The following is a 72,089-nucleotide window of genomic DNA, read 5'->3' on the forward strand; positions in this document are numbered from 1 at the left end:
TCTCTCTCTCTCTCTCTCTCTCTCTCTCTCTCTCTCTCTCTCTCTCTCTCTCTCTCTCTCTCTCTCTCTCTCTCTCTCTCTCTCTCTCTCTCTCTCTCTCTCTCTCTCTCTCTCTCTCTCTCAACTAAACTAACTCACCTAACTACTAACAATTTAAGCTAACCCCAAAACAACTAAACTAACCTAACTTACCTAACCACTAAGCTACTAACAACTAGCCTACTCTCTCTCTCTCTCTCTCTCTCTCTCTCTTTCTCTCTCTCCACTTACAACTAACTAAACTAACCTAACCTAACCACTAATCTAACCTACCTAACCACTAACTAACCAAGATAACTAAACTAACCTAACCTAACCACTAATCTAACCTACCTAACCACTAACTAACCAAGATAACTAAACTAACCTAACCTACCTAAGTACTAACCTACCAAGCTACTAACAACTAACTAATTAAACAATTAACTAACCTACAATTAAAAATTAACTAACCAAACCTACCTGAGCACTAACCTACGAAGCTACAAACGACTAACTAATTAAACAATTAAAAATCAACGATTAAAAATTAGCTAACCTACAAATCTAATAACAACTAACTAATAAAACAATTAAAAATTAAACAACATATAAACTAACAAAAAATGAACCAACTAGCCCATACACCAAACCATTAAAGACAACAGATAAACCAACAAACATGGCAACTAACTAATTAAACAATTAACTAACCCATAATTAAAAATTTAACTAACCAACAATCAACTAACCTACTCTCTCCCTCTTTATATTTCTCTCCCAACTAAACTAACCTACCTAACTACTAACAATTTAAACTAACCCCAAAACAACTAAACTAACCTAACCTACCTAACCACTAAGCTACTAACAACTAACGTACTCTCTCTCTCTCTCTCTCTCTCTCTCTCTCTCTCTCTCTCTCTCTCTCTCTCTCTCTCTCTCTCTCTCTCTCTCTCTCTCTCTCTCTCTCTCTCTCTCTCTCTCTCTCTCTCTCTCTCTCTCTCTCTCTATAACATGTCCACTAGAATCATCCAGGACACGTCTTAGCAGTCCATCGAAAAGGATGTCTAGAAAGCTCCGCCCGACATTCCCATGGAATGTTACAGGATTTGCGATCTAGGTCTTCTTGCGTCTGCCACGTAGCAGAAGTATCCTGGCTGTTCCCACTTAGGATCGACCTGAATTAGGGTTTTCCTGATTTGGTCATTAGCTAACAGCAACTAGTGTCAGACCCGAGCGAACTACTTTACGCAGAAACGCCAGGTCCGAAGCGGATTCACGCTGCACTTGGTTCAAGGAGAATGGGAAACGAGAGGGATGCAAGGCTCAACCTCTCTACCATAAGATATAGTCCCATTCCGTTCCCCTAAAACAGTGTAAATGGGGTAAGAAGTAACTCTAGGTCATCGCTCTCGTTATTCGTTTTGATGATGATGATCATCCCGCTGTTCTTCGAGATTTTTGAGAAAAGTTCCCGGCTAACCGGGACCACCCAACCGTAGGACGGACCCATGGTCCATCCTCCGCACTTTCCTCGGTTTGTTTTAGTTATGTAATTATCTAACACATTAATTTGACATATAACAATCAGCTTCTTTAATTAATCCTGTTAAGCACCGTTCCTTCACGTAATCTTATCACGTGACATAGAAAAACAATATCAAACAAATTCTTTATTATCATTTCATCATTTTATCTTTGAAATACAAGGAGTTCCGCCCGTAGACTTGTCCATAATCCGCCCGAAGGCTATCCAATAATCCACAGGGATCACTTATTCCAAGCTTCCGCCCGTAGACTAGTATGCGGGCCTCGAGATCCAATCCCGAGTCACGTTAGCCTCTTGTGCAGGACCCGGAAGGCGAGGGATTTACGGCCAGAGCCCCCCTGGCACCCAAGCGTCCTCCTGCTCCAAGTAGAGCTCAACGGAAAGACCTCTCGCGGCGGGTTCGGTCCACGTTCCCGGCGCGGTCAACAACTCCCTTGGTTAGGGTTAGGCAGGCAGTCGAGGGTAACTGAAGCTGCCTCTCCCTTCAGGCTTTCAACCTGAAGCATTAGATATCTTTTCATCCTTTAGTTCATTGAGCAAACAATGCAAACAGTGCTATCTAAACTGTTACAAGCACAATCAATTCCAGTGGTCATTTTATTTGGCTAATGGCTAAAGAGTGAATCTTCCTCTCCGAATGCATCCAGCACTCGATCCAGGATCAATTGCGACTTGGCAAGATCCCCAAGGGTTTGTTTTGTTAACCCTATATCCTTGGGTTAGGGGCGTACCCTACTAACCCAACTTAACCAATACCTTAAGTTCAATTAGCAGTAAATATGTTATTCCAATTTACTAATTGGTCTTTTGCTTCAAGCAAATATCTAATCCTCGTATCTTGGTTACTTTACCTAAGAAATGTATTATATCATGACGATTATTTCTCTTCTTGCAAGATAAACTTGCGTAAGAATCCGCCAATCTCATTCCGATGAATTTACCATTCTCTTGTGATCAAACCACAAGATCATGTGACGTTGTAACTTGTTGCACAAGTTTTGCATCTAATTCATGGGACTATTTCACCCACCGCATGACGTCTTCTAATCACGAAATCTTGATTAGATAGGAAACAGGGTTTAGGGTGTCTTTATATCCAATCCATTCCTGATTGCACTAGGACGACATCATCGGTCCTAGGGTTCCAACTTAATCCGAGTTTCATCTTTTTAACGAGCGATCCTTAGGATAGAAACCCTAGATCGTTTCTTGCAGGTATGTCTTATTGTCCCTACATTCTGTGAATGTGGGCAGGACTTTTTAGGGTATGAAAGTTTCGACTTGGCAATAAGTGCGACTAGGTCAAGTCCTTAACGTGCTAAACCGTAGTTAGCACTTGGAGTACATTGTATTGATTTAATCATTTCTACGCGAATCCTTTGTGGTTTAGGTGTCTTGGGTAATCCAATTTACTTGTCTTATGATAATGACGAACTATTCCTAAAGATATTGTCTTGATCGAAGAGGGAAAAAAACTAGTAGTAATACATCATAATTCATGTAAGCATGCGATTCATATCCTCTAGATTCGTAATCCCTAACTTTTCTTATTAAGACCAAGCACATGTTAAAATTCGCATAACTTCCATTGATTCTACTAGGATATGCATTCACAACTTATGCTTCTAAGCTTTTAAGGTTTTATATTAAACAAACCATGCAACCTTTTCCTAACTTCATTTCTGAATGAAATATTTGTACGTTGATTGAGAATTACACAATCTTTCCTAACCACTACGTAGTTGAATTGATTAGAGTTAATCCTACTTTATGCAACCTAGAATCATTTCCATGCCTTGCAATTTCCTACAATTGTTAGCAACTTTCTTAATGAATCATTACGAAGAAAGATTTGTCTAATAATGTGACATGCAATGTTTTAATGTTTCCATGGCCAATTGAAGGTGTACAACAATAATCTCGACTTTGTAATGATAGTCATTAGTTATTCTAAATTCGTTACTTTGTAATATACAAAAGCAACTTGCTAAAAATGCATGGACATATTTCGTTCATTTCGTTGGAAAATTACAAATGACCAATCTTTAATCGTGAGTTATTTCTTTTTGAAATAGCCAATGTAATTCTTTCTCATCAAACTAGGTGGATTTGACAAGCACAAGTGTATCCTAATTCCATGAATTAACCATGCGTGATTGTAATACTTCAACGTAAATCAAGAAATAGGAAGAAAACCTGGACTTGTGGGCTCGGTGAGATATCCATACACGGAGATCCCCTTGGAAGTACGGATCCTTGACAGAAGTACCGACTTCCGAAATTTGGCTTATGGAAGGACTTAGGGTTTTAGGCTTGGGCCTTCTTTATTTCGAAAAAGAGGGGATTTGGAAAAGGATTCTTGTGAATGGCCTTGCGGAAATGGAGGCTTGAGAATTCTTCTTCTCCTTCCCTAAAATCCTAGGGCCGGCCTTGTGGGTGATGGGTGGGAAGGGGTTTACACTTATTTTCTTTAAAAATCCCTGGCTGAAGATCTTGTGAAAGGGGGTTTAAGGAAACTCTCTTCTTTTGTACGAGACCCGAGGCGTTTGAGGACTTGTGAGGGATTTTGTAGGAAGGCCTTATAGGCTTCCTCTTCGAAGCTCGGGGGGGGGGGGGGGGGGGGGGGGGGGAATTGGCTTTTAGAGGGTTCAATGGGAAGGGACCTTTAAACCCGGCAAGAGAATGGGCTTGAGATGGATGCAATAGGAAAGGGCTTTAAATCAAGGAGGGGTGAGTAGAGTGGACCCAAGGAGATCCAATGGGAAGGGGGGGTTTAGAGCCCGAGTCAATCAGGAGTGATCAAGACCCACAAATGACCAATTTATTTTAAAAGGGGTTATCTAAAAATACAAATACCGCTTGTTTTCGAGATTTAATATAAAAGAGAATGAACACTTAAAGCTGAAAATGAAAATTACTCACAAAATTACAGCCATGAAAATGTAAAAGTAATGGAGACAAGATTGAGGGTTGAAGATGGGCAACCCCCCCCCCCCCCCCCGAAGAAATGTATTTTTGCTCAACCCAAGTCCCTTAAGGAAGAGCTCAGTTACAATCAACCTGAGAGTGAGAAGAAGTAATTCTCACTCTCACAAGATCATGCAAAGATGTACAAACACACATGCATTATCTATTATGCAATGATAAGAACTGATTTCTTTACAGTATGAGAGAAGAAAAAGGGAAAATCAGCCTTTCTCCATCGTTGATCAACAGTACATGGAGAGGGCTTGCTTCTTGTTGCTAAAATGGAAGAAAGAGCTCGAGAAGGAGGTGTTGTAATGAATTTATAGGCTTTTTGTCCTATAAAACAATAGTGATAGAAGAGAGAATATGGAGGAATTTGATAATGGAGAAGTGGGGGATGATGATGGGGATGGATGGGGCCAGTTTCTGGCTATCTGTGGGTGCTGTATATGAGTTTACAGCAAAGAAAAATGATGTTGAATGAAGAAAAACGAGCTCTTATTTATAGGAGAGGGGAGAGCTAATACAAAAGGGGAAAGTGGAGTAGCACAAGACAAGTGTCCAGCCACATGTCATGAGATGTGACAAGCGGTGGGACACTTGGAAACTTGTGTGACAAGTGTCTTGACACTTGTCTCTTCTCTATGGCCTTCCTTTTTGGGTTGAATACTGTCAAGAATAGAAACAACCAAATTTAGTAAGCACAGTCAGAGTACAGAACTTACTATTTTTTGAATGGCATCCCTATTTTTTAGGACTAGTATTTTTAGGCTAATTCGAGGCTCCTAAAATTTAGGGATCTCCTAAAATTTAGAGACCCCCCAATATGGGTGTCATATGAAAGCTTTTTTCGTGTACATCGCAAAAATGGTATCCGAATCTTCATGTGACTTTCCTATGCAAAGAAATGTGCATTTCAAGCTTTCAGCCCACACATGCACATTATACAAGCATTTCATGATCATGCCATCTTGTTGATTGTTAACTGTCTGTTCTGGTGGATCTAGCCCACACTTCAAGGCATCAATCCTTTCTGTGTGCGAATCTAACCTTGATATGCGTGAGTTCTAGTCACAGGCGCCCAATCGGGCCATATAGGTGGAAGTGTGAACTATGTTTTCTCTAACCCACCGCGTGGGTCCACCATAACCTGTGACCACTCATCAGTGGCTAGCTCCAATGCACTTTTCTTTATATCTAATTAGTACAAAGGAAATAAATTTAATAAATCATTATATAGACAAATTAATGAAAAAGGATACAAATTCTGTTTCTATAGAGTTGTGACAGCCCTCTGGCTTTTATTCAGCTGTCCTCAGTTGAAAAGCTTCTTGATATTGTTGTAGAATATTTGGGTAATCCTTCATGAATTTTTCATATACCCACTGTGCATCTGTTGTAGGTAGATTCTTGAATTTTAGTAAGAATTTTCGTGTCACAAGGCCACTTCTCGTGGTTCGATCCTCGAGAAACAAAATCTTTTCAGGTTCCAAGAGTTGCTCTGTTTCTTCAACTTCTGGGGGATCTTCAGTAATGGGTTCCTTTGGTTCTGGTCCTATGTAAGGTTTTAGCAAACTTACATGAAAAGCGTTGTGTATTTTCTAATGAGCAGGAAGCTCAAGTCGATAAGAAACTTCATTTATTTTCTCAATCACTTTGAAGGGTCCAAAGTATCTACTGGAGAGCTTTGGAAAAGATGAATTTTGACCAAAACCTTGTTTGAGCCTACTTTTATCAAACTTTAGCAAGACATATTGACCTTTTTCAAAAACCAAAGGTCTTCTTCGTTTATCTGCTTGCTTCTTTTGTCGCTCTTGGGCAACTTTGATAGTGGCTCGAACTTGATCCATTGCAGTTTTTAAATCTGAAGCAAACTCATCAGCAGCAAAAATATTATCTTTAGTGTGAATAATTGGAGGAGGAATCGCTTTACCCTGTACTATTTCATTTGGAGCTTTCCCTGTGGATGAGTGCAGTGTATTGTTGTAAGCAAACTCCAACAATGGAAGATATTTCTCCCATTGTGACTTATGTTTACTAACATAAGCTTTCAACATATCCAAAAGAGTGAGATTCATCACCTCTGTTTGGCCGTCAGTTTGAGGATGAAAAGCTGAGGAGAACTTTAAAGTGGTTCCCAAATTTTCAAATAAAGCACGCCAAAAGTTACTTGTGAATTTGGAGTCTCTATCTGAAATGATCTCAGAAGGCATACCATATAATCTGAAGATATGTTGAATGAAAAGTCTTACAACTTGTACGGATTTCAATGTTTTATGACATGGAATAAAATGTGATTGTTTGCTGAATCTATCAATTATGACCCAAATCATATCATGACCTTGAGGTGTTCTTGGAATACCTGAGATGAAATCCATTGTGATAGATTCCCATGGATCTTTGGGCACTGGAAGAGGTTGCAACAATCCTGGAATCTTCTGCCTATCATATTTGGATTTTTGGCATACCAGACAAGCCTCAATGAAGTTATGTGTATCTCTTCGTAATGTTTGCCAATAAGAGTAGCGCTCAATTGCACTTAGAGTGGCTGCTCTCCCTCTATGCCCTGCATAAGGGGGTTCATGACTTTCTTTGAGCACCTTTTGTCGAATAGGAAGAGTGACACAAAGGCGATTGTTCATGAGAAGGTAACCGCCTTTGATGGAATAATCCGGATGAGAATCTCCTTGCTGTAAATTTGACCAAATTGCTGCAAAATCAGTATCTTCACCATAAGTATTCTTCATCGTTTGAAAATCTTCATGATGAGCCATTGTAATAGTTGCAATGCGAGGCACTCTAGAAAGTGCATCAACAACTACATTTTGTTTCCCTGGAGTGTACATAATTTGAAAATGAAACATAGACAAGAAATTTTCCCATCTTGCATGTTTCTCCTGCAAATGCTTTTGAGTCTTGAAATACTTCAAGCTTTGATAATCAGTTTTAATAAGGAATTCATTTCCTAAAAGATAAGGTTTCCATATCTTTAAAGCATGAACCACTGCTAAGAGCTCCTTTTCATAAATGTCATACCTTTTCTCCACATCATTTAGATGGTGGCTTTCAAAGGCTACGGCATGGCCTTCTTGATTTAGCACTGCACCAATACAATCACCACAAACATCTGCTTCCAGCACAAATGGTTTTACCAGATCTGGAATGATAAGAACACGTCCAGAAGTAAGAGTTGTTTTCAGCCTTGTGAAGGCTGCCTTCTCTTTTTCCTTCCATTGGAAAGAGATTTTCTTCTTTGTAAGGTCATAAAGTGGAGAAGCCATATGTGCAAAATGCTTGATGAAGCGACGGTAATAAGAACATAAGCCAAGAAACGATCGCACCTCATGTACATCATGAAGATGAGGCCATTCTTGGATTATCCTGATCTTTTCACGATCCATCTGAATCCCTTCAGAAGAGATGACATGCCCAAGGTAATTTACTTTATGCATGAAAAATTCACTCTTTTTACCATTTACCAATAGTTGATTTTGTTGTAGTAATTGTAGAACAATTTCCAAGTGTTGATGATGCTCCTCTTCATTCTTGCTAAAGACAAGAATATCATCAAAGAAAGTACCGACATATTGTCGATGCTCCCTAAAGATGCGCTCCATCATTTGATTAAAGGTGGCTGGTGCATTGGTTAATCCGAAAGGAACCACCAAGAATTCATAAAGACTGTATGAAGTGCGGAAAGCAGTTTTGTGTACATCTTGTGGTATTACCCTAATTTGATGATAACCACTCTTTAGATCAATGCGGCTGAAAACCTTTGAGCCTTCTAGACGATCCAAAATGTCGTCAATTCTGGGAATAGGAAACCGATTCTTCACAGTGATTTTGTTGAGGGCTCGATAATCAATGCACATCCTGAATGTGCCATCTTTCTTTTGAACAAGAAGAACCAGTGGACAAAATGGTGAGCTACTTGGCCTAATTAGCCCATGATTGAGTAGGTCTTCGACTTGCTTTCTGATTTCTTATTGTTGAGGACGGCTCACACGGTATGGTGCTATATTAGGAGGAGAACTGCCCGGGATAATATCAATATGATGGTCTTCTGGCCTTTCTAGGGGAAGCTGATAAGGAAGATCTTTCGAAAAACAATCTTTATACTTTTCCAAGAGCTGAAGTTGCTCTTGGTTTTCAGCATTCATATTATCTTTTACATTAGTGACATAAAGCAGACAACATTGAACACAATCCTTAATTGCTCTAGAGACTTGCATATGGCTCACCATAGGTATGGTGTCTCCAGAAACTCCAGCTTGGATCTCATACTTCTTGCCTCTGTTGGTGAGTTCTACCTTGTTTTTCTGAGAGAAGATGGTTGAATCTACTCTATGATTCCAGGGCATGCCAAGAATCACATCGCAACCATCAAGGTCTCCGATATAGAAGGTATATTCGTCACTGTAGCCTTGAATTTGAAACTTGAGCTTGCCAATGTAGGGTATCACAGTCTTCACTGTGTCACCTTCATCAGCATTTAAAGCTTGGCGAACTTCTGTCGGAGTGTCCATCTCTTTATTCTTTAATCCAAGCTCTTTAGCTAATTGCAAGGAAATGATATTTTCATTCGCCCCAAGATCTATCAAGAATAGTGCTTGCTTACCTTGCAACTGTCCCCAAGCTTTTAATAATTTGCGCGTCTCTGGAGTGTGAGTTGTGTTTGCAACTACATCACTGATAGCATTGATTTTTACTGGCGACTTAGGCTTGTTGTCAGAAACCTTGCTTTGTCCCTTGTTTGGACATTTGCTTCGCTATGTGGCCTGTTTGTCCACATTTAAAGCACTTCCCTTCTTTCATGAAGCGTTGCTTTTCTTCTTCGGAAAGTTGCTTTGCTTGTGGGTATAGATTGGAGCGAAATTGAGGAGCATTAGGAGGTGCATAGGGCTTCATCTTCTTTTGATTTGATGGTTGCTTTTGCCGCTGTTTTTGTCCTTCATTTGGGGCTGAATACTCCTCATCGTCAGCTACTCTCTTGTTATCATTCTTTTGGAATGATTTGTTGCCATTGTGCTCCATTTCCCATGTCTCAGCATGGTCAATGAGTTCCCTGAGACTAGAACAATGATAATGATTAAGAGCAGTACGAAGTTTAAAATGCAAACCTCCTTGAAACTTCCTAAGCTTTTCTGAACTGCTGATCTTCTTGAAATGTTGGACCTTCAAAAGTAGCTCCCAAAATCTCTTGGTATAGTCACCAAGTGACTCATTTTTCCTTTGCCAAAGCCGATCCCATTCCATTTTTACATCTCTTTTGAAATGAACAGGAAGAGATTGGCTTTGTATCATGCGAACAAAGGACCGCCATGATTTTGGGGCAGCATGATCATATTCCAACCCCGTCTGTCACGACCATACAAAATTTGAAATTGACGAATAAACTTCAGAAGAAGATCAGGATTTCGGGAACCATCATACATATTGAACTTGATCTTCTTTTCAAGTTGAGATAGTGACTTAGTCTTCTTCTTCTTCCTATGCCTTTGTCCATGCTCGGATCTTGAGATTGAAGATGATGAAGTGCTTGATGGGGATGAAGATGGAGACAAGGGTGAAGAATGTCGACGCCTTTGATGATGATGAGGTCTTCCACAAGAAGGGTGTGACTCTTCGTTACTAGAAGAGGATCCATCAGAATAGGCGCCAGATGACTTTGAAGAAGAGGATGAGCTTCGATGCGATCTCTTTCTTTGTCTTGAAGTAGAATGGGACTGTCTCTTAGAAGTAGTTGGACTTCTTGATCGGCTCCTTTCATTGGTATGGCTTTGTCTCCTTGAAGTAGATGGGCTTCTTTCCTTGAATTCTTTGGGATTCTCAACTTTTTCTAGTTTGAGAGGTTGCTCACGAATTTGCTGATTCTCCTCTCTAAGACTTTGAATGGCTTGAAGGATAGCACTCGATTGATCCATTGAGACTCTTAAGAAAAAAAAAAAGCTCACGCACTCAATGCAAGGGTTGAAAACAAACAAACTTATAGTTGTAAGCACTACCAGTGTTGGGGGTGAGGACCGAGCCAAAGCTCTGATACCACTGTAAACGCCCCGAACAACGTAGTATGCTTAACAATTATGATATTCGCTTGTTTTCAAGATTTAATATAAAAGAGAATGAACACTTAAAGCTGAAAATGAAAATTACTCACAAAATTACAGCCATGAAAATGTAAAAGTAATGGAGACAAGATTGAGGGTTGAAGATGGGCAACCCCCCCTCCCCCTCCCCCCCGCCCCGAAGGAATGTATTTCTGCTCAACCCAAGTCCCTTAGGGAAGAGCTCAGTTACAATCAACCTGAGAGTGAGAAGAAGTAATTCTCACTCTCACAAGATCATGCAAAGATGTACAAACACACATGCATTATCTATTATGCAATGATAAAAACTAATTTCTTTACAGTATGAGAGAAGAAAAAGGGAAAATCAGCCTTTCTCCATCGTTGATCAGCAGTACATGGAGAGGGCTTGCTTCTTGTTGCTAAAATGGAAGAAAGAGCTCGAGAAGGAGGTGTTGTAATGAATTTATAGGCTTTTTGTCCTATAAAACAATAGTGATAGAAGAGAGAATATGGAGGAATTTGATAATGGAGAAGTGGGGGATGATGATGGGGATGGATGGGGCCAATTTCTGGCTATCTGTGGGTGCTGTATATGAGTTTACAGCAAAGAAAAATGATGTTGAATGAAGAAAAACGAGCTCTTATTTATAGGAGAGGGGAGAGCTAGTACAAAAGGGGAAAGTGGAGTAGCACAAGACAAGTGTCCAGCCACATGTCATGAGATGTGACAAGTGGTGGGACACTCGGAAACTTGTGTGACAAGTGTCTTAACACTTGTCTCTTCTTTATGGCCTTCCTTTTTGGGTTGAATACTGTCAAGAATAGAAACAACCAAATTTAGTAAGCACAGTCAGAGTACAGAACTTATATTTTTTGAATGACATCCCTATTTTTTAGGACTAGCATTTTTAGCATTATATAGACAAATTAATGAAAAAGGATACAAATTCTGTTTCTATAGAGTTGTGACATGACCTACCTGACCCTCTACACGCTGTTGATACTCCTGCTACCTGCTCCTGTCTAATGCTCGTGAGTGAGAGTGAGTGTGAGAGTGAGAGGAGGAGGTGGTGGAAAGAGACCACGTTTCTCCCTGCCACCAATCATGCATGTTTCTCACTGCCACCAATCATGTGAGAGATTAATGACCACGTTCGCTACCCCCAATCATGAAGTGAGCAATTAATGGCACCTTGGTTTGGTTTGGGAGCTAGGTTCGGGAGGTCCCTGGTGCTTTGACACCTCCCAAACCTGTAGCTCAAATAATAATGTAGTGTAGATGCAAGTTACATACATACATTGAATGTAGAAAGACATATGTTGTCAATTCATGTGTGCATGATTAATTGCATGCTCGCATTTGAAGAATCTCAATGGATATTCTCCTCATATCGATGGGATCTTTCACTTTAGCTATGGAGTGCATTGTTAATTGTGTGTAGAGCACATCGTTACTATGCTTTTGTGAGCAAAGGGAAGGGCAAATCTGCTTCCCTTTGCTCACCAAAATGCAAAGTGATTGAGATAAAGCCTTGTGAGCTTTGCAAGTCCACAAAATTGCGCAATGCATTGTTATCGGGCCTGGTTGATGTTGTTGGGCCAAGCCAGCTAAAATTAATTACCTCTATTTTGTTGAAAAATAAAATTAAAAAAAATAGAATTATTGCTCATTCATTAGAAAAAGAAGCACCAAATATACAATTACTACTCTTGCATTGGAAAACAAATAAGACTAGAAAATAGATATACAATTACCTCTCGTCCATTTAAAAAACAAACTTAAGGCTTGTTACACACTAGCTTGGATGGTTGGGGTAATGTGAAATTTGTTCTTTGATTACATGCCCTTCAACTAATTGCCCATGGCTCGAGTATTGTCAATTATGCATCACTTTTTGTAATGAAAATGATTGTCCTTTTTTAATATGGACGGGGGTATAAGTGTGGAAATCCCTTGCCCAAATCAGATTGTCATGTCGAAAATATAGGCCATGGCAAAATTGGTGCATAGATCGGACGCCGTATGCGTACGTAGTGAGTGCCGGAAGGTCCCCAAGAACAAAAGAACTCTATTTTTGCACAAAAAACAAGAAAGAAAGCTTGCATGACATGAAGCAAGAGACTAATTGGGTACAATTTTCCCCCATGCCTTGTGTGAGCACTCCACAAAGTATGTATTTGATATGTTATTGATCTCCAAGCTAAAAAATAGCCCAATTTACAATTAGCACGCTTTAGCTTTTGTGTTTGCTTTTGTGCCACTAAAGAATTAAAGTTATTGGGCGCCCAAGGAGTTGGGCGGTACCCAAATACAATGTCCAATATAAATATTTAAATCGTGCGCCCATGCTCATACAAAAATAAAAATAAATGTTAAGTGCTTTAATAAATAAGTGCGTCAAAATATTAGCGCCATGCCTAAGATGCGCGCCCATAAAAAATTGATAATATTTTGAATATATGCTATTTTCCAATGCTTCCCAACGCCACCGCTGCTTGCTTTACACACAACTGAAGCATTCACAATTGTTAGAAAAACAGTAAAATTAAACTAACAAAAGTGAATACGTAGCAGTCTTCAGCTACAAAATAAATAAATTGGTTAGAACTCAATCCTAACCTTAATTTATTACGAGTGTGTACTCTAAACTCATAAACGTTTATTAATTTAAATATGTATTTTGCGGAATCACCCGCTATGGAATCACCCACTTGCACATTAAATTAACAAGACACTCGAAAAGGATAGGCGTCCCCATCGACTTTTCGCACAAAGAATTCACCTTGTGTATGAGCCCCGGTAATAAAATTTTACGAAATCCACCGCAAAACCTCACGAAATCCACTGTGGAATATGCCTCCTGGCATAAAAAATAAGGGTAGGTTCCCAACTAGGCGGACCAACAGTCTTAACAAAAAACATGTCTGTTTCGCTCAGGTTAGACATAAATTGTTTGTGTTTTTAACAAACTAGTCTTTAGTGAATTATTGTCCGCTAGTTAGAAATGTACACAACCTTCTATCAAAGTGTTGCAAGATCAATATCTGCCAGCGCATCCTCTGGGGTGTCCTGATGGTAACCATCTCAAGAGTTTGCAAATCTAGTATCGACATGTCCGACGACACACGCTCCTGCAAGAAGCGCATGTCCGGACGTGTATGAACCCTCCCTAAATTTGCACAACACTCTTGCATTTTGGACTCTCAGTGAGCGTCCGGTCTTCTTAACTGGTCTCTGTGTAACCGGCCTAAGGAAAAAAGCTAGGTCTACCTTGGTTTTGGACTCTCCACCAATCCATCGAACCTGTTAAGAAAAAAAGCTAGGTCTAAGTTGACCGATAGGCGTGCGGGTCCTTTAAAGAATGCCCCCGTCGATATATCTGCCCGATCCGACGTCAGCAGAAAAATCAGACAGGAAAAGTTTGATAGGCCCGTCGGCTGCTGCCATATCTCCGTTGTAAGGCCAACAATCAACCCCGTCTAATAAAAAACATGAGTTCTGAAGGCGAGGAACATAGCAGCGAAGCAGCTGTATCTGAAGAAAGCGGGGATGAAAACCCAGAGGTGTGTATATTTCTGGCTAAATCGACTACCTCAAGAAATTTTTGACGTTTTCCTATGTCGGATAAGGGGTTCTTTTCCCTTTGTGTTTCCTTACAGTGTTCGAGAAGCTCATTTGTTTTTCCTTACAGTGTTCGAGAAGCTCATTTGCTTTTCCTTGTAGCTTTCAAGGTCTTGAGCTTCTGCTCAGGAGGTAGCGCATAACTGGCTAGGTGAGATTGGGGGCAGGGGGCTGCCGGCCCGGGGTAGTGTCTAATATCATGATGTTCTGCTCAAGAGGCACCACACACGTAGCTAGATGCAGTTGGGGGGCAGGGGGCTTCTGGTGGGGGTTATAATTGTCAACATCATGAGCTTCTGCCCGGGAGGCGCTGCATACCTCACTAGGTGGGATTAGTAGCAGGGGGTCGCTAGCCCCCACCATCATGGTCTCCTCCTTGGGATGCACCGCACACCTAGCTGGGGCTGCCCTCCACACCACCTAGCTAGGTATGCAGTGCCTCATGGTCAGAAGCTCATCATGTTGTTGTGATTCACAATGTGGGAACTGTGCATACCTGGCTGGGTGGGGAATGCCTGCCCCTTACCCCACCTAGCCAGGTATGTGGTGCCTCGTGGTCAGAAGCTCATCATGTTGTTGTGATTCACAATGTGGGAATTGTAGTTGGAGTTCATCCAAAATTTCTGGTGTATACTCACAGATTTGATTTTGAAATCCAGTTGTGCTTAGTCTTGGACCTGTTTTTTCAGGAGTGTTTGCAAGTCCAGATTGCTGATATCCCTTTTGAGGAACGCCAGAGATTACTTAGCGATGGCCGCTCTGCCTTTACTTCTGGGCTAAAGGAGAGAGTCATCCCCAAGCGCGCAAATAAGAACAGGTGGGTGCTTGAATTTCACAGCAAGCAGTGCAATAATGTTGATGGTAGGTGTATGTTCTAGTATCTGCTGTGAAAAACTTGTTATTGTGTGCAGTTTGAGCACGCTTTAGCTGACTGTGGTATCATCTTTGCAATGCTATGTAGGCCTGTTGAGATGAGTAGCAAAAAGCCTGTTCCCAGATACAGGGAAGTAATTCAAGCACCCAAACCGGTATGTGATCCCCTTTCTTTGCTTAATGTCATGAAACTGGTGTGCAGGATCGTCATAGTACAACAGTTTGTCTTTGATATTATGATCTTATGACTCTTTTGTGTCCTATATCCTTTGAACCCAAGCTGATGTGCTGAACCACACACCTCCTTCAATTTGATGATATACATTCCTCCATCCAGCATTACATGCCCTTCAACAGGCCTACTTCCAGGTTTACTTTTCACTTATCTTCATGCTCAAGATCTTATAACTGGATGAAGAGCTGAGATATAGAGACCAAGGGCATCTACAAAGCTTCTCGGATTCCAAGTAAGAACACCTTGTTCATTGGGAGACTACATCACACTGTGTGTGATGGGAGCATGCCCCTAAACGTTCAGGTTGTGGCTACTAATCTCAAGAAGCTTCTCGCAACTTTCAAGATTGTTGTAGGAGACACCCTGGCTAGGCATTGAGGCAGCTGAGTCAATATCGTAGGTAAGTTTGGATGTCGGGTGGCTGATTGCTAGGTTTGGGTGGAAGGCTTTGGCTTTTTGATTGTGAGTTCTTTCCATTTGGATTTGGTTATACATGAATGTTCAGGAACACATGAATTTCTTCCCCTTGGAGGTGGAAATTCTCAATCCAAGGGAAGTTATAAGCGACCATGGCAACAAGAAGTAGGATAATTAAGTACTCAAATGAAATATACAAAGATGACATGAATGGATGTACATGTACAACAATCTCTATTGAGGTGCAAAATGTGATAGAAAGAGGTGCATAGAGTGGTGGTATGAGAAGGTGCCAGGAGCCAGGAGCCAAAACAGGGGTGAAGGCTCAAAAGTGAAGGTGATAGTAGGGCATATATGGGTTAGGAACATTGGAAGAGGTGGTGTGGGCTGTGTGATGCACGTGGGTTAGGTCACTTGAAGAGGTGGTACGGGATGTGCAGTGCTAAAGGTAAGAGTTAAAGATGCTAATAATAGCATGGTGGAGTGTGTTGTCGTTTGTATGGATACCGATTGTACCAGCCAGCCAACACTTAGGCCTATTGGATTGCAAGGTAGGCCTGCATTTTGGGTGCCGGTGATGTGTATTTCTGTTGTAGTAGCAATCCAAAGGGAGGCTGTGCCTTGTGTAGAGATAAAGCGTTTCAGGTGTAGAATGCTGCATTGCAGACTGAATTAGCAATGTGAGCATCACAGAGTAGTTACCAAACATTAAACAATTGCATTATTGGGATAGATAGTAGCGTGGATAGTCTTGAGTAGCTGATGATGTGGTAGCACTGTATATCGCTTGGACGGGCATTGCTAAATTTTTGCATAGAGACAAAGGGCTAAATTACTTTTCAGGATTACTAATTCTGAAAAACTATTTAGATGATTGAAAAATGCATTTAGAAGGTTGCCACTTGGCAGAACTTGCCATGCAAGTGAGAGAGGCTATTAGAGTTTGTTGGAGCCTTGTTCTAGCATTGTGGATATTGGGAGAGGAGAGAGAGAACTACTGCTGCAATTTTCCCACCATTGGTGATCAGCCCAGCCATTGGAGATTGCCAAAGAGCTGCTTGCAACTGATGAGGAGGCCATTTTGAGGCAGGTGACAGCTTGTGTAGGCTATTTACAGGCAGGTGACAGCAATTTAGGGGCCCACAAGGGCAGGTGATTGCATTTGGGGCTCCTGTTGGTGATGGGTTGTAGTCATTCAGCCATTTCCAGCAGTGCAGCAGCAAATATGACTACATTTTTGTGATAGAAATCAGATATTTCCCTCTCCTTAGCTTTCTCTCTCCTCTACAAGGAATTCCTTAGCAAATTTCAGCCATTTTCACGTCCTGTAGAATAACAATTGTGTTTTGTTGCTGTAAACCCTAACTTACAATGAAAATTAGGGTGTAGTGGTTACCTTGGGTCCCATGTTAGGCTTAGTATTTGAAATCAGTAGTGGAGTTCGAGGAATTGCTAGAGATTTCAAGAAACCATCCATCCTAATTGGATTTGGGGATTTGACCAACCAAGTGTCAATTGGAGGCCAATCCTTTGTTAGATCAAGGGGCAAATAGATAAAAAGGCTTGGTTGTCATTTATGGCAATGAGAGGTGTTGGAAAGTGAAGGAGATTGGAGCAATCTTAGTGTATGCCATTTAATTGCAATGTAAGTTAAAGAAATACTACAAGGGGCACTAGTTTTTGGGGCCAATTGGGTGTCTATTGTTCAAGAGTAAGTGGTAACATTTGTATTTTCAGTTTGTGTGAATTTTGTGCTTGCTGTAATTAGTGCTCAATCAAGTTATTTACCACCCTTGCTAAATAGAAATGCTGGTTTCATATTGTGTTTGGTGAGGATTGGTGTAAACTTGCCATTAGTCCTTAACTGAAAGGATAAAACCTAGCATGTGAGTGTGAGAAAAGACCATAACTTGCATATCATTGTTTTATATGAGATGCTTTTGTGCTAAGGAAGAGAACAAAAAGCAAAGCTAAAGTAAAAGTAAGGCGCATTAGAAGATAAATCGAGATAAATAAATGAATGTGTGCAGTGGAAACTAAATAAAAATCTTAATAGTAAGTAGCCTATAGTTCCAACTCAATAGTCTACTGAGCTAAGAGTAGAAATAATGTTAGACTAGCCTAGTGTACCTTGAGGGACCTAGAAGGTGCTAGCTTATTGGTGTGGCCTCCATCGCATACATTCGTCAATAGGTCATTGCGAAGAAGCAGCATGTTAGGAGGAGAAATTGATCTAGCTATGGTTGAATCATGAGCCTTAGGAAGAGTGGCTAGATGAGCCTATGGTTAACTAATCTTTTATACACAATCGCCTAGATATCTTGGCTTAATAATTCACATTAGTTTGATGCTTATAGAGCTTGAAATGTGATTTTTATATTCTTTGAGTATTTAGATATTTAGCTAAATGCTCATCTTTTCATTCAAGGATGGCCAATGGTTAGAATGCACTATATTTACAATCAGGTTGTCATGGATGAGATGCCCAAAACGATTTGAAATTATGTTAGGTAGGCAAGTTGACGAAAAATCTTGGATGACTAAGACTTTGTACTCAGGTAGTCACATTGGCTAGAAGCCCCCATAGTTAGTGATTTCAAAAGACCAAACCAGGCTCATGATCAAAGAAACAAACCATAAACTAGTAGATATTTACAATGAAACTTTCTTGCATCCAAACTTAGCAATCCCTAAGTTTTAAGGTGTTAGTATTTTTGGTATTTACTTCGATGGAAAAATTTATTTACTCCAGAACTTTGTAATGAATAGTTAATATATGCGACGTATTCGATGGTGCGCCACCTAGATGGGTGGATACCAAGAGGAACAATGTAGGTGCAAGTATTGGAGAATCCTCTCTTGGGCTTACAATGCTCAAGGTAAAGGGGCCAATAAAGTAGCTCCCTCCCAAAGGAAAACACACCCCATCCCAATTGAGTGATAATTTTACAAGAAAGATGCGTCTTTTTTAGCCACTTAACAATATAATATGAATTTTTTAAAATTACAAATGAGCTTAACTTAAATCAAACAATTGAGCCATGTAAAATTTTTTACATTTTAGATTTTGTAAAACCCTAAAGCAATGCATGCTCGAGTGTCACTCTATTGGCCCCTCACTGTCCCTGTTTTATGATCCTTTCATTTGTAACTAAGGCTACTTGATATAAATATCAAAATGTCCTAATATTTTTTCTTTGAGCTCTATATAATATAAATAGTTTGACCATTAAAAAACATTTATGCAACTCACTTTGAAAATTTTTTTATAATGGAGGATTGCTAGATGACAATCTATTGGCCCCTTTACCCTATTGTGATAGCTAAAGAGTGTGATTGTATTTGTTGGAAATCCCATATTTTCCAACAAGATGAAATATGTAGAAGTATATTATTATTAATCAGTAGTTAAAACATGGTGCCATTTGCCTTGTTTTTTGTGTTCATTAAATAAATACATTGACTTGCTTATAAATTTTGTTGGCTTGGCTACGTACATGCAGCAGTCACATTAAACAATGACATTGGTAGCTTTTCCTCTTCATTACTTTTTCTACCTATCACAAGGAAGTGAAATTTTATTTTTTTGCTTAGTATTTGATTAAAAGTTTATCTAATGTGCAAATGTTACTTGTACATGTGAGGTGCATGCCAATTATTTCATAGTGTGGACCCAAGATCTTGTGATGTCAAGTCTTACCAAAGACAAAAGTTGCAATAAGGGAACATGAATGAATATGGAGATGAGATATCTAGGGGGAAAAGAAACGTGAGGGGTAACGACTTCTATTGTATACATAATACATATATGTCTATATTTATTTATTTTTATATATCTGACAAAAGCTCTTTAAAAGAAACATGTGCAATTTGCAAAACTTGATAGTGTACTCCATAGATGATACATTAGCTACATCAAAATGGAACATAAGACCCAAAATAAATGATAATGTAAGATTAAACTTGATGAGAGAGTTAGGAAATATCAAGATATACATACATACATACATACACACATATATACATATATATATGTGTGTGTGTGTGTGTTAACATCTACAAAAAGGCCAAAATGACTTGAGATCATGCGTTACAATTATATGTATGATGATTCAAGTGGTTGACAACGGTAAATGAAAATATAATAAACCATACAAGAAAACCTAAAGCTATAAGTAAGTGAAACTCTAGCTGACAATAGAAAAGCTCTAGTGGATATAAGTGCATGGGGATGTAGAGGGCTTGGCTCTAGCCTAGGCAATAATCTCTTGTATCTGTTTATGAAAGTGTCGTTGATGCTTGTGTCAGGGTCTGACATGTCTAGATCTGCCAAGCTGGATGGCTTGATCAATCAATACCCTTGTGTATATATAGATGATTAAGATTGTGGTTGTTTTGTAAGCTTCAAGTTGTCTCATATGATTTGTAAGCTACCTTTGGATAGGATTTCGATATCTTAAGAGTTACTATACTCTTGAGGAGCGAGTCTTGAAGCCATTGTATCCCCAAGAGGAAGAGATCAAGGCATTGTTAGTCAACGAAATCCATGACTCTAGACAATGGAAACGGCCTCGAATATTGTAGTATGTTGGGCATTGGCTAATATGGTGCTTCTTTTTCTTTGGCTCTAGTTGACATGTTTGGCATATGTCCTCTTTTGGTAGTATGGATTTGTATCTGCCAATCCGACTCTCTAACTGGTGTGAAGAGGGGTGCAACTTTGATCCCATGTGAGAGGTGGGAGGTATCTTGTGTGAACGTTAAATCCTTCATTTTTAGTATGGAGAAGATGCTCTTTGTAGAAAGCCATCTTTGTCCCTAGCTCTTGTGCTTGTGCCAACCATGTCTTCTTGATGTCTATCTCGGTGAGATCCATCGTCATAATTGTGTTAATCTCTGAGCAACTCAAGGTAAGCGGTGGTTCATCATGGGAGTATTGCAAGGGAGGTAGCTTGTCCATGCTGAAGCCATGTAACTCAAACCAAGTTGAAATTTGTGCATACCGACTTGAAGTGTCAGCCTCTCTTGCAAGGCGTCCAGAGGAAGTCTAGTATCTGTTGCTTCCCTCATAGAGAAAGTGGGACTTGTAAAAAGCACTCCCAAGTATGTATATGAATCCACATACTCCAATTCTTGTCCATATGTGAATTTTGGTGCTGATCTCCTAATCGACTGTTGTGTAATGCTAGACATCATCACCTTGGTTTTACCAAGGTTCATTGAGAGCCCATTATCTAGTGCAGAAGAGTGTAGCACATCCTTGTGTCTTTGTAGTTTCTATGGGCAATCAACTATTAGTTTAATATAAACTGCATATAGAAGAAGTATCCAAGTGCTAGCTAGTGGAGCTTCTCTATCCCCTCCTTGGGATATGTAGTCAGCAATCCCATCAATATATGGGCCAAATAGTGTTGGAGAGAGGGGGCATCCTTGCTTCATCCCAATGGTGGAGTAACAGGAGTTCAAAGACCCTCGGTGTTTGCACTCTACCCAACAACCCTTTGATAGAGTGCCAAAATCCTCGAACTAAGCGCCTTAGGTACTCCCATAGCATGTAGTTAGTTTATCAATTTGACTCTTGGCACTGTGTCAAAGGCTTTGTGGAAATCCACAAAGCAACAATAGATCCGTGGCCCATGACCCTTGTCCTCCTCAATGATTGCTTTGAGTGTGAGGATGTGATCTAGTGTAGAGTAGCCTTTTCTAAAGCCAGCCTATCCTTGTGCTATGAGCTTCCACATCTCTGCCCATGTGCTCAGGTCCTGCTTAAGGATGGAGGCATATAACTTAGCGAGTGTGTGTTCAACCATAATAGTCTGATAATTGCTAGGTAAGAGCGGGATCTTTTAACTTGAGGATATGTACAAGGGTATTTATGCTCCAACTCTTTGGAAGGCCTTCACACTTAGCTGTATTAAAGATGTAAGTGTTAGAATTTGCCAATTCTATGGGTAGTGCCTAATGTTTTGGTCTTTAGTTCTTAGTGTGAACATAACTAAAGTTATAAGTTGTGTCACCACTCTTAAAAGTTAGAGTTAGAATTAGTTAACTCTAGTTGAGTTAGAGCTAGGTCTATCTTAGATCTATCTTGTATCTTTCATTCTCATTCTTTTACTTCAACAAGTACACTCTACTCTTTTGCTTTAGCTCTCATTGTCTCTCTTTTCTCTCCTCCATAGTTGGTTGTTATTTTTCAACATTTGGTATCAGAGCAATGTTCTATGCTCGAATTTAGTGCAGCCATTGTTAGCAAGTGCGGCCCCACCTAAGGTCCTATTGATGTCAGCCAGCTCTTTATCCAAGGAAGAGAAGGATGAGTTGTTGCTATTTTCAGCCTGCATGTAACCTTATGTGCAGTCCCGTATGCAGCCCACATGCAATTCGAGGGGCTCCTGTTTTGAAGGGGTTGTCCCTTATTTTCTCACCTTTGCCTGCCATATTCTCAGCCTTGCTTGTGATTCTCTGCAAACCCTAAAAAGCGCAAAAACCCTAATTTTTAGATTTGGGATTTTTTCAAAATTTTTGCAATTTCCTATCCATTTTGGCCATCCGAATTTTAGTTCGTGCCATCCAAAATTTGGGGCAAAGATTAGAGTAACATCCTTGGTGTCCTCACTCAAGAGGACAAACTTGATGGATCAAACTACCCGTTTTGGAGTTTTATGGTCTGCAACCTTTTTGTAGCGAAGGACTTGTGGAACTATGTTACAGGTGATTTGTAGTGACTAAGAGGTCTTGCACCTCAAACACCTCCGTGCAATGCTAGAAGACAGGCTGTTGGTGTTGCTGCCCCTCCCCCTCCCATCGAGGATCAAAGGAGATGGGACTCAAAAGATGCATAGACACTTTATTTGATTGCCTTGTCAGTGAAAAGATCGATTATTCCACATATCTAGTCTTAACACTCGTCAAGACCTTAAAATTAGTATGGAATGTACTTAAGCGTATATTTGTAGTATGTAACGAGGCTAGAATATCTTATCTTTGTAGAGAGTTGGCCGATGTGAACATGGATGAGGGTGATAGCATGACAACTCACCTTACTCACATAGAGGATTTGCGTGAGTAGTTGCTCAATGTGGATGAAATCATTTAGGATGCTGTCATGAGGACGTGAAAATTTGATGCTTTGCTTATGTTTAATTGACATTTGATTAAAGGATTAATCAAATGTGCAATTAAAAGATGCACATGTGTTGCACATGTGAGGTGCAAGCTACTTTCTCACAGTTGAAGACCGAAGGACCCTGTGAAAAAGATGGGTGTCAAAGGCAAATTAATTAATGGATTAATGCTTGTCCAAGGGTCAATTAATGCATGGGATCACTTTGGGTTGCAAATGGCCTAGCCAATTAATTTTTGGATGGGCAAGGTCAATTTTTTGGACATGGATTAAGGGTTGAATTAATTTTCAGAATTAATTAATTCTGAAAATTAATTAAATGGTTGGAAATTGCTGAAAATGGATTAAGAAAGCTGCCACTTGGCAAAACTTTCCCATGCAAGTGGGAGAAAGGCTAAATAGGGCTGAAGGGAGAGGGAAATCTCGTTTTTTCATATTGGAGCTATTGGAAAGAGGTGTTGGACTGTTGTTGCCAGCTTTCGGGGCCAATTCCTAGCCATTGGAGACCATTTTGGTGATGGAGATTGCATATTCTTGACCTTGGGAAGCTGACAATTGCTGCTGATGCACTTTCTTCTGAAGATCACAGTCTCTGATGCTCTTGTTGTTGGTGCATCCGTTTGGGGCTGGTACAGCAGGGCAGCAACTGATTTTGATCAGTTCTTCGCGACAAATCTCAAAATTTTCTCTCTCTACAGCATTCTCTCATCTCCTTCAGCCTATGCTCAGCCATTCTTAGCAATTCTCAGCCATTCGGAGGAGATCTCAGCTATTTTTGGTGGGCTGATCTGTAATTTCTGCAGTAAACCCTAATACACAGCAGAAATTAGGGTTTAGTAGCCACCTTGGGATCCGTGCTAGAGATTGAAGGCTCAAGGGACTGAAATCGGCAGCTGATAATTGAAGATTATCAAGGGATTTCAGGAGCCAGCCCATCCCGAATTGATTTGGAGTAGCATTTGGCCAGCCAAGGGTCAATTTGGAGAAGAAGTCCTAGGTGAAACAAGTGGCAAATGACCCAAAAGGCCTGCTGGACATTTATGACAGCAAGAGCAATTGGTTAGCAGGAGGAGATTGAACAATCTCAAGTTGTACTCCTTCCAATTGAATGAAAGCTAAAGAAGTACCGCAAGGGGCTCCAATTTTGGGGCCAATAGGGTGTCTATTGTCCAAGAATGTTATGGTAAAGTGTGTATTTCATTTTATGTGCACTTATTTATTGCTGTAATTAACTCTTAAATCAGGTTATCACCACCCATTCCAAGAAGGAAGGCTGGTTACAGATGCTAAATTGGTAAACATTACATTGAACTCTCTTCCAGAGTCGTATCTTGGTTTCCTCACCTCTTTGATGTTGTCTTTGGGGAAGGGGGGTAGCAGCCCCTTATATTTGTGGCGTTGGAAGGCCTCTTGTTGCAAGAGGAACAGACTCGAAAAAATGTTGCATTGCGTTCGGGAGATGTGGCTATGCTTTCCAAGTTCAAAGGCAAAGGAAAAGTCAAACAAAATGCAAAAAATAAACAAAAGAGTGATGTTGGACAGCCATCAAATAAGGCTATCTAAGACATAGAAAAGTCTAAAAAGAAGGGAAAATGTCATTATTGCAAGAACTCAGGTCACTATATTGATGAATGCTATAAGAGATTAGCCAAAGAGAAGAAAAGGGACTCGGGTTTGGTTGTCTAAGAGAGGTCAGCCAGCAAATCTACTAACGGTGATACTTCAGCCGACTTTGTGAAGGAGGACTATGCATTTATTACTTGCAGTTATGATTCTTCAATGGCTGATTCAGCAATTATTGTTGTTAAAATGCAACAAACATGGTATTTTGCCAGTGGAGCTTCAAAGCACATCACTTCTAGGAAGTGTTTGTTTCCCTCTTTGCATTGAACCCCTACTGGGAAGTGTGTTACGTGTGCGAACAACAACAATTATGATGTTTGTGGCATTGGGACAATTACTATTATTGCTGTAGATGGTTCTAACTTCATGCTTTAGATGTCTTGTTTGTGCCTGGCATTTCAAAGAACTTGTTGTCTATCTCTGCTTTTAACAAGCAGGGCTTTCAGGTTATCTTTGAGATGACAAATGCATTGTCAGAGACACGGAGATGGATTATGCACTTAGGCTGTTTGGGACCTTGTATAAGGGTTTATCTTTGTTGGATATCTATGATGCACAATCTCATGATGCTCTGGCAGTCACTACCCTATCCCTCGCTATGTGGAATGCGGAGTTATGGCATGCCTGTTATGGACATATGAGTTTTGGGATGTTTGATGACCCTTTAAAGGTGTCATATGGTAGATGCGTTGCCTCCAGTGGAGACTCCACCTCCTCATGCATGCAAGGGATGTATTTTCAGTAAGATGCATAGTTTTACCTTCAAAAAGGATGGTGAAGTGTGTGTCGTATGGAAATTGCAGCTTATTCACTTTGATGTTTTTGGTCCCATGAGGACATGTACACTTGAGGTTATCTTTACTTTGTTACATTTATTGATGACTACTCTTGATATACATGGGTGTATTGGCTGAAAGCAAAATTTGATGTGTTTATGCATTTTAAACATCTTGTTGCAAAGCTTGAGGTTAAAAGTGGCTTGAAAGTGCAGACACTTCGCATGGATAGAGGGGGGAGTACATGTCTCGTGCTTTTGAGACATATTTGCTTGATCATGGCTATTGTTAGAATGACTCCTTAGTAGAATGGTATTGTTGAATGGAAAAATCGCACTCTTATGGTGGTGACTCGCTGTATGCTCAAAAGCAAGGGGCTGTCTCATAAATTTTGGTTAGAAGGCCTTCAATGTACAAATCATATGTTGAATCGTGCACCCACTAAGGCACTAAAGATGATTACCCCATTTGAAGCTTGTCATGGCAAGAAACCCAAGGCTGACTACTTTCAGGTATTTGATTGCATAGCCTATGCACATGTTTCGAAAGAGCTTCGTGGGAAGCTTGATGACAAGGTTGTAAAATGTATATTTATTGGCTATAGTTCGGAAAGCAAGGGTTATTGCTTATATGACCCGCGCACAAAGAAAGTTTTTGTGAGTAAGAATGTCATATTTGCTGAAAATGTTGCATTTTCACATGATCAGGTTCAAATGCCAGCCACCCATGACATTGGTGATGGCTTTGAGGGGTGTCTTGCCACTTTCTTTGGAGTCACGCCTACCGTAAATGGTCGGACAGACACCATACAACAAGCTGTTCCTGCACCATCTGTGGTTGAACAATAGGGTATTGATGATGGTTTGCCACATGTAGTGGAAGATGCAGTACAACATGAAAGGGCTATTGTAAATGTAGTAAAAATAGTCCCGAGATGGTTGTTACAAACTCTCTAGGAGAATAAAATGGATGCTCCTTTAGCTTGACGCACTAGAAGGGCTGCTAGATATGTAGCACATGATGCATGGGGAGCCCATTTGGCTGATTTTATGGGAGTAGATGATTGTGATGAGCATGTATTTTTGAGCTTACTGTTGGATGATGATGAGCCTACTTCCTTGGATGAAGCTCAACAAGATGTACATTGGATGCATGCCATGCAAGATGAGTTAAGACTCTGTTGCCACTAACTCTACATGGAATCTTGTGGATTTACTACTTGGCAAGAAGGCCTTTGGCACAAAATGGGGTTTTAAACTCAAATAATGCAACTTGCAAGGTTGATAGTGTTGGGTGTAAAGGCCCTTCGAGTGTAAACTTACTTATATGGGTGTGAACACACCCTTATTTGTACCCTAACATATAAATACATTATATTCTTTGTGTACTGTGACAAGTTGGTACACTCATCTTGGGATTCTCTCACTCTCACACTCAACGTTGCTCTTGCTCTACTTTTGACTTGTATTTCCATTGGGCACTCATCCCAACAAACTAGTATCAAAGTTGTGACAAAAATGTGCACACTTCCTGAGGATAGTCTAAGTCAGTTTAGTGTGCGCGCTCGAAGGAGTCAGGTCATCACCTTTCAGTTAGTCAAGGGTAGCAAACATTCGTTTTGACCACACGACAATGTTTCTAGTTAGGTGACAAATGAGTTTTGACCAGGTGCAACTTTTCCAGGTTAGCGACATCAGTCATGTGCAGACGGTAGCTCGGCAATGAGTCTTGGCAGCAGCACTTGAAAGTGATGGAGATAGGCGACATCTAGCGAGACCTAGGTGGCAGTCCATGTGATGTAGCGGCAGTCATCTCGTTGGTCATGTTAGCACTTCTTAGCCTAGATTTGCCATTTTTTTAAAATTTTTATCAAGCAAGCCTCCTACTCAATAACGGGTGTTCGTGTATGTAAAGCACAGTTCTCAAATTTTTGCACAATTTGGGGCTCTTCTTAGATTTGATGCTGTTTATGCATAACAATGACATTGGACCCAAAAATTGTAGAAATTGTGCACATTGGCCTTGAAAATTTTGGGGCTTTTCATGCATGAGTGAAATTTTGCTGAATTGATCGAATTTACCGACATTGGTGACACTAGGATGATTAAGAAATTTGGGGCTTTTGCAAAATTTTGCTTGTTTCATGCTGTTGGGAATATGTATTAATGCAATTGGGGCAGGTTGGCCAGTGAAATTTTGGGGCTTTTGCTGAAATTTGTGGATTTTGGCAAAATTGATGAGTGAAATGCACTTTGGGGACATTGCTGGAGCAATCTTGGTGCTGTAAGCAGTGTAATTCGAGTTTATTATCTCCCACTTGTTAGCTTTTGAAGAAATTGTAGAGAATTTTGGTGGTTTTTGTGTATTAGAAGTGCTTTTGGGCACATATGTATGCAGTACACATGTTAGGCAGCTCCTACTGAGTTTATGTATTGCTGAATATTCATGGTATAGCAGTCTTAGTGATCATTTGGAGATCTAGGATTGTTGCAAATGTATTTTTGGTGTTAATGCCGAAGTGGGAGGCCTTGGAGTGATGTATGGATGGAGTGCATGCTGAAATCTTAGTTATATTGATGAAAGTCATTCTTTCTATTGCTGTACATGTATTTGGATCAAATCTTGCTCTATTTCTTGAAATTTTGGGCTGAAATTAGCTGAATATTCAGCCTGTTATTTATTGTTATAAAATACAGCATTGGTACTTGGCACTTTGCTGAAAAATTGCCATTAACGCCTCTAGCAGCAGTGACACGAAATTCCTGTGTTGAAATCAAGATGTTTGATGGCACTGGGTTTGATATGTGGAAGAACAAGATGCAAGGCATTTTGTTTCTCAAGGACTATGATGATGTTCTTTTGGAACACAAGTCTACAGCTATGACAAATGAGGATTGGGCTAGACTTATCAAGAAGGCCATTGCATACATTAAAATGGCTGTTTGATGATGTACTTACAGACATTAAGTGTCTTGATACGGCTTGTGCCATATGGAAAAAGTAAATGGACACTTATGAAAATCTCTAGTGAATCAAGTGCTTCTCATGCGCAAGCTTGTGAATATGGAGTTGGATGAGTCTAAGCCAACATTTGAGGATTTGAGTGCTTTCACAAGGACTTTGAGTTAGTGTGTAGGACTTTGTTTTGCAACCCTTCGATGATAAACTGAAGGCTATTTTCTTGTTGATGACTTTGCTTGATAGTTGGGAGTTGTTTGTCTTTTACTAAGCAACAACCATGCTTTAACCTTTGATGATGTTAGGGGCTCTATTCTCAATGAGGAGACTAGAAAAAAGTCTAGTGAAGAAAGCATTGGGTTAGCCTATCATCTCAGAGGCAAGTTAGAGAAGAGAGGTAATGTAGGAAATAAAGGCAAAAGTAGGAGTAAAAGCAAGGATAAACAATAGGATGTTATTTTCCTATCAGTGTGGACATTAAGGGCGTAAAAAGCCCGATTGTCGGGACTATAAGAAAGAGCAAGAAAGAAAAAAAAGAATGATAAGAACTAGCAAGGAAAGAAAAAGAAGGACGACAAGGAAGATGATGACAGCTCTTCCTTAAAAGAAGTTGCAAAGGCAAATGCTGCATCTAGTGTGGTCATTGAAGAACTCTCTGACATTGGAAAGATACTTATTGTGGCCTCATGCAATGATGTAGATACTATGGTAGTAGTAGGTGATATGCATATAACAAAAAAGGAGGTTATTGATGCTTTACTTTCAGCTCATGAAGGGCTATCTCGATCATGGATAGTGGATAACGGTGCCTCTTTTCATGTTACTCCCTCTTTGGAGTCATTTTCAGAATACATTGCAGGTTGCCTAGGCAAGGATTAATTGGGCAACAACTATGCATGTGAAATAGAGGGTATAGGTACCATTCACTTGGCCCTTGAAAACGGCCAAGGGCTGTTTTTACAGGATGTCAGATATGTACTTGGTATAAAGAAAAGTTTATTATTAGTTGGGTAGCTTGATGCAAGAGGATATTTTACTACCTTTGGTGGTGGATCTAGGAAGGTCCCCAAGGGCTCTATGCTGATTGTTAAGGGCAGAAAAAAGATGACTTTGTACTATTTGCATTTTTAAAGCATTACCTGGCAAGTTCTTGGTTGTGGTTGAAGTTCATTCACAGATGGAACTTTGGCACAAAAGACTTGGCCATATGAGCCAGAAAGGCCTTCAGGTTCCCTCCTCTTTAGGAAGATTTGATGTAAAAGGCTATGGTCTTGACTTTTGTAATGATTGCATATATGGAAAACATGTGAAGTCTCCTTATTACTTTGGTGTCATTAAGAAGTTCAATGCCCTTGATTTAGTATACTCTGATGTGTGTACTATGCTTGTTATTTCACATGGGGATGCATGATACTCTGTCACTTTTATTGATGATTTCAGTAGAAAATGTTGGATGCTTTTAAAAGGTTTCATGCTTTTGTTACCATATAGAAAGGGCTTAAGTTAAAAGCTATAATAATAGCTAATGGAAGCGAGTATGTCTCTAATGAGTTCAAAAAGTTTTGTGAGATGCATGGCATTAAGAGGAAGTTGACAGCTCCCTACAATCTTGCATCAAATGGCATGGTTGAAAGATATAATCGCACACTTTGTGAGAGAGTTAGATGCATGCTATCCACAACTAATCTCTCGTAGCAGTTTTGGGAAGAGGCTCTTAAAATTGTAGTTCATGTATGCAATCGCTCTCCTAATCGTGCATTGGAAAATGGCATTCTTGAAGAGGTTTGTTCTGGCAAACCTACTTCATATGACCATTTACATGTCTTTGGTTGTGATGCTTTTGTGCATATTCCTGTAAATCAAAGGACTAAACTAGACATGAAATCCATCAAGGGCATCTTCATGGGATATGGAGATGAGGGAGAGATGGGTTATAGAGGTTGGCTTTCTCAGGACAGGAAGATAGTATGCAAATGAGACAATATTTAATTAGGCAAAGTTGCTGAAAAATGCTACAAAGGGTCACCTTGACAAAAAGAAGGTTGAATTTCAGCATGAACAGCCAACCATTCAGCAGCCATTAGCTGAAGATTTTGTTCCTTTTGATGCTGAAAATGAGTAGCAATCTATTGTGCTACAGCCAGAAGATAATGGACAGCAAATAGATGCACAGGATGGAATAGGACCGCAAGAAGAACATGCTGAAAAAAGGTTACAGCAGCAAGAAAATGCTAAAAATCAGCTACCAGGTGATGGTGTGTACATACTTAAGGATATAGGCACATTGCCTAATAATATAGATCATTGGCTAAGAAGGTCTACATGTGTTAGAGGGCAGCCACAAAGGTTTTAGCCATCTTTGGCTTGCATTTTATTGACTAATGAAGGTGAGCCTCTGATATTTAGAGAGACACAATCATGTGAAAACAAGAGAAAGTGGGAGCTTGCTATGCAAGAAGAGATGAAGTCTCTGTATTCAAATAACACATGGGAGCTTGTACCTTTGCTCCAAGGATAGGAAAGCTATTCCTAACAAATGGGTCTACGAGGTGAAATGCTTTGATGGAAAGCCCAAGTACAAGGCACATTTCGTTGCTAAGGGCTATACACAGAAGGAAGGCATAGACTTCCAGGAGGTTTTTTCACCTGCGGTGAAGATGACTACGCTCTGTGTTTTGTTTGCTCTCATTGCATCCTTGGATTTAGAGTTGGATTAGATGGATGTGAAGATTGCTTTTCTTCATGGTGACCTGGATGAAGAGTTATACATGAAATAGCCCGAAGGTTTTACTATTCTAGGGAAAGAACATTTGGTTTGTAAACTGAAACGCAGCTTATATGGGTTGAAATGAGCTCCTAGATAGTGGTATAAAAGAGTTTGATACCTTCATGCTCAACCATGGATTTAAACGCAATCATGGGGATTGTTGCTTATACACTATAAGGGCTAATGATGAAAGTCTCATTGTGCTGGTCTTATATGTGGATGACATGCTGATTTCAAGAAAGCATGAGTACTTTGAATATTCTTAAAAGACAGTTGAGTTCAACCTTCTCAGTGAAAGATTTGGGGACAGTTGGACACATTTTGGGCATGTGCATTAAAAGAGATAGAGGGCAACACTTGTTTCTCTCATAGGACAAGTACATTAGCAAAGTACTTGATAGATTTAATATGGCTGATGTTAAGCCTCTTGGTGTGCCTTTATCGCCACATACAAAGCTTAGCAAAGTTGATTGCCCTAAGGATGATGTAGTTGCTAGTGCTATGAAGGGCATACCTTATGCATCAACTTGTGGTTCTTTGATGTATGCCATGGTTGCAACTCGCCCTGACATTGCTCATGCAGTGGGAGTTGTTAGTGGGTTCATGTCTAACCGTGGCAAGCCACATTGGAAAGCAGTGAAATGTATCTTTAGATATTTAAAAGGTACACAAGAGAAGTGTATGTGCTATGAAAAGGGTACATTAGAGTTGCAGGGATTTTGTAAGTTGTTAAGTGGATCTTTAGATACTTGCAAGATACTTAGTCACATGCATTATTATTTCCCAGGCTTACAGTGATTTAGATTGAGTTGGTGATGCAGACACCAGGGAGTCTACTAGTGGACATTATTTCTTTCTGGGCATTCCATGCATTTCATGGCTAAGCAAGAAACAACGTACAATGGCTACTTCGTCTTGTGAGGCTGAGTACAGGGCAGCCTTCACAGCAACAGTGGAATTTGTATGGTTGCATAGATTGTTGGCTGATCTACATTTACCATTGGAGGGTCCTACACCCATTTTTTCTGATTCTTTTTGACAGTTAGAGTGCTATTGCAATGGCATAAAATCTTGTGTTTCATGCTCGCACGAAACATATTGAGGTGCATTATCATTATGTCAGAGAGAGATGCTATGTAGGAGAGATTAGCTTGATGTATGTTCCTACACAGAAACATGTTGTAAACATTTTCACCAAGGCACTAGTAAGTATTATGAGATAGAGAAACAGTCCATCAATACGTTGAACATTATGAAACAGTCCATTAACTTATTTATTGGTAAGATATAGAAACAGTCCATCAACATATAGACCATCACCTCATGAGAAGTTTGAGGCTTTTTGCAATTCCTTAAACTTGCTACCCTTTGGTGATTGATCATTCTTGTACTTTATCACATTGGCATTGCAAGGGGATGTTAGAATTTGCCAATTCTATGGGTAGTGATCAATGTTTTAGTCTTTAGTTTTTTTTTTTCAGTTCTTAGTGTGAATACAACTAAAGTTATAAGTTGTGTCACCACTCTTAAGATTTAGAGTTAGAGTTAGAGTAGTTAACTCTAGTGGAGTGAGAGCTAGGTCTATCTTAGATCTATCTTGTACCTTTTATTCTCATTCTTTCAATCAAGCAAGTACACTCCTTTCTTTTGCTGCAACACACTCTCATTCTCTCTTTTCTCTCCTCCATAGCTGGCTATCATTCTCCAACAGTAAGCTAGGAACTTTGCCACTGAGTCTTTAGCATGAATCATGTGCTCAGCTACTAATCCATCATGGTTCTATGCCTTACCTTTGCTGAGTTTGTCAATAGCCTTAGGAACTCTGCTCTTTGAAAAGGTGGTGGTGGCCTTTGGGAAGGGCTTTGGTAGATTAGAGAGAGAAGGTTGGCTTGCTATTATGTAGAGGTTAGCTGCGTTTTACTCTCATGTACCTAGCGACGTGATGGGTGTGGTTGGACAGTGCCCTCTAAAAAGCTGTTGTGCCTCTCTAGAGTTTTGACTCCAGAATATTTGGTATAAGTCTCTCTCCAATTGGGCTAGAAATGCTGTCTTCTTCTGCCATACGAGGCATCCAATGATTAGTTGTGCATGTCTATGAGTAGTGGATTTCAATGCTATTTCTCTCTGTAGGTGAGTTCTGGTCTTGCGACACTCATCATCATACTAGCTATTTAGAGGTATCACCCGGTGGAAGCCCTGTGTGTATGATTGGAGTGTGGAAAGGCTATCCCTACTGTTGTGTGTGGAGCCTCACTAAATTGTTGGGTGAGCTCCTGTAGTGGAATGTTAGGGTTTGCATCGTATGGTAGTTTGACGAGCTCCGCCTCATAGATATCCTCTGTCTTTCTATAGAAGTAGCTCGGATATTGGTGGGTTGTATGATGGGTCTACACATTGGTAAACTGGACATCCATGGTGAAGGATAGATAAGCATATGATCTATTGCTACTTGAAGGAGATGTGGTGAGATTGAAAGGTCTTGGATATGGGGTATAAGTGTCGGTGGAACAAGTATACAGTCTGCCAAGCTAGCTCCATACGAGTGGAGGTAACATGTGAAGGATCTTGAAAAGGGGTATCTATCTAGGCCATTAAGGATGGCTAGTCCATGTGTTGCTCCCATATCCAGAACCTATCTCTCATTCTTTGTGATTTCTCCCATGTTTTGAGAGATTCTCTCTATTTGTAACTTTAACAGGTCTTGCTCTTGTAACATCTCCTTAGATGTGTGTAAGAAAGATGTTTGATGTGGGGCAGACCTAGCATTGAAATCTCTTAGTAGGATGACATCTCCCTCCCTTGGAAACTTCCAGATGTCCTCATCCAAAGCTGCATGTGGTGATTGCCCCTTGGGTGGGGCGTAGGGAGATGTCATAGGGGGGAAATAGCATATGGCAATGTACACAATGCGCTCTACACCTCGTACTCTCATCCCCACACATATGGCTTGCTTGTTTCTCCAAACCACTTGGATCATCTATTGGAGTTCCTCCCTGAAAAGCACTACCACTCTGCTTGACCTCATGCTACTTTGGTCTGCGCGTGTCTCCTTCCCATTTGAATGTCTCTTCAAATGCCCCCACATCTAGTGATAAAGCTCCATTACAATTCCAGATTGCTATTGCAAGGTTGGTCCCATAGGTCTTGCATTGTCACTTGGTGCATCTCTCCATGATCACCACTTTCCCTCCTCTTTAGAAGGCTAGCTTGCGTGCGTCCCTAGCTGCCTTGATTCTTGGCATGCACTCCTTTGTGTGGGCTAGTTGGGTCGGCATGAGCATCATCATCTAGAAACATGTGAGTACCTTTCAATGTGCAACGTTGAGCAAGAAAGTCTTCCTAGCCTCTGTGGTGGGAAAGTGGAGAATAAGGGCGTGCTCTTTTGAGCTCTCCCCTTCAATGCCCTTCTTACCCACTCTCCAAGCTGAGTTCTGTGAGTCTTTCTCGACATACATCAGTGCATACAACTCCTTGGTGTCTTCTTCCACATTTTCATGCCATTTTCAGCCCTGTTACACAGACATGCATTGCTCACACTTTCCGTCTTTGCTCCTCATCTAATTTTTCATTAATTATGGCTGTAGTTGATGTGTGTGCTGGCCGCTTTCCTTTTTTGCCCCTTGAATCCATTGTTTTGCTTCCTTCACTTGTTTTTGAGTCTTCTTGAGTATCTTAGCCCAAGAGACAGCCTCCTTTGTTGTCTCATCTTCTTTCTTTTGGAGTTTCTGCACTTCCTCCCTAATTCGACTGATCTCCTCAACCACATTTGATTGGATTTCTCCCTCTTCCAACTTGGGGTTAAGTTGTATTTTAGCTTGCTGTTGTTTTAGTGATTTGATTTCTTCATCATGTGCCTCATTTTCAGCTCAAGCTTTTTAATCCAGTCACTTAATTGCCTGTTGACTGTGGTTAGTCCATTGTCATACTCCCTTTAATTTTTGTTGATTGCATTGGTGATTAATAGGTCAATTTGCACCTGTTCCATTTTACTGGCAAAGTTGTTTACAATGATTCAGAGTTGTGATCAGCCATTCTAATTAGAATAGGACTGATGGGATGAATAGCAGGACTGAAGGAGTCAGGTTAGGGAGGGTCATGGTAGGGGCAGGGTCGGGGTAGGTAAGATGGAGGGCAGGGCAGGTCAGGGAGCAGGCGGGGGCTTGTACCAGGGACATCCCCTGCTTCTATGCGCCCATCTGGATGTCCAGGGATGTAACAGCTGGGCATAGGAGTTTATTTTGTGCATTTTGTTTTTCAGGATTTAGCCATTATTTTATGGCGGATCAGCTTTTATTATTACTTTATTTGCTGGCTGAATTTTCCTGTTTTGTGGCCTATTTTTGGCTTGTATTGCCTCATGTCTTGATATATGGATTCCATTTCCCAAGCATACTTCTGAGTTCTTTCTTTGCAGTGCTCTTGTGTTCTTCTGTTTCTGTCTTTTCTTGCAGCCTCTCTTTCTCTTCTCTTGTGTTGTGCAGTCTAGTATAAAAGTCTTCTAGAATTCCATCGTTGCACTCACTTCTGATAGATCTTGGATAGAGACTCAAAGATTAGTAGAGCCTTCTACATCCGAGGAGGTGAGATAAAGGCCACCACTATGGATGGGTCTAGGTCATCATTGTGCACTTCCAAGGATGCCTTAACAGTGAGAATAGTGAAGAGGACATATTTATCATGCTTGCAGTTTCAACGACCCATGAGGGTCGTGCTCAGATGGCATACAACTCCCTACTTTAGCCAGTTTTTTCCCTCTCCCCATGAGCCCTGTTTCTCCTTTGCATCATTGTACTCTCTCATAATATATATGTACATGGACCTTGCTATTGACTATCATGATTGTAGTTCCAGGGTGTCTAGGATGCTTTTATCAGTTTCAGCATTTTAGCAATGACTTGGGCGTGTTTTGGTATCATTATACCTGTTAGGTCCCATAGGCCACTTTTGGCCTCTTTAGAGTAGTTAATTAAATCTATCTATTTGTTCCTGCCCCCTTTGCACAGAACCCCAACTGCCAGCCAACATGCCTAGTTCTGATCGATTGTTTGTTCACTTTAAGGTTCAGTTACAAGAGATACAAAATAAGTTGATTATGTTTTCATCACTGCATGTGTTTAAGTTCCTGAAATAGTGTTCACACCTTCATTTTTAAAGATCCTTAGTTCACCAGTTGTGATGTTTTGAACATCGTAAATTCAACACTATCCTCTTTGTCTGCCAAGGAAAAGAAAAAAGAAAGATAAGCATTCTTACTTGAAAATATGCATGTGGTGAACAAGTATGAATATGGCTGCTGTGCTTTGTGCAGGTTTTCAGGGATCCAAGGTTTGAACACCTGTGTGGCAGATTTGAGGAGTCAAGGTAAGTGGATAGAACATCCATATTAGTTCTCGTGCTCTACTTTTGGGGCTCAAGCAAGAACTTTCTTGCTTTTTTCACTTATCATCCATGGGATTCTTCTTACATTGCAGTTCTTTTTTCTTGTCAGACATGATTTTGTTGAAATGGCTCTCAGGAGAAGATGAGCTGAGTAGGAATGGCATACCAGAAGGCCACCTAATACATGAGATGGAGTCTGTGATGGGATTTGTGATTTGTAAATCTGTTCTTTGTGCTTGGCTTTATAGCACAGACTAATGGTGGGCATGTTTTAGAAAGGGCAGGCATTTGTCCCTTAAGATGAGCCAAATTAGGAGAAGATAATCTGAGTAGGAATGGCATGGCAGAAGGCCACCTAATACATGAGATGGAGTCTGTGATGGGATTTGTGAGTTGTAAATCTGTTCTTTGTGCTTGTCTTTGTAGCATAGAAAATGTGTAATGGTGGGCAGTGTCAAAAAGGGCAGCCATTTATTCCTTAAGAGGATGCCTCAACTTCAACTATGTTTTCTCTAGCTAGTTAAGTCACAAAAGATTGTCATTCAGTTCGTTGCTACTGCGATACTTGCCATTAAGCAGTCTTCCTACGCCTGGGGTGCGTCATGAGTCCACAAGAGTACTGTGTGTGCTGATTTTTTGTGGGATGCCTACTAAGCATTATATGATGCAAGTTGCTGTGTGGAAGGTGGAACATGCAGAACTATGCTAAACTCTGAATTTTTCAGCACAATTGAAGTTTCATGGGAACTGAAATGTAGTCAACTGTGATAATATAGGTCCAAGATGAGGCAAAAGAGATTGCGGCAAATTTATTGGAATGGACACCAACAGCTTGCTTTAATAGGCAGGGTGCACATTATTTTCCATCAAGCATATCAAGAATTCAGGCTTGAGAATCGAGATCCTTAACACGTCAAGTTAGTCTTCAGTGGTCCTATCTTCCTCGGCAGTTTGATGCCCCTTTCAATCCCATTGAAACCATTGTGGTTTTAGGAGTTATGATTGAGTTGAAATAGAGAATGCAAGAACCTGAATCAAAGCAGGAGAGAAGGTAGCAAAGGTCTCTGAAAACTGTAGTCCACATGCAAATTTGAGTTGGTGCTTGTTCTGAGTTCTTTGCTTCTTTCACTGGAGGGCTGTGTAGAGAAGAGGGGATATATAAGTTAGCTTGCTGTTGTCCTCTTCCTTTTACTGTTCCCTATTGGCGCACTGACTCTGATTTTGCCCTTGTTATTGCTCTTGTAATCAGATGGGAATATTGTGCAGCTCTTAGAAGGCTTTGCTGCTAGATCTTGTCTGCTTGTGTGTAGACAGCTTAGTGGATTTCAAGTTTCTTTTCTATTTGGACAGATTGCTCTCTATGTAGAGTAGAAGTGGAAGCAGATAGAGAGAGAGAGAGCAGGCACATTAGTCGAGGTGCTCAATAGTACTGAACGGAACTGAATAGTGCTGAATAGTGAGATAGTGTGAGAGTGAGTCGACGGATAGGTGTGTACCAGTGTGGTACACACGAAGAATGAAAGAATGTATTTATACTTAGGGTATGGTACACTTACACCTGCTAGGGTGAGTTCACGTGTGTGAAGTCATATATACACGGGTGAGCGTAAAGGGCCTTTACACCCAACAACGTCCCACTTAAAGGTCCGAAGCGAACCTTTAACGAACTCCCACATGTTGAGCCTTTGCAAGCCTTTTAGTGATAACATCCGCAAGGTTATCTTGTGATTTGATCTTAGTCAAGGTGACTAGACCATCATCGAGAACTTGTCTGATAAAATGATAGGCTATCACATCCAAGTACAAGTGTTTTGGTGGGCAGCCCAAAATCCTTCACAAAACGACCAAGCCAAAGTGCTTCTTTTGAAGCTTCAATGGCTGAAATATATTCAGCCTCAGTGGTAGAGAGTGCTACTATTTTTTGCAGTCTAGAGCATCAAGAAACTGCCCCACTAGTCAAGGTAAAGATGTACCCACTAGTAGACTTGCGAATATCCAAGTCACTTGCTGTGTCTGCATCACAATACCCCTGCAGATCTATCATACTCTTGCCATAGCAAACATATTTTCTTTGTATGCCCTTAAGGTACCGTACGATAGATTTTACTGCTTTCCAATGTGCTTTGCCAAGATTTGACATGAACCTGCTTACAACTCCCATTGCATAAGCAATGTCAGGTCTAGTGGCAACCATAGCATACATGAGTGATCCAGAAGCTGAAGCATAAGGAACACCCTTCATAGATCTGGCTGCCTTGTCATCTTTTGGCAATCTGCTTTACTAAGCTTAAGATAGGGTGGAAAAGGTACACCAAGAGACTTAGCATCAGCCATAGAAAAACGATCAAGTGCTTTGCTTATGTACTTTTCTTGTGAGAGAAATAAGGGCTGTTGCTCTCTATCTCGTGTTACACGCATGCCCAAAATATGTTCAGCTGCATCCGAATCCTTCATGGAAAAGGCTGAATTCAGGTGTCTTTTCAATACATTAATTTGGCTTTTATGCTTACTAGCAATAAGCATATCATCCACACAAAGCACAAGTATAATAAGGCTTTCATCATCAATGTTCTTAATATATAAGCAGTGATCTGCACTACTCCTTTTAAATCCATGTGAGAGCATGAAGGCATCAAACTTTTTATACCATTGTCTAGGAGCGTGTTTCAAACCATACAAGCTTCTTTTAAGCTTACATGCCAAATGCTCATTTCCTTGTATAACAAAGCCTTTGGGCTGTTTCATGTACGGCTCTGTTTTCAGATCACCATGTAGAAATGTTGTTCTAACATCCATTTGATCAAGTTCAAGATTCGTAGATGCTCCAATGGCAAATGATACTCGAAGAGAGGTCATTATGACAACATGAAAAAACACTTCTTGAAAATCAATGCCCTCCTTTTGTGTATAGCCCTTAGCTACAAGTCTAGCTTTGTATTTGGGTTTGCCATCCACACATTTGATTTTATAGACGCATTTGTTAGGAATGGTTTTCCTATCCTTGGGCAATATAACCAAATCCCAAGCATCATTCTGATACAATGACTTCATTTCTTTTTGCATAGCTAGCTCCCACTGTTTTAATTCACATGATAAGGCCTCTTTATATGTAAGAGGCTCACCTTCATCTGTGAGCAAAATGTAGTCTAAAGAAGAATCAAATCTTTGTATAGGTCTTTTGACACGTGTAGACCTTCTTACCCAATGATTTGTGTTATCAGGTAATGGAATGTCAATGACCTCATTGTTTGGCTGCTGAACTGCATGTTCAAGTTGCTGTAATACAATTTCAAGCTGCTGTAATTCATTTTCAGCATGTTGATTTTGGTGCTCAAGCTGATGTTCAGCAACCATTTTCATTTGGCTCAATAATGATACGTTGGTTATTATAATTAGCATCAAAAGGAGCTGAATTTTTAGTGGTTGATGGTTGCTCAAGTAACTGATCATGTTGAAATTTAACTTTCTTTTTGTCCGAGTCATTAGATGTGACATTTTTCAGCAGCTTTGACTCATTAAATACCACATCCCAGTTGCGTAGCACCTTTTTTATGTTTTATGCATGGAACCCAAACTCTATAGCCCATTTCACCTTTATCTCCATAACCCATAAAGATGCCTCTATGAGATTTCATGTCAAGTTTGGTTCTGCTATCAACAAGTATATGTACATAGCACTCGCAACCTAAAACCCTTAAGTGGTCATATGAAGCAGGTTTGCCAAACCAAACCTCTTTAGGGATGCCACTTTCAAGTGCACGATGTGGAGATCGGTTGCAAATATGCACCGCGGTTTTAAGTGTCTCTTCCCAAAACGATTGCGAGAGATTAGCTATGGATATCATGTACCGAATCTTCTTACATAATGTGCGATTCATCCGCTCAGCGACACCATTAGATGATGGATTGCAAGAAGCTGTAAAATCTTGTCTAATCCCATTGACATCACAAAACTTATTAAATTCTTTAGATACATACTCTTCCCCATTATTTGTTCTTATGCATTTTAATTTTAAGCCCTTTTGAGTACTAACCAAAGAAGCAAGTAAACCCATAGCTTTCTAGAATGATTATCAATAAAAGAGACAAAATAAGGGAAACCACTATGAGTTTTTATTGGCATGGTGCATACATCAGAATGGACTAAATCCAAGATACATACCTTCGTAGAGGCTCCATGAGAGTATGGACTCTTTACATGTTTACCAAGAAAACAATCATCACAAAATTCAAGCTTTGAGTTTTTCACATCAACTCTTCCAAGTGAAGAAAGTGCTTGCAAATCCTTTTGGCTCATGTGTCTAAGACGCTTGTGTCATAACTCCATGTGTGATTGTACTTTGGCAACTGCAACAAACTTTCGAGGAAGTGCCTTGCAATAGAGATAATACAGAGTCCCCTTTTTACTACCTCTAGTGACTAGCATAGATCCTTTTTGTATTTTTCACATACCACCACCAAAAGTTGTGAAGTAACCTTTGTTGTCTAGCTGTCCAATAGAAAGCAAGCTTTTCTTGATGCCAGGTACATATTTAACATCACGAAGAATCAATTCTTGATCATTTTCTAGAGCCTGGTGTATTGTGCCTATTGCTTCAATATCACATGCATGATTGTTGCCAAGGTAGACTTTTCCAAGATTAGATTCTGCATAAGTAGAAAAACTCTCCAAAGATGGAGTTACATGAAATGAAGCACCATTACCAACAATCCATGATTGTGAAAAACCATCATGAGTTGACAACAAATTATCTATCACATCTATTTTAGTGATATACATGTCCTCCACTGTCATAGTAGGTGGATTTGAAAATGCAACTAGCAAATCAACATCTATATCCTCTTCTATTTCCTCAATAACAACATTGGATACCACATTTGCTTTTTCTGTCTCTTTAGGGGTAGAGCTGCCATCCTTGTCATTCTTTTTGCCTTTTGCATTAGCTTGCTTCTTGCGTTCTTGTTCCTTTTTAAAGTACCTGCACTCGGGCTTTTTATGCCCTTTGCGACCACATTGATAACAAGTTACATCTTGTTGTTTTTCCTTGCTTTTGTTGCGATTTTTGTTTTTATTTGCAGCACTAGATCTCTTTTCAATTCTTCCTCTTACATTGTAGGCTGATCCACTGTTTTCCCCACTTGCCGTGTGTCTAATCTCTTCATTGAGAGTAGAATCATGCACACCATCAAATATTAAGTTGGGGTTATTGCTCAATGACATAACCAATGCTTCCCATGAATTGGGCAAGGTTATGAGCAATAAGATAGCCCTCAATTTAGGATCAAAAACTGGTAAACCTACATCTTGTAACTGACTCAAAATACCAGTGAAAGCATTCAAATGCTTTGAGGCAGGCTTGGACTCATCAAGCTTCAAGTTGAACAACTTCTGCATGAGGTGTACTTGATTGACAGGAGTTGTATTCTCATAAGTAGCCTTGAGTTTCTCCCAAACTACATAGGCAGTATCAAGCCCCTTTATATCAACCGGAATATTATCTGCGACGGCCGTTTTAATGTAAGTAATGGCCTTTTTATTCATTTTAGCCCAATCCTCATCTGACAAAGCAACATGCTTATGTTCTGCTAAAGCATCATCACAATCATTTAGAAAGAGTATACCCTGTATATGATCTTTTCAAAGATCAAAACCATTTCCATCGAATTTACGAATCTCAAAGAGATTCTTTGTGTCAGATGTAGATGCACTACCAGCCATCTTCAGCAATATACAATTGCAATAAGGAGCTGAATGCTTTCAGCCAATAGCAAGGTTGCTGACTTGTAACAGCAAGTACACACTCTTGTACTTCCAAGGTGTCAAAGAAGTAGATGTTTAGCTGCAATTTCAGTCTCAAGTACTGATTATAGCATATTCATGAATCAAATCTGATACATTTGCATTAAAGACATCTCCCACTTAAGTAATACATCACCATAATACCCAAATGCAATGATCCAAATGTTGTATTTACCACTGTTTCACTGCATGGTGAGAATTCAGCAATACATATACCAAGAGAAGCTGCCCTTTTTCAACATTTGAAGCATCCAAAGCTAAAAAAAAAAACCTCCCACTCAGGAGTGAATCTGTTGCAAAATTTACTATCCAGTCTCAAATCGACTCAAAATACATCAATGTGAAAAGCCCCAAAATCTTTGCAGTGAATCTGCTCCAATTGCATCAATACATCTTCCCAAGCATCAAGTATGGGTAAATGTTGCAGAAATTTCACGAATTTGCAGAAGCCCCAATTTTCGGGGTCCAAGAGTGCACAGATAACTACATGAATAGAAGCAATACAAGACATATATATCACTGTCCCCGTCTGATGCTTGCACTACTTGCCAGCGTGTTGCCTGGGCCTGACGATTGTCACTATCCGGTTGCCTGTGACTACAGACTGCACTTGTCGACTGCGTCTGTTACTTGCTCCAAATGACGACTACAGTCTGCAGTGACTGCCGCCTAGCACCGTGTTGCTCTGATACTAGTTTGTAGAGTAGAAGCGGAAGTAGAGAGAGAGAGAGAGCACGCACATTAGTCGAGGTGCTCAATAGTACTAAACTGAACTGAACAGTGCTGAACAGTGAGATAGTGTGAGAGTGAGTCGACGGATAGGTGTGTACCAGTGTGGTACACACAAAGAATGAAAGAATGTATTTATACTTAGGGTATGGTACAGTTACACTGGCTAGGGTGAGTTCACGTGTGTGAAGTAATATATACACGGGTGAGTGTAAAGGGCCTTTACACCGAACACTCTATCCCCCTTGGATGTATGTCTAAGTTGTCAACAGTGTGTGGGCTCTTTTGGGACACTGCACAGCTGCTGCCCGTTGGTCCACCATCAGGCCAATGGGGGTCGAGGCCCTTTTAATGAGAGCTCATACATTTTTTTGTCAAGTTGCTTCTTGCCGTAATTTGTATTGCATGCCATGACATTCATTATCATAACAGCTGTTTGTGGATTGAAGTCCTTCTAGTGAGTTTTTGTGAATGTATGGACAGGTTCAAAAAATCATACAGTTTTTTGTACGATGAGGAGCTTCCTGCTGAAAAGAAGGTGCAATATTCTACAAAAGTGTTACTGATGACTACGATTTAATTTGTGTGTCCTTACTTATTTGACATCAAAGGATAGATTTTAGAACTCCACCAATACATTTGTAGTTTACTGTTTGACAACAGAGGCTTCAGAAGTTGTTAGAGAAGGAGAAGTCGTCTGGTGCTATAAAAGAGATTCAGAAACATGTAACATGGATTGTGAGTTCTTTGAACATATATGCATTCGCATACTGTGCTATGTGCTCTTTGAATTCGAAGTTTATAATGGGGATTGATTTGTAGCAATTGTGACGATATTGTCTATGGAATACTAAATCAGTATACAGTTTCATCCACATCACAAATGACATAGGCACTTAAGCACTGAAATTTCAGTCAATTTAAATGCACACCAGATTCTTAAGTTTACTTGTTTTTTGAGTTTATGTTGGGTGAAGTTTTCAGCTGACTAGATTTTTTGAATTTGGCTGCTGAGAATCTTGCACTCTAGGGTCAGGTTGCCTGTGTAAATATCTTTGAACTGATGATTGAAGTCAAAAGGTCTAATTCAGCATTATGGCTCAATTATCAACATTCTTTTTTTGCATGGTTGCCACCTTTGGAAAGATGGTTGCATTATATCTATAGTACCAATGTGTAGCAAGATGATTGCGCTGAATCTATGCTGATTGTGTAACATACAGTCGTGCGCAGATGTATAGCAAGATGATTGCTTTGAATCTATAGCGATGTGCATAACATATGGTTGTGCACGTAAGAATAAATGTTGGAAGGGTATCTGTATTACTGTGAGTAAGCAAGTTCTTTGATGTTTCTGCACTGTGTCATGCATGATGACTAAATGGTTTTCTCACGTTTTGATTAGGATTCACAACTAAAAGAAGAGGAGCTACGAAGGAAGAGAGCTCAAAATGCAATGGAGCAAAGACACAAAGAGAAGGAAGCTGTGAGAAGGGGGAAGAAGCCTTTCTATGTTAAAAAGTGTGAGTGTCTGATTGGCTGGGTGGTTCTGTAACATGACACTGTCCACATGCTATCACATATGAGAAGTGGCATTGATGTGCTCTTTCTTGTTTTACACTTAACAGCGGAACTGCGGAAACTAGAGTTAATAGAAAAGTACAAGGAGCTGAAGGTGCTTTTTAATAGTACATTGATACTTCTCTACACATTGTGTTACTTTGGCCTGTGCTTACATAACTCTTCCATTTTTATCTTTGAGAGTCACAGACAAGTGGAAAGCTTGAAGCATTTCTTGCAAAACGGAGACGCAGGAATGCTTCCAAGGATCACAGATATATTCCTTATCGACGCCCTCAACAGGATTGAATTGTTCCTTCTGGTGGTGGTGCTGCCTAGGATCAGGGATATATTCCTCATCAACACTGTCAAAAGGATTAATTGTTCATAATGGTGGTGGTTATGTTTCTACAAACTTAGTTCCTGTGATAATGCTTCCAAAAGGCTTGTTGCTGCTGACAGATTACAGGGAGCTAATGTAGCTGGTGTTCTCTGAAGAGGTTTTGCTCTACAGTTCCTAAGGAAGGATGCCTCTTTACTGTTACAGAAAATGGTCCTTTCCCTTTCATTGAATACTCCCTAGTTCACAAGATTACAATAAGCTGCATCTTGATTTTGCAATTGTGTTGAACAGACTTTTTCTGCAGGTCTGACCTTAAGCTGAGGTGTGGATGATCGGTTGGATGTGTATGATCCTTGGGGGAGTCAAAAGTGCCTGTGTATAATATGCACAAGCAGAGGGAAATATAAAGTTTGATAAAGGATAATTTGGTGCTCCAACTGGTTGAGCACATGCAGGAGTCGAATGCCAAGATTGTATGCTCAATTCCATGCCCCTACACAAACCTCCTTTGCATATCCTGGTCATCGGGCACTTTAATGTTGCCTTTAGCTTGATCCTTCACATATTGTTCAGATGTGCTATTTTTGGTGAGCTAGTCACACAACCACATGGAGGGAGGGGTCCTGGGATGATGGATGTGCACTGGCCCCAGCGCGGTCTTCTCTTGGTCATCTACCAGACCAACAGAAGTTTACGCACAAATGAAGACTTGGACCAGATCAAGCTCTCCCTCCTCGACTGCTGCACCACTGATCATTAAAGCGTCCAATGACAAGGATATGCAAAGGGTTGTTGAGTTGGAGCATGGATTTGAGCATATAATCTCGGCATTCGGACTCCTCCATGTGCTGGGACAGTTGGAGCACGTGGTTATCTTTTATCAAATGTAGAATAAACACCTTACGGATCAATGAACTTCACCATGTGCTTTCCTAAAGGCATCATTAAAGTTCTGACCACCTCCAACTCCATGTGTTCAACTAGTTGGAGCACCATATTATCCTTTGTTGGTGTAAGTGCCTGTATATGATAAGCAGGACTAATATGTGGTGAGGACTTGATATGTCACGTGCTTGATATAAAAAACTTTGGCTGCAGTACAGTTCCTATTCCATTCATATGGCAACATGTTGCTATTGTCATAAAGTTGGAAAATACACTTTAGACATGGTTGAGTGTATTTGTCGATATGTTTGTGAATGGTTTGAAACTTTTAAATGCAAATGTGGATTTTATTGATGGCATAAAAATGGTTTGCATTGAGGGGAATGTGATCAATACAAGACAGTAACGGGAGAAAGTAAAGTAGGATCGCTCGAAAAACTATGAACAAAAAACTAAATGTCAATGATTTTAATTCAGTAATACTAATATAAGGATTTATTAAAGTTGGGCTTAACTTCTTGTAGTAATAATTTGCTCTAGAGGCTATACATCCCCATAAAGAATCAACATAAAAAAAACAAAAGCTTTTCCAAGAGTGTTATCATTGTTCAATTGATAATCCATTGTAGGTTATCTCAATACACTAGCAAGCATTAGCATATCATTGTAGTCACATTTTTTAACTTGTAGCATATAAGTTTCCATTTGAAATTTATGCCCCCCCTTATAGTTCATTAATGTGCCCTCTATAGTGTCTCGCATGCTAGGAGAACTCATTATTACTTTTACTTCTATTCTTTCTATCTCTAGCCTTCATATTGTGTTTGTTAGAGGTCAGACCCACCACTTTAAATGCATCTCATTGGAGACAAGATATCGTTGCAAAGGGGGAGGGGGACAATGGTGGTGGTGGTGGTGGTTTGGTGTCGGTCGATGAGTATGGTGGATGGCGTACTGCAAGTGGAAACGCAAGGTATACACAGCCCAAGTAGAAGTGAAGAGCAAGGAGAGAAAATATGGTATTGAGCAAGTGGACATTTCCCTTTTGCTTAAGAGGGGAGCACCATTGCAAAGGAGAAAGCATAGCAAACTTAAGGGCTTGCAAGATAGCTTTATGAAATTTATGAAAAATGAGTGGAGCTCACTCACATGACATTCAAGGATCAAGGACATTTGTAAGTTGTGAAAATTTAAAAAGGCTAGTGCACATCATTTACTAGTTTCCTTGATTGAAGTATAAATTGTACTTGTTTTATAATGTTGGACATATGAGGAATCAAGAGTAGGCATGGGTTTCGCAGTTCATTTTAAGAATCAAGTATAGTTAAGAGTAGAAGCATATATCGACATTGGTTATTGAGACATTGAAGTTAGCCTCCTTGACCAAAATAAAGTGTTTTGAAATATTCGCAAATTGAACAATTATCTTAGATATGTATGCAAATAAGTGTCTCAAATATCACGTGTAGGTTGATTAGTATGAGTATTATCATACATATTCAATACATATTCATGTCAAAATCAATATCGCACTAAGCCTTAAAAAGGCTATAAAAAATGAGAAGGCGAAACAAACAATTGTGGAAGGCATTACTTGAAATAGGATGTAAAAGGAGGATATTTTAACTTGTACTTGACAAGTGAACTTGTTGCATAGCAACACACATAGGGTCTAACTTTGTATATCACATGGTAAAAGGCCCATAAGTGAGACATATTCATATCTTACAATGATGAAAGCATGGGGATGTTTAACTCTTTTTGAATTTTTCTAAATACAATATCTTAAATTGGTAGTTGATAGAGTGGCATTGTTGCAAAGGGAAACATGTGGTCAATTTAACATCTAAAACTTAGAAACCTACAACTTATTAAATGTAAAAGAAATTACTTAAGTTGATAGATTAAGATAACTTGGTGTGAAAACACATGACAATAGTATCCAACCTCCTCCATGACAAACCCCATTGTTTGCTATCCAACATTATGAAAATATTAAGTTACATATACATCCATATCTTATATCTACATGCTTAGTGTATGACTACTCTTGAAGGTTGACGTAGTACGTATACAACTACAACTTTCTTATGTGTTGAGTTTATATGTTTCGACATTGCCATTGTTTTAAGCATGGCAAAACCCCTAAAATGAATTTTAAAGCTCCAAATTTTGCTAACCAGGTGAGATGGCACAAATTTTTATTTTTCCATATGCTATCATTTGAAGTGGGATCTTTTTGCATTTCTAATCAAATTAGTGATATGCATCTTTTTGGGCGTTTGCTATTCTTTGGCTTTGATATCTTGATTTCTTTGTTTGTTGTTAAAACCTATTTAATTGTTGCTAGGCCTAAACTTGAACTTACAAAAATTAGTGTATTTACAGTGACTGTATAAAGGTTAACAACAATAATTAATAAGCACATAAATAAAGGCATCCAATCGTAGCACCTAAAACATATGCATGTTTTGGGGCTTTTGCTTTCTTTTTTTGTCCCCTTGCTTTTACTAATTCTTGCTTGGTCTACTCGTGTTTAATCTTACAAAAAATAGTATTGCCCTAAGATCATACTATAAAGATTATAATAAAATAAATAATTTGATGTATAAGCACATAAATATTTTGTGCAATTGTAGCATCCAAAATACTAAATCTTGTGTTGTAGTGATAATAAAGCATCCTTACATTTGCATAAATCAATCTAATGATTTGTTAACAAAAAATTCAAAACATGTTAACTTCTTACCTTTTATTCACGTGGTACAACATGATTAGTGTTACATATAGAACTTATAGCAATCCACTTTTGTGTAGTGAATATGTAAAAAAAATCCATAAAATATATAAATAATTGCTTCATGATACCAAAGCTATGACAAGTTGAATGATAGTCATATGGGCCATAAAGTAAATATCTATAATAATCAACACCCTAAACTTATATACAAACTTTGGGCACCTAATGACCTTTGTACATATACAAGGTATGGTATGAGTGTTGAGATATTGAGCTCCACTCGTGATATGCCAGGGTGACCGTTGTGCATTTATGTCACCGACGTGTCAGTTGATGCGGTTGGTACATCGCCCATGAATAATAGCTACTTGACAACTATCCTTATGTACTCTAGTTCGTGTCTCAGTTAGTATGCCACATTAGTTAGTTGAGTTTGGTTTGAGACCCATATATAGGGTTCTTCTATTTCTTTGTATGAGAGTTCTTTTTGGCTTACACAATTAAGAAGAGGAAAATTGTTTTCAGCCTCCACCTTTGTGTGTATTCCCCCATTGTGCAAGCAAGAAAGCTATAAGTGAGACTTCTTCCTTCTCTCCCACAATCTTGACAATGAGTTGAACATCAACTTGAAAATCCACTTCACACGAACACAGCCATAAGCACCTTTGAGTCACATTAGAGTTTAAATTATCTCTAGAACTTGGTGGTCTACTTGCATATATGATGGGTCCAAACCAACTATTCACTTTATTCTCCATGAATACATTGTCTATAATAATATCAATTATTAGGAATCTCCAATTACCATTTTTTAAATGTTTGGAAGCGGGATCCAATTAATGTCTCTAAGTTTCTCAAAATCTACCACATAATCCATAATTAGAAATCTTTTAAAAAGCACAATCCATTGAGCTATACAGCGATTTGGATCTATGAGAGTTTAAGTTATGACAATGATAATGTTTTGACTATGAGTCCTAAAGTTATGGGAAATTTTCAACTTCACTAAAATTGTGTTTGAGAGGTTTATTCACAAAATCCGACATATGATTGAAGCTCTTCCATGACCTCCACTTGGAGAATAGAGAGCTTTCAATTATTTTGTTCTTTGTTCATTGTTTTTTATTTCGATTTTTTAATATAGTTCATTAGTGAAATTGCAATATGCATCTAAATGAAATTACTTGTATATGTCAAATAATGTCATTGCAAAGGTATCTAGAATATGATCTTTTTGCTCACTTAATGAATAAGATTCAACAATGTTAAAGAAAACTTGACCCTTATAAGCTTTGTGTGATTAAAGTTAAGGGGTCCTATGTGCTTTGAAGAGGTAATAATCTCCACTAATATGAGCCCATTACTTCTTCAAAGGGAGCTTATTGGAACTTAAAATTAGGAGGCCTATGAGTTTTGAAGAGATAATGGACTTTACTAATATGACCCTAATGAAATGGCATGCATATTACATACAATTGTGGTTGCCAAGATGAGTGAAGACACTATGCAAGATGTTGCCCCAAAAATATTATGGTGACAAATACACACAGTCACCAAGGTGACAAGCAAAAACCAAATCTTTGAACCTTTGGTGCACCACCCACTTATAATAAATTTAATGACATTCCCACAACCAAGCAAGTGAACAATTTTGGTAGCCTTGGGGATGTGTATGACTTCATGGATTGGTTTTCAACAAACTTGTGCACCAAAGTGATCCTCTTGGTATGTAGTAAAGGCAATGCCACTCATATTTGTTTGATAAAATTGCCAACAATAGGAATTACCATGCTAGATAAAGACATTAGATCTCATGAAAATGTCTTGAAATCTCAATTCATCAAGAGATTTGCATCATAAGGATATAGCGATAGTTTGGTCATTGAGTTAATGGAGACCAAGAAAAATGAGGGATTACATACAAGGTGTGAAACATCATGAAGTGAATCCTAGAGGATGAGTGTTTGGTAGAGTATTGCCATGTCTAAAGATTTTGGGGTTGGAATTTAGGACACAATCATTTATGAATACTTGATAGCTAATCCCTCCCTAAATTACTTCTTTTGAAGCCAAGTCTTTGATAAGACTATGAGAATAGAAGATACAACTCTAAAAAGAAGCCAAAGGACCATTAAAAAATGTACATGAGTGTCTTGATGCATTAAGACAAGGGTAAAATTTTATGTCATGAAGTTTGAAGAACAATTCTAGGAGTTGGTGTGTGCACTAAAGATCCTTCATGAGAAAGTTATAATGGTGAGAAGAGTGCATCGCTATGCATATCAATGTATAATATTTGTTGAGTGTTGTTCAAACCATGTGGACTATGAGAGCCCTTAAGACTTGGGCAAAAACATCATGTGCCATTCTACACTAAGCAAGGAATATATAGCAAAACAAATTCACCTATCATATGGATGTTCTTGCTCCTAAGCCATTCAAGGTGTTGGATAAAATAGGATCCCTAGCTTTATCATTCCCTTTTTCAAACCTCTTGACACAATATTCCCCTTTTGTACAATGGTACTATTCAACTAGAGGTGGAGATAGATGAGATATACCAATGATTTGTTAATTGAGATGAAAATGGACAAAACTTTGTAATATGATTTGCGACTCGTGGCAAAGTGGGAAGAGCATGTGGAGATAGGGTTATAAAGGAAGATATTATTTGTTATAGTTGCCAATAGCCTAGTCACACATAGAAAGCATATTGTCCCACTAGGACTCTTTAGAATTAAATTTCTCAACGATCAAGTTTGTGAATTTACACATCATGACCAAAGCTTAAGTGGAAGCGATTCCAAGGTCTCAAACTCTTGAAGCAACTCATCTATACAAATAATAAAAAAGGAGAAAGGCTAGAAGAGGGAGAAAAGCTAAGGTAGTCATTGTCTCAAAACCTAACAATATACCCTATCTAGACGAATCATAATGATGCATTACAAAAATGCATAGTCTACTCATGCTACTAGATACCTTGGGCCTATGGTATATTGAAATGAATAAATTAGATTACGTGATAAGATTGGCAAGTAGGTAGAACAAAAATCTAGAAGAGGCATTGTGTTGAGGTTGTCAAAACCTTACATTTATGAAGTGTTAGTCATAAGTCTTTTAGGAGATTTGAACAATCATGAGAATGTTGTGTGACTGGTCAACATATGTTGAGTCACATTGGTATTTAGGATTTGAAAGACATGTAGAAGTTAGTGTAGAAATGACTAAATTTAGAATGCACTCAAGATAATTTAGAGTAGTATTTTAATGCTTATTTGAAGAATAATGAAATCATATTCAGACTTCTTCATTATATCCAAATTATTTTATATTAATTTCTAAACATTTGGCAATTATGGTGCAATGTCTAATTATGCGAGTGGTGTTTGAGGCACTTCAGATGCATTGGAAATGAATTTTCAAACTTTGTATACAGATTTTACTTTATATTTAGGTCTTTTTTCCAGATTAAGTATTGTCAATATAGTATATTGTAAGCCAAAGAATTTCCAAGACGGTTATGAAATATTTAATGCCTTAGTGATATTTTACTAGTGCTAATGATGACACATGATTTTTAAGAATGTTGGTAGGATGCGAGAAATCTTCAAGGTGCTAGAATTCTCCCATGAGGGCCATCATCTAAGGAAAACCATTTATATTATAAACACGTGTCAAACCTTGTTGAATATAGATACTGATGAATTCAACCCCCCTTATTTTATAACTTTGGTGCCTCAAATATCACTTTCTTATTATAACTTGGGGATGGGAGCATACTCTTGGATGCTTTGTAAGTAGCAAGTTATGCATTGTGTATCCTTATGAAAACATAATAATGTAGGGACCAAAGAGCTTCTCGTTGAAATCAACCATTACTTGAGGTAGGTTATGTCATCCAATCGCTATTTGAGAGTTTATAATCCAATTACAACTTGAGACAATGGACTTCCATCAAGACTTATAATGATGAAAAAGGGTCTCTTTTAGTCTCAAGACTAAGTAAATATTTGGTGTATGAAAATAAGAATGAGCCATGTATGTTTTCAATCACCTTCACTTTTCACCAAAATTCTAACTAGTTTTGGTGAGATAGAAAAATCGCCTCCAAAATCCCTCACCAATGTCAAATTTTGAGTGTCCCACTTGCTCATTAAGTATTCAACAATGAATGAAAAGTTCCAAGACTTTACAAATATTTTGGGTTTATTTGATATGTTATTCCACAATAGATTTACGTTAAGCTTTTTTCTTCTTAGTGGGATCAAAACATCTTCATAATAGCAATGGTAAATGAAAGTAACGTTGTACAATTTTCTCCTCATATGATTCATGGTGTTACCATTAACCAACAATGGAAATGTAGAATGGGAGCATGTAAAATACAAGGTGTATGAGTGGGTTGTAATATCAAAAGGTTCAAGAGGGGCAATTTCATTGGAAAGGACACCTTTTCAATATCAAAAACTTTGTGCTAAAAAAGGAGGATTACTAGATTTTCTAATAATATTAAGATGGATTGATCCTTCAATTTCATATATTTGGATCATTTTTCAAGGCAAAAAAAAAAAAACATAAGGATCTAGAAAAACATTCCAATCTACACAATCAACAAGTTATTAGGTAATAATTCAAGCACAAAAGAGGGGATACATATATGAGATGTATTTAGGCCTCAAGTGTGTTCTCATTCAATACAATTGTCTTATCAAAGTCCTCAACAAACAAAATATAAGGGATTTTAATACATGACATAACAAAAAGCATAAAGAAATTGGGTTTCATTAGATTGAAAAGATGTGGAGCAAAACGATCTACTAGTATAGGTTTATTAGATCCAAAAGATGTTGAGAAAACACATTTAACTTTACACCTCACATTTCGTGCACACAAGATTTTAATTACAACACCAAGATGGACTTTAAAAAATGTGAGAGATCCTTTGCACCTCCTTATGAATGATGATGAATATGAAAATTTTCTTTTTCATATTGATAACAAAGAGCTGTAAAAATATCTTAAATAAACCTTCAATGGACAAGTACTCCCTTTTTAATAGTTGTGATCTCTCAAAAGCTTTTTACAATGTAGCTTGAGTCTAGTGGAAGAACATTTGCAAGATAATGTAAGTACTATCACACATTAAAAATTTCTAGTGCATTCAAAAAATTATAACAATTTATGCTAAGTTGAGTTTTAATCAAATTATGCAAAACTACAAATGTGTAAATTATAATGTCTGTCATCTTCAAAGTAAAAATACGAAATAAAAGGTTTAAAATTACAATTTATGTTGAATCTTACTTCTCTTATGCTGTTCTTGCCTTTGGGCATCTTATTTTTGACCCTTGCCCTTGTGTTATCTCATGAATGATCTCCACTAATTTGGCTTGAGATATAAGAAGGAGATTTCTCTACTTAGGATCTACAAAATTAGATGGGTCAAGTAGTTTCTTACATCTTCATCTCACCCTCTTTAGAGTGTCAGAGTCCTTATTCACCATAGTCACTCGATATGCATATGCTGTGATATGGCAAATGTTATGAAGGAATCCTTTGCTTCTTTGCAATCTCTTGAAAATTGATCACTCTATCCTTCCAAAATTATTTACATGTCCCAATGCATGAAAATCTCCTTAAGAGCCTCTAAAAGGGAGGGTTTGGGACACAACACATTTTTGAGATTTCCAACACACACACACACACACACACACACACACACACACACACACACACACACACACACACACACACACACACACACACACACACACACACACACACACACACACACACACACACACACACACACACACACACACACACACACACACACACACACACACACACACACACACACACACACACACACACACACACACACACACACACACACACACACACACACACACACACACACACACACACACACACACACACACACACACACACACACACACATTTTTGTGGTAATATCCAATGCAATATATTTATGTGCTCACAAATTTACCAGCTGGGGACCCCCAGAAAAGGGGGCTATCCCAAACTATCAGAAACATAAAAAGAAAAGCTCTATGCAAGAAGCGTCCATGTCACCCTCATAGCTAGCATCATATAGAGATTGCCGCAGTGAGGCTTGGAAGGATTCATATTGCTGGTGATTTTGGCAACCCAAGTATGCCAAATTATGATCACTCCAGATTGTCCAAAGAGTCGAATATCTCACCCAAAAAAGAAAGAGTGAGTTTTGAGACAAAGAACGCATAAATCTGCCAAAGAGCCAGACATGTGTCCCAAAGCTATGACTTGGGAAACGAAGCTGAAGAGAATCTGAAATTCTCCTGAGGAGGATCCTGGAACAAGGACAATGCCAAAATAAATGAGGGACAGTCTTTGAGGGAGCCAAACATCTTAGACTTGTGGATGATGCAATGTGACGTTTAGCAAGTGTGACCCCCACTGACAGTGTGCCTGTCAAACATCTCCAAAGAAAAAGCCTTTGTTTCAGTGGCATTTTACACTTCCAGGGCATCCTAAGATTCTTCCGCCACCATGCAAGAGACTTCGTTAAGTGCCACAGAGAATTAGCATGCTGCTGAATCCATGGGGCAGGCTGAAGAAGCTTGTATAATTTGATGGAAGTTAAGGCAGAAAGAGAGACATGACGAATGCATGTAGTAGATGGCTGTAATTGCCAATCCATAAGCCTGTTTGTATCAAGCATAGGTGGAATTGGTAGAAAGGGATGCAGTAAATCAGTAAATTTCTTCCATATAAACCTATGATGCATTCCCAATGCATAAGAGGTCATGGCCCGAGGAAAGGATACAGTATATCCCTGATCATCCACCACATCCTATATGTACCTAATTCCTAGTTTCATAAGATTGTATGCCCGAACAAGTTCCTGTAAAGGAAGAGGAATGTAAAAAATGTCACTCCAATGAATGCTTTCTTTTTGCATGGAGTTTGTCCCCAAACAACTATCAGGAGCCCATTTGACCTTAGAGAGAACCTGTTTCCAAACAAGTATCAAAGCAGTAGAGAAAGGACAGCTAGGTATTCTGCCCACAAATATGCCAATGACAACCTCCTAGAAATTCGTAATCCAATGACCATATGTAGAAGTGCTCATGCTAGCACACATGGATGCTAGCATACAAGTCCACGGTTGTTGTTGATGGAAGAAAGTATGCAACATGGTAGCCTTCCTTGCAAGGACATGATATCTTATATTGAGGATAGTTAGTCCACCATGCATCCTTGGAGAGCATACCATTTCCATCCTCATGAGTGTCAATGCTTTCACAGCAGCTTTTGTCTTCCATAGCATCTCCATAGCTTGAGACATAAAAGCGGAGATATCCCTGGATGACCAATGCAACAAAGGCAAATAGAACTGGACATAACACACACACACACACACACGCACACGCACGCACGCGCGCACGCGCGCGTGCGCACGCACACAGGCATGCGCACACGTACACGCACACGCACTCACGTACACACACACACACACACACACACACACACACACACACACACACACACACACACACACACACACACACACACACACACACACAACTTTTTTCATTTTCTTTCCAAATGCTATGCATGTCAAAACCATCTTTTTTGCCTGAAGTTGTAAAGAAAAATAGGAAGGAAAGCAAATTATTTAGTGTTTAATGTTTAGATTTTATATTATCTTCAAAAAAATATAAAAATGTACTTTTAACATGACTCCAATAATCCAAAAAATGATACTTGATTCACCTTCTAATTCTTCATCCAATGAAACAACTTTCTCTTTGTGTTTAGACCTTCGCTTTGTTGTACCAACCTCATTTGATTCACTTATATTACCTACGCAATATAAAGTCAACAAAATAATACTTTAATAAATTGACTCGTCAAATGAAAATCCTAAACTCTATCATTCATGAAAATTGGCTTACCCTTGCTATGCTTCAACGCATCATCTATTGTGGGGATATTCTTTCGTTTTCCCATGGACTTTTTCTTCATTGTAGTATCAACAGTTGCATCACTAATGGCACCTAAGTAGTGTGAAGTCAACACAATATAATATCATATTCATGCAAATTAGAAATAAGGCTACTTGGATCAAACTAAAAATTTGCATTCCATCCAATATACCCTTTGCCATGCTACCACCACAAGTCGCCTTTATCCCCACAACATGAGGGACAATGTCTATTGTATTGGGCATTTCTAATTTGCAAAAACAACAAAGTTAAGAAAATACAAAATTCTAAAAAGTTATGATAAGTTTCATGTTAAACAAATACATTTTTAGAAAGTACCATTTCCTTCATCCTCTTCTTTGTGCATAGAAATTACTCTATTTTGTTCCAAAAATCCTGCATATAAGGCAAGTATTACTAAAACAAATAGCTAAGAGCAAGAGTTACCATATATTTACTATGTTTGGCTCTCAAAGTACTTACTCTCTCTTAATTCAATCTCTTGCCGTGGAATGTCATCCAATGGATAGTCTATCCACCATGGACAAATACGCATTTCCCATTCCGACAGACCCCTCACAGGCAGTGCTTTTGAGAACATACAATTTTCACATCCCAAGTCCATCCACTCCTCCACTAGAGGAGGGAGGCTTTCTAGCACTCCACTTTCTTGTAGACTATGCAACCATCTTTTCCAAAAACATAAGAACAAACAACAAAAGCACTCTTAAGTTAGAATACATTTGTAGATATGGTATTTAGAAAATATGGTTTCTTTATACTAGAAATACCTGTATACCACCCTCTTGCTTGATTCTGTGAGCTCTAGAACCTTCTTAGAGTCTCCAACATTCTTCATTTCACCAAAAATATTTGCAAATGCCTTTAAAATATGTAAACGTCTTTGGCCTTTAAAAAAAACATCAAAGCCTCCTGGAATCTCAGTGCTATCAACTTGTAAGCTCCTGATCAATAAGGAGCATTCTCCAATCATATGAAACCAATACACCTCTTGCTTCATGTAGCTACGAAATCTCCTTACATCCGCAAAGTGTGACATAGTGGAGTCCTTTGCCTTTGTGATAGTCATGAGAAGTAAAATCTCCCTTTTTCTAATATATTGGTTATTGAACAAAACATAACTTCAATATTGTTGAACCAAATTATATTCAATTCCAAAAAATAAGAGAACATTAGTCCATGAGGAAAACATACCTCTCCACAGCAATATTAGCACTACAAATGGCATACAATTTGTCCTTGGTAATAGCCATCATGTTCTTTTCATCCCAATTCAATGCAAACAAAACAGAAAAGAAATCCTCTCCATGCGCAGGATTAGCTATTCCAAGGTACTTGTATCCTTTGTCCCTCAATTTATCTTGCTCTTTGTTTATGAATTGTTTTCTTTTTGCCTCATAATTTTCCTCTGGCAATGCAAGCTCCTTGAGGCGGGCCTCCTCTTTGAGTATGGCAGAGTTATAGTCATCCTAAATAGAAAAACCAATACACTATTCTTAGTTATGGTTAAATTCAAGATACCACAATTTGTTATGCTGAAAACTAAAATACTATACCAAACTTTTTACCTTCCACACCAAAAGCGATATTAGCAAACATGGGTTCTTGTACCATGGATCATTGCCATGGTTACTTTTTCCCTCAAATTTCATACTCTATTTCAGCCCGTCGTCTTTGAGAAGGGCTCATCCTTTCCAAAATGCTTTGTTTATCAGTGATGCCAAACTTTTGGAACATGAAAATTTCATGGCCTAGGTTGGGTTTGACATGTGCTCTTGTTACACTACAACATTGAAAATTGTCTTTAAATTTTAAGATTCACACATAAATAAAACCTATTCACATTCACATAACTAATAAATGAAACCTATTGGCATGCACACGTAAATGAAACCTATTGGTATGAATAAAATATCTTGATATTCACACATAAATTATCTTTATATTTTGAGATTCACACATAAATAAAAACTATTGGCAATATTCACACACAATTGATGATCTATTAACCCATTTGAAAAAGTTAATCGTGATAAGTATACTTACGCATTTGATGTATCCAATGCTAACAATAGTTCTCCTTCTTTCTTCTTCTCCACTTGAATGAATTGACATAGAACTCTAACATGTTGCGAAATATCTTCATTATAAACTACATACATCAAATAATAAAATAAATAATTAGTCAAAGAAGGAAGTATCATCACAATAAACAAGAGAAAACAAGACAATGCATAGTTACCTTCCTTTATCCTCTTCATCCATGTCTTCAACCTATGATTACCGTCCCATACCAAAAACTTGCGCCCTCTTAAATCAGCCCACTCATCAGTCAATTTATCTTCAAACCTGTGGTTAACTTCTCTCCAAAGAGGGCCTCACTCTTCCAAATTTTGGGGAGATACATCCATTAGCTCACCAGTGGGCCTTCTCAAAGAAACCAAAAATTTCCCCATTGTTTCCATATACGAAGCATTATCGAAAGATGAAATCAACCATGTAGTAGAACTAGATGCAAGCCTTATAGCCTCATAGGGCACAAGTCTACACAAAGGGATAGGAGGAGGAGAAGTAGACCTCGTTACAAAAAATGAGGCCAACACATCTGACATAAGCCCAAGCTTGACATTCTCTCCAATGTGTCTATCATGCTCATTGACCTCTTTCTTTTCTTCATTAGCAACATCCTCATTCACCTCTTCATTTTCCTCATGTATAGTTTGCAAATCTAAAGACCTCCCCTGTGTTGTTTCACCACACTCCGTGGTGGTAGTGTGGGTGCTCATAGGATCAGCATGAATGTCATTGCTTGCTTCATCCATGCTATCCTCAAGCGCTTCATCATCAATGAAATGATATTTTTTCCTTGGTTTTCCACCCTTGTTATTTGGAGATTCAGAGAATGCACGGGAGGATGCTCCTTGATCGATACTTACTAGTCTATTGCATAGACTGGATCTTAATCTTGTAATTGGAGTATCTACAAAAATAATTTGAAAATAGAATATAACATTTATATGGAACTTTAAAAGAGTTGCTTAACCATTAAGAATAGAATATGTAAATTTAAAAGAGTGATTGAATGACTTACTTGGACGGCCCCTTTTGCTTTGACCTCTCCTACCACCACCACGCCAACCTCTAGCCATGCTCAGAAGCACTAAAACAAACCACAAATCATTTTAAAAATGAAGACAACTCAACTAAATCACATGTTCTATTAATTAATCTCCACCGAAATATGACCATTTGACACATACAACACACTTTAATATCATTTGTTATTTGGTTTTAATAAATGTATTAAATTTTCTTAATCATTTGAACCTCCTGACCACATTTTCACCCCTGCACCCCCAAAGGGGAGATACTCCCAACCCCTTGTTCATGTTTGCGTTGACCCAGACAATGCTGAGTGTTTGACAATTCCCAATCCAAAAAAATCAAATCATGTCACACTTATTTCTTCAGGAAGATTTGCGTACGATTTAAAAATGGTTTAATTTTTCATGCCTTGGACTCACACGGTTTACACCCACTCTATATGGAGGGGGGGTGTATCACCAAGGGGGTTTGCTGCCCCCGAAGCCAAAAATTGTAGGTAACTTGGCTATAGAAGAGGTTTAAGAGGCGGTTTAGGGAGGAGCAGTGGTTTAAGGATGAGGGTCTAAGAGGGGAGTAGTTTAGGGAGCAGGGACTGAGAGGGGAGTGGTTTAAGGAGGAGGGGCTGAAGGCTGTGCACTACCCGCCCCATTTCATAAGGTACCTCGCCCCCCCACCAGGTCATCTGCGTTGACGCAGACAACGGGCGGGTACTGAGGGTTCCCCCTCCTTGCCTTCTCCCTCTCCTCCTCCTCCCTCCAAAGGGGGCTACACCCAACCCCCGAGAGTTGTCTGCGTTGACGCAGACAGCCCCGGGTGTCCCAAAGGTCTCCTCCTCTCCCATTTTTTCAGTTTACCGTCTCCTTCTCTACCTCCCTTTTCCTTCTCTCCTCTCCCATTGTTGTTCTCTCATTGTCTACCTGCTCTTCCATTTCTTTAAGCCATGGAGGAAAAATGAAACTTGAAGTATAGATATTCAGCCATAAGGATGGAGTGTGGAGCTTACTCGGTGAGTTTGATGGAGAATGTTGATCTTGTTTGAGCTTATTGCAGGGGTTGCTCTCCTTCTTGCTTCTTCTTTATGCCTTCCAACTTGCAATGGGAGAGAAGAAGAGGGAAACAAAAGAGAAAAGGAAGAAGAAGAAAAAGAAGAAGAAGAAGAATAATAATAATAACAAATAAGAAGATATATTTAAACTGTTACACACAACTTTCAATGGCAAGTGGTACATGCATATTGAACATCCATCATGAGAGAATGTTTCTCTCGAACACCGAAAAATTATTTACTAAAAAATGTAAATGCTGACGACGTTTGACATCTGACAAAATAAAACGTGCTTATAAAAATATGTGCTACAACACGACATGATTTTCGAAAAGACATGATTTATTTTTGAAAAGACATGTTTTTAAATTTTTTAATTTAACTAAATCTTGTGATTTTTCAATATGTAGACTTTTTTTAATGATTTGGTTCATTAATGGACCGATTCGCAACTTCAATCGTCACTAAGGACTTGCCCATGGAGTAAGAGCTCATTTAATCCATATTTGGTGGGGGTAACAGACTATTATTTCTACGTTCAAAGAAATTGATAAACAATAGGCATGCTATTAGATATAATATTTCGCCTTCATAGCTCCATTGTTTGCCGAGTTTCAAACCGGCTTTTGTGAGAGACGATGGCAGAAGTTACTCTTCAATGCCAATCAGCTCCGAATCACTGGAATGTGTTATGCCCCTGAGGGATGGAAAGATTCTTGTGACTCTTATTTTCTTCAATCAATTCTACCCCCTGACCGGAAGCTGGTAGGTTTGTATGCTATTTTCCAACTTGATGCTTACAGTGAAGAGATCGCGGTTCATGGCCAACCGGATATCAATAGTGCGGAGCAATTTTTGCTCGATTCTTCTCTTTCATGTCAGTATAAAATAGTACATTATGATACCACTTTCACCATGGACCAAGATGAAGGACTACACACTGTAGAAAATAGCAAACAAGCTCATTCACTTTCACGACTTGTTGTAGACATTACATCTAATTCCTTCGCAGAGACGTCATCTCAAACTTCTTCGCCACTTATAACAAATGCTTTTTGTGCACCCTTCTCAACTCCGACTATTGACTTAGAGTCGGATGATGGAATTGATAGTCCTCATTCATTTTCACAAATAAAGAAAGAGATTTTACCTTGGATTGCTAATAGCCCCAGAGGAAAGAAGTTGAAGGCTTTATTGCAGATGAGTGAAGGCCCTTTTTTTGTTAGTGAGATTCCAAGAGAGTACAATGGTTCTGTTGCTTTCATTCTTCTGGCGACATATGGCACATCTTCAAACATGGATGGGATGTAGCAACAATATGATGGTCATGTCTGGACAAGACCCCATCCAACTAATATCTTCCCTGATGCTACTTCGAGAATTAGCCATTGCCTTGGAGACTTACAATGTCATCGAGTCAATTGTCCTTACTATGAGAGCAACAATCAACATAATAAAATGTATTTTCATGGCTACCTCAATAGCACAGTGAGCAAGGGGCTACTTGCAAGTGAAGAAAAACATTCAATCACGTGTCACTATTATAGTAAAGTTGTCACTTTTCATGCAACTTGTGATTGCAAAGTTTATTACATTTTTCCAAAGGACACAAGCATGGAGAGATTGATGCTTCATGTAGGCACTCACACACACAATGTGCAACCAGGGACTTCAATGGCTGCAATTAAAAAAATTAGATCTCTAGTTCACTCAGTTTTGCAAGTGAATTGACATTGTGGTGCTAGGAAGATTCAAATGATTGTAGCAAAACAAATTATCACTGAATCTTTGACAATTAATGGTTCAATGGTGGAGGGAGAACAAGAGCTTACAAACTTTTTGGAGGAGTTGATGCCATTGGTTCAAAATCAGAGGTTAGTTTCGGTTATTCAAGTCTGCAAACTATGGTTTGTAGCATTGTTATTAGTTTAACAAACTTTCGTTTGTTGAGGTTGCAGATTCAATAGTATCGTGACATGCCAGAAAAAAAAAGAAACATGTGTTGTTGGAGATGGCTTTGATAACATTTTGGAGTTGAAAAAAGGATGCATGTTTCCTTTTTTTCTGGGCAATAGATTTCCAGGGCAAGGAGGGGTGGGTGAAAAAAGTTACATTTTCAAGATGTCTACTAAAGGTCCCAGCTTTGGAGTGGAATTGGTTAATCAAATGCGACGCTTAGGAAATGGAGACCTTTGTAAGTCTTGGGTTCACTTTGACTTTACACACAGAATAGATGACTGGGCAACAATGTCTTGTTCTGTGTACGATCCATGGTTTGTTCGGGAACCTTACTTGTTATCAATTTTCATTGACATATTCTAGTTGCTAATCATTGTATTTCTTATTGCAGCTTGAAGGGGATCATGGTGATTGCTATTTGCGATACAAAGGAAGAGGATACAGAAACACAAATTTTTTTTTGGAGATGCCTTAATAATGTGATGCTCGAGTGTGGACACCCTCGTGCAGACTTTGCAGGTTTTAGGGTGGATGAAGCTGGTGCAAATTGGATGGCGATCCGCACTGTTTTCAATGCGGGACCTTGACAATGTTTTGGAAGGAAGAGAGCGATCGTGTTTGTTTCATTGGGAACAAAGCTTACAAAAGCACACAACAAAATACGTGCCTTCAAACCTTCGGAAGCATCACTTGAATTTATGTGAGAGGTGGCGCCTTTCAAAATCCATTGAAGAGGGTAAGAGGAATGCCACCGCTATACAAAATTGGTGGCAGCAAGTAGGACTACCTCAAGATAGTACCATACCATTGAAGAGATGGATCAAATGGTGGGAGAATAGGATAGACCATTGGGGTAGTACTACACATGTAAATGTTTTTTTTTGTTTCTATTTGTTACATACACATGTACTAATATCATTGGGGTGGGAATACCTAAGTATGAGAACAAAATAGACATGTAAGAGGAATTGCTGAGTTTTTTATTGGGTTGCAGGCTTCCTTGAGTCCTTGGGAGAGGGCTTGTATTCCCAACACAAATCTTTCTGAGAGCGGGCATGCAAGTTGGCTGGTAGGGGAGGATGGAAAGAAGAAAATTGGTTTGTATGATGCATGCGTCACTGACTTGATCAACTCATATATTCAATGTTCAAGGCAACTGGCCTTCACAATTGGAAGATACTCTGGAAGTGGTCTCGACATGGATGCTCTTATTAATAGGGTGGTTGCAAGAAATACCCCTTCACCTGCATTCATAGCTCAAACAGTTCAAGGAGCAGTTCTTGGCACCCCCATGTATGGAGAGCCTTTCATTTTTGGAAACAAAGAAACAGTTCAAAGGAAAAGAAGAACTCTAGATGGTTGTAGCTCTCATAAACCTGGCAATGTAATGGAGTCAAGGGATAGAAAACAAAAAGGACGACCACACAAGATAAATTTTCAAAATAGAAATGACTAACCCACAGAAGTGGGCTTGGACCATGAGGTGCATGCAGTGCCGATTGAAATGGATCTCCCAACTAATATTGTCTCAAAGGAGGAAATGCATAGAAGTTTGTGGGCCATCCAGAGAATGCCTGTTCATTGCAAACAAAAATGTTTTGGTATTATAAATAGAAATAAGTGCTGCAACGTGATAGAAAGTAGATCACCTGGGTTACTATGCTCTTCATTTTGGTCAGAGAGGGAATTTCAAGGTAAGCCTATTGCACAATGGTTCTAGTTTTGCAGTCATGATGTGGAGCATACATGGGATGTTGATAAACAAGTTAAGCATGTGCCCTTGCGACCAAGGATTTGGTCTATTGACAAGGGCACCAATGCTTCTGCAGAGGAGATTTCAATTCTTATAAAATGAGGTTTTGTATTCAAGCATGATGGCATTCCACCTACCCCCAAAAATACTACGACCCATGGGACAGAACCACTTACCTCTTCAAGTGGCAAGCGAAGAAAAAAAATGGAGACATGGTATTTCTAAGGATGCAAAAAGAAAAATTGCATTGGCTGAGGCATTGGATGTAGTTTTCATGGAAGAGAAAGTAGTGGTGGCAAATGAGAAGTCATATTTTATGTTATGTTAGAGCATTTGTATGAGGTGCATGTCAATCCCGAGCCCTTCTGCACATGTCTTGACTTTCAAAAGAGAGAGTTGGAAAGTAAACCCTTCATGGCCTGCAAGCACATGTATTATGTCTACATTCGCGTGCTTGGGATGGACAAAAATCAACATATGATGATGCATCAACCTTCCTTAAGCAAACTGATTTAAATTTTATGCTTGCCCTTCCACGACGCATAAAATGCAAATCAAAGACTTGAGAGTTTTATGTTGGCTATTGTTCAATGAGATGGGGACCATGCAGTACTGAATGAAAGATTTAAAGGGCATATGAAGAAGTGGAGGTGGACGTTCATTTTGGGTACATGATGTGAAGGGACCACATATTTGGTATTTTTCTTTTTGAGCATAATGAAAACTCTAGTAAAAGTAGACATTATTAATCATGGACCAGTTATCCATTTGTGGACATGATTGGACGAGGATCTAAAAGTGGAATTATTGATCATGCTTTTTTGATTCATTGAGGGGGCCATCTATTTATAGGTTAGAGATCTCTTTATAAACTATGCTTATTTAGTATGCAAAGTAATTTCATTTTTCCTGATTTGATGCTCCAACTTCATTTTTGTTGAGCCAATTTTTTTTCAAGGTAATCTAGATCTTGTTTCTCTTCTCCTGTTATGAAAAGTATGCAAGTTTATTGTTTGCCTTTTGCTATGATGAATACATCCATAAAGCTTGGTATTCATTGAGGGGGGTACCTATTTGTAGGTGATGGATCTCATTATAAATCATGCTTATTTTGTGTGCAAAGAAATTTTATTTTTCTTAATTTTAATGCTCCAAGTTCATTTTTGCTAGTTGTGACAATGTTTTTCTCAAGGTAATCTCGATTTTGTTTCATAAAGCTTGTTGATCACTTCGTTTTAATTTCCCTCAGAGGATTGTCTATTTATATGTGAAATATCTATTTATAAATCATTCTTGTTTTGTGTGCAAATCATTTTCATTTTTCTTGCTATTGATGTTCCAAGTTCGTTTTTGTTGATTGTGATACTTTTTTCTTGAGGTAATCTTGATCTTTGTCCTTTACTCCTATTATGGAAAGCATGTTTACATAGAATCTAATCATGTATCATCTACTCTAGTCACATTTCTAATATATATTATGGTTGCTTCTTCTTTCCATGTTACACCTTCTCAATTGTTTGCTTCCCCTTATCACGTTATCAAGGTGTTTTTTAATCTAAACCATGTTCTAATTTCTAATTTTCATTTGTTAATTGGGTATTTTTAATCTAAACCATGTTTCATCTAACCTTGATTGGCAAGTCTGCTATTGATATAAACCATGGCCAAGTTTGATGTTGAACCAAACCATGATATGGTTGCTTCTCGTCCTTATGCAACAACTCTACTCTTTGCTTCTCTTTTGCATATTGCTCTTCCTTCCACTTTCCATAGTCAATTCTACTAATTTTTATTTTTAGCACAAGGTTTTCTTTAAATTCTACATGAGTCAAATCATGCCTAAAACTACACAGGAGGAGCTTGACATGAGAAAGACCTTCAGAACCGCAAATGGTAAACTAGATTCGTTGTCAAAAGCTACAAACTATGATGAGAAGTGGTCAATAAATGATGCAACCTTTGCCATTGGAAAGGTTGAACAAATATTTGGCCAAATTTTTCAACAAGAGGATGAAAATGATATATCCCTTGTAGATATGTTAGAGTTAAAGCTCCCTACAACCATTGCATATATGAGAAGCTTTGGAGTGATTAGTAAAAAAGATGAGGAAGATATTGACATTTGTTGCTATCAAGTCCACATATCGATACTATATAATAGTTATATATAAGTGGCTTTCATAATTTGCCTAGATAGTTGTAAGAGAAATAATTATATTTTCCTATATTGAGTTCTTTTTGTGTTGTGTTTAGATTGACTCATAATTTTAGAGATTAGTATAATTGATAAGGGTACTTTTTGAGATGTGTGGTAGAAACCCAATTTTGTTCATTTTTCTCTATTCGATATATTTTGAGAGTTTGAAAAAAAGGTCCCTTGAATAGCTTTTAATACAAATTTTCAATATGGGTAACAAGATTATCCCTCATAAAGTTACAAATTTTGTGAAAAAACTCCAAGTTTTGGCAAATACATTGAAAAAATCCAAGTTTTGGAAAATTTTGTGAGAAAACTTCAAATTGGGGGCTTGCTTTTTTAAATCCCCCCATTAGAATTAAAAAATTATATTTGTCTCAATATTTTACCAAAATTATAAAATTATTGTAGTATTTTTCAAGATTTATTATAGATTTTGCTTATTTGCCATATGATTCGTAACTTATTGAACACATGTGTGCGATACTCATTGCATTACGCCTCATAGATAAATGGAAGGATATTGATACGTGTTGTGTTGTGGTGAGCACATAATTAGATGGAGTAAGAAAAATTATTATCTTTGGAGTGTGCAATTTTATGTGTGGAATTTATGCACTCTATAGCATGGAAAATATTATCAAAAGCATTATATTTTGTATGCACCAATTAGTGCAAGGACTTTGTGTGCACACATATGCAATAGATTTATTTTTTATGTATTTACTAGAGAAGCCAAACTACTATTTTTGTAAACCTATTAGAATAGGCTGTGCTTTGATTTATTTGCAGAAAAGCAAGTCGTGCAAAGTGAGGAAAAGCAAGAAATACAAAAAGGATGCTTTTAATATACTTTAGATTTAAAAGCTTATTCTAACATTATAAATATATGCATGGGGTAGATGCTCACCCATGCATGTGGGGAGATTCTATCCAACCTTGTGTCGCGCATGCTTTCTCTATTTCTCTTCGCTTATTCAATTTTGTGTTTCTTTGAATTCTGATTAATAATTGTTTGTTGTATGGTAAAGGATTCAACACCTTCATCCTTGGACAACACCCTACCATAACACAAAATGAAGTGAACTGGCTAAGTAGAGCTGCAAATATGCTTATTATTAGCCACAAAAACTTTCAAGAAAAATCTCTTCTTCACCAAGAAACCATATCTTAAAACACATAAGAGAGAAGAACACACACAGAAGATTGAGAAACGCTTCCATCCTTGCTCTCTTCCTCTTCCTCACTCTCCGTTAGATCTTGCAAAGGAGCACAATAGAGAAAGAAACACAAATAAGAAAGATGAGAGTTGTGTGCAAATGAGTGAGGGAGAAATGAAGCATGAGAGGAGAAGATAAAGGGGAAAGGGGGTTGCAACCACTCTCAATGACCCACCTCCTCAAAATCACTTGACAAACCTCCTCCTTTTTTTGCATTATGATTTTTCAGATTTACATACATAGACTCAGGTCTAAAGACCCTTCAATTTTTAGGAATGGGACAAAAGGTGTCGACCTTTCTTTTTCTTATCAATATTTTTTAATGTGAGACTATGGACCACACACGGTTTTACATTACTTGATATATGATTTTTGACAAAGGGTATAAAAGCAAGATGCCATTTTATAAAAGACATTTCTATAATGAGCACATTTATGTGCCTTTATTTGCACACATTTTTGGATTATCAATATGATTGAGCGAGTAGCGGGAAAGGAGGCCTATAGCTTCTTAGATCGATTCCTAGGATATAACCCTAGGTCCAAGTCCACCCAAACAACCAACCAAAAATGACCTTTGAGGTGTGCATGGACTATCTTTGGGTCCACTCTAGTTGGGAGGAGCACCATGAGAAGCTTAGGCTTGTCTTTGAGAGATGTCAGTAGTACTACTTATCCTTGAATCCTCTCAAGTGCTAATTTGGGGTAAAGCATGGAATCATCCTAGGTCATGTTGTATCCAAAAAAGGATTTTTCACTGATATAGCTAAGATCAAAGTTATCATGAACCTCTCTTCACCCACCAATCCAAAGGGGATCTAATGTTTTCTTGGCCATATTGGTTACTATCAATTTTGTACTCAATTATGTTGCAATCGCTTGGGCACTTTATAAGCTACTTGTTACTTAGACTGGACGAAGCATTGAAGAAGGCTCTCATGATGGCACCCATTCTAAGAGTCCTAGACTTGACGATCATGTTTCATGTGCGCATCAATGCATCCAAGATTGCAATTGCTGTAGTGTTGTGCTAGCTTGGTGAATACAACATGGACTTTCATGTGAGCTTTGCTAGTAGATATAGCTCACTAAGATCGAGATAAATTACTCAAGCATAGAATGCGTGACGGTTTATGTTGCAAAGAAGTTTCAGAGTAATCTTCTTGCTACATTTTTCACTTTGTTTCTGGACTATCAAGCATTGCTTTATCTTGTGAACAAACCTTGTGCCACTAATTGGATTGCTTGTTGGCTTCTCTTATTGTTAGAGTTTGATATTTTGGTATTGTACAAAAAGGAAAACAACACTTCATCGCACTGACCATTTGTCATGAGTGACTAGTGGAGAAAATGCCATAGGAGTTAACGATCAACTTCATGATGCTCATCTACTTCATAGTAATCAAGAAATCAATTCTTCAAGGCCGATTTAACACCCCAATAAATTGACAACATAATGAAAATATTGGAAACAAGTCTACCAGATTGACCCATCAAGAAAGCATGACTCACGTGCCTCTTAATTAAAACTTGACCTTACCAACTAATGGCTAGTTGGTTGTATTACCTAAGACTAGATGGTTTTCTAAGGAGCTGCATGTGCAAACATGAGATTGAGTTCATGTTGGATGAAGCTCGTGGTGATATTGTTGGAGGAAACTTTGATGAAACCTCCATAGCTAGGTTAGTGCTTCAATCCTAGTTATGGTGGCCCATCCTTTTTAAAGACACACCTGATTTGTTCAATACTATGATATAAGTGCCAACATCCAAGATTACCTATCAGAATGGATAGAATGGAACTTACACTAGTAATTGTATGCCAACCCTTCGAGAAATGGTATATAGACTTCATGGGACCTATCAACCCAATAGCTCAATACTCACATGCTCGGTATAGCATTGCAGGCATACATTATATGACAAAATGGGTGGAGGCTAGGGCTACCCATTAAAATGATGAAATGAAACCCTGCTCAATCTCTTTGGGAGTAGGTTATCTCATGTTTTGGATGCCCCATTGAGATAATTAGTGATCAAGGCACGCTCTTCCTCAATGAGGTGATTCATCATCTCCTTTCCACATTCTTGATTATTCATTGGAAATCTAGTCCATACCACACTTAGGCAAATGTACAGGTAGAAGCTATACAAAAGATCCTCATTAATGTCTTGATGAAAATAGTTTTAGCTTCACGATTTGATTGGGATCACACTCATGGTAGCACTTTGGGCCTATCGCATAGCCTACAAGGCTACCACAGATCAAAATCCTTTTTAACTTACATATGGCACTAATATCATTATGCTAGTAGAGTTCTTGATTCCTACCTTATACATTAAATTCCACCGTTTGAGACAACAATCTCACTTTCCAATTGCTTAAACCACGGCTTTTGTCCAATTTTCCTTCGATGCCCATCTTGTCTGATTAACCACTCGTTGACTCGATCACTTTGCTTGATTTTTCAATCATTGAATTTTTCCAACTGATTCCTCAAACAATGCTCATAAAATCATTAACCTCTATTTGATTAAGGCAAAGGCAAGACCATGGCAAATGCCTATTGTTTGATTACTTACTAGGAGCTCTTATAGGCTTACGTGGATGCACAAATGGTAAAACATTTGCCTATGCCATTTCCTTGTTGTTCACAGGATTTTAAGCCTTGATTAAGATTATTTGGCCTTATCATGAGTGTTGTACGAAGCCTTTAGGCCTAGACAGATTCAAATAGACCATTTTGCACAAGCCCTTTAGGCCAACCATGATGCCCAAATTATAAGGATAAGGTGTATCTATAAAATGGGGAAGATAAGGTCTTTGAGCTTTGGTTCAAGACAAGACCTTCTTGCTATTCGAAATAAACAAAGGCCAATAAGGCCAAAATGATGGTAATTGCCTGCTACTAAAGGCTTGATGCCTTTGCAATAAAGAAATGAACACGAGAGTGGAGAAGACAAGAGTGACTAGTGACCAATTCCTATAGACCCCCAACTTCCTAAAGGCTTGATGCCTTTGCAATAGAGAAATGAATTCGAGAGTGGAGAGGACAAGAGTGAGTAGTGACCAATTCTTATAGACCCCCAACTTCCTAAAGGCTTGATGCCTTTGCAATAGAGAAATGAACTCGAGAGTGGAGAGGACAAGAGTGATCAATTCCTATAGACCTCCAACTTCTCAAACCGTATGCTTTCAATTGGCAAGAAAGCCCTTCACATAGGCCATTAAATAGAGATCACAAGAATTAGATTTTTATGGTTTTGATTTCTTAATGGGTTGTTCCTAAGTCATGCTAACTTGCTAATCTATTTCAAATCCAAGTTCTATGATCAAAATTCTTTGAATCTTTTATATTTCCTTTGTCCTACTCTATCTCACATATGTTTCGAGCTCCGCTTCTAATCTATTTTAGAGTATGCGCTCCTAATTTGTTTCAAAGTAGTGTTTCTATTTTGATGCATGATAAAAAGAATGCTTGTTGTCATGTATGATTCCATCATGTCCAAGGAATGGAACCAAAATGTCAAAGCTTTTGCAAGCTCGACTGCCAGACTTGATGGAACGCTTATTGTTTTGAGCACTTCATTCAATTTGGTAATGCCTACCTCTCACATAGCCTATGCACCCTTCGAACTCATCGATCTATCCATTCTTCTTTTAAACCATATGAAAGCAAGAATGAACAAACTGAAAAGGGTGCAGTGAACTCATAGCCTTACCTTCTCCTCAATGCCGTGAAGCGAAGGCTCGATGGTGGCTCCACAATCCATGTGATGGTACTCAATCCACAAGCTCTACTCCATAGCTCCCAATCCGATCCACAACCACTCGATCCATGAGAGGAAATGTAAATAAGAACAAAGATCACTTGATTCCTCCTCCACTCTACTTCTCACCCAAGAAGGGGAAGAAGAGAAGAGTGTATGCAAGGAAGAAGCTTCACCTCTTGAGTTCTCACTCTCTCCCTCACTTTCACTCTCTCACTCTCCCTCACTCTCAAGATGGAGCATAAGTAGATAGAATAAAACCAAGAAAAAGAAGAAGCATGCTCTTGTTTGCACACCACAAGAATGAGCTTATTGATTCACTTTTCACTTTTTATACATGGGGTTTGGATTTTGGGCTTCCACTTAAGCTGGGTGCCTGCCTTTCCTATTTAGCTATTGGCCGGTCTTTTCTAGTTTATGCATACATATTTAGATTATACCAAATTTCACAAAAATGAATTAAAGCTTGTGCTTATGCCCTTTCCAACCTACGTGCTTTTTTGGTAGAAAATATTACAACTTGCACATGTGCTACACCCAGCTTTTAGACTAATATTACAATTAGTTGTATGACTGTGGAATTTGACTAAAA

At 38.9% G+C, this 72,089-nt stretch overlaps 1 protein-coding gene and 1 pseudogene across 2 annotated transcripts; one reads left to right on the forward strand and one right to left on the reverse strand.

The window, feature by feature from the left end:
* The first annotated feature begins 13,886 nt into the window (after nucleotides 1-13,886).
* LOC148041617 (rRNA biogenesis RRP36-like protein) lies at nucleotides 13,887-45,928 on the forward strand. 2 transcript variants are annotated; one of them, XR_015691265.1, is made up of 10 exons: nucleotides 13,887-14,169; nucleotides 14,917-15,044; nucleotides 15,189-15,255; nucleotides 36,308-36,360; nucleotides 43,391-43,445; nucleotides 43,571-43,645; nucleotides 44,313-44,430; nucleotides 44,536-44,582; nucleotides 44,678-45,020; nucleotides 45,115-45,928. XR_015691265.1 is itself a non-coding variant. In XM_087680978.1 (9 exons), the coding sequence occupies exons 1-9, from the start codon at nucleotides 14,098-14,100 to the stop codon at nucleotides 44,774-44,776; spliced, it is 714 nt and encodes a 237-aa protein (XP_087537104.1). In that variant the 5' UTR covers nucleotides 13,887-14,097; the 3' UTR covers nucleotides 44,777-45,928. The 2 variants fall into 2 exon arrangements, 1 of the variants encoding a protein (XP_087537104.1); XM_087680978.1 differs by having other exon boundaries at nucleotides 44,678-45,928.
* An 8,556-nt stretch (nucleotides 45,929-54,484) lies between these two features.
* On the reverse strand, nucleotides 54,485-55,774 carry LOC148041618 (uncharacterized; annotated as a pseudogene).
* Between the last annotated feature and the right edge of the window lie 16,315 nt (nucleotides 55,775-72,089).

The sequence above is a fragment of the Lygodium microphyllum genome, chromosome 1 (genome assembly GCF_053477565.2).
Source record: "Lygodium microphyllum isolate KBCC chromosome 1, Lygodium_microphyllum_v1.1.10, whole genome shotgun sequence".
NCBI lineage: Eukaryota > Viridiplantae > Streptophyta > Polypodiopsida > Schizaeales > Lygodiaceae > Lygodium > Lygodium microphyllum.

What these genes read in the sequence shown, in the direction of transcription:
- LOC148041617 (XM_087680978.1), top strand. Translation starts at nt 14,098, where the DNA reads ATGAGTTCTGAAGGCGAGGAACATAGCAGCGAAGCAGCTGTATCTGAA. An exon ending in AGAAACATGTAACATGGATT is followed by an intron (nt 43,646 to 44,312) that starts GTGAGTTCTTTG and finishes CGTTTTGATTAG; the next exon opens with GATTCACAACTAAAAGAAGA. An exon ending in GCCTTTCTATGTTAAAAAGT is followed by an intron (nt 44,431 to 44,535) that starts GTGAGTGTCTGA and finishes TACACTTAACAG; the next exon opens with CGGAACTGCGGAAACTAGAG.